This window comes from Hesperophylax consimilis, chromosome 3 (assembly GCF_061612785.1).
Source record: "Hesperophylax consimilis isolate HC1 chromosome 3, BYU_Hcon_1.0, whole genome shotgun sequence".
In the NCBI taxonomy this organism is placed as follows: Eukaryota; Metazoa; Arthropoda; class Insecta; order Trichoptera; family Limnephilidae; genus Hesperophylax; species Hesperophylax consimilis.
In genome coordinates, this window is record NC_142838.1 from 10,124,978 (window position 1) to 10,197,066 (window position 72,089).

A 72,089-nucleotide genomic window follows, 5' to 3' on the forward strand; every position below is an offset into this window, starting at 1 on the left:
CATTACTAAAATCTCAAATGTTTCTAGAAGGATTCTTTGGGAATTTACAAATTCATTGTTTAAATAAATAAATCTTGTTCTGACCTCTAATTTTATAGTTCAAAAACGTTTTATAAAATTTTCAAACCGTTTTACAGAAAATATTTTAATGTTAAGGTTCTGTTTATACTTATAACTTACATCCGTAAAGATCCCACTAGAACATTTGAGATCTTAGTAATACGTTCATCAGAAATAATTAAAGTGTGAGCGTCGAGCAACCCCCCGTTATTAGAGTCAAATGTTACCTTAAACCGAGAATGTAGAAGACATTAAGGTTATTAATAACAAGACTCTGCTTCTGGTTCTCTGGTGAGAATCCTCGGTCATAAGGTATTGTATAAGATAAGAACAATTTTTTTAATCCACGTTGCTTCTACCACTAAATCTATCGTAGATTCCAAAAATTGAAAGTTTAAAAAAATACTTTTAAACGGTTTCAGAATATCTCTTGTATGTCACCCCTGGGAAAAGAGCTCTGGTTCAGTCGATGAGTGTGATACCATATTGAATAGCAAAATGTTATAAGAAAAATAATTATTTCATTGTGTAAACGGAAAAAAATGAGTATTACTAATTTATTAAGAATCCTTTTTAATTGAACGCTTTTGTTATTTACATACGCATACTGCTATCAATAATACTCTAATAATTTAGTTTCACCATAATATTGTCGGTAAAAAGCAGATGTTAATTAACACCTCCATTGGAGCCGATTTTGTTGCTGAGGGTAAAAATGAGAACTTGTCGACCCACGTATAAGGAGGACCTAAATTAACTTTACCACAATTCAAACCATATATAACCCCGAGCGACGCCGGGTACATGACAGCTAGTAGTAAATAAAAGCTTAAGGCTCGAGTTCATAATCCTGCTGAGATGTTTGGATATTCAAGGCGTTGTTCCTAAGAAAGTAGTGAATTTCCACCTCCGATTCGGAACATTCCGAGTCTAAAGTATACGGCGAGCAGAAAGCCCCTGGGGGTAACCTGATCGCCAGGTGTTAGTGTTGTCGACTGCCTAAATGAAGAATGTCACTTCACAATTTATTCAACAGCCGGTAAAATGAGAACCGTCTTTACTTCTGTAAGTCGGAATAGAAAACAATTGTTTCGTTCCGTAAGTCTGAAACATAATTCCATTCGTGTTTTTCACTGTAAATGAAGGTCCGTGTAATAATACCCTGTTTGAGGGGCACAATAAAAGTAGAAAAAGAAAGAAATATCCAGATAGAAGAAGGGGTAGTTTTACATACATAACTTATTGGGGCTTTGTTGCGAAGATAACAAAATCCCTACTTATATGTTTGTAAGTATAGCTATATTTTCTTGCATTACTTATAATATTATAACATAGAATCTCGGATGAAAATATTTATGATCCATTTTGTCATTATGTAAGAATTGTTAGTTGACTAGCCAAATCCTATTTTAACTCAATCATTTGGCATTTGATCTGTTTGTCAATTTTTTTGTTGCGTTCGGGTTCCGATTTCAAGATGATCGCCGTTTTAATGATTCAGTACAGTTTATTTGTAAAATATGAAATCGTCATGTCGGTAGGTTCGTATTTAAATACCTACTTACAAATCCTATGATTTCAAAGAAAATTTTGATTTTTGCTATAAAAAACCAATAAAATTAGAAATATGCTTTTTCGGATTAGAGGTCTACTGTTCATAGAACTAATAGATTTAATCTGCAAAAGATGATGAAGTGTTGTTTTAAATTTTAGTTTTGCATTTTGTTTTCGAACAAGTGGTTGTCAGTTGCTAAATCAAAAAATATATCAAACAAAAACTTCTTAAAACTAAGGGTGGAAGTAGTTACCTCCACCTTTATTTTGAAGAAGTTTTTGTTAATTAGTTAATGGGAGATATAAAAATATGTTAGTGTGTTAAATTAAGTAAATTAAATAAAATTGTGTTAATGTTCGTAGTGTGTTCAATTCCTCGGCTGGCTAAGTCCTCCATCACAAAACAAGCAACATTTTCCGCTTACTGTGGTGGTAGTAGGAGATTTTTTAATATTATCTGGTTATTCGTAAAACGGGAATGTATGTCTTTCTTTTTTTAAAGGCTTTTACATGGTTGGTAGTATAATTTTAATTTGACAGATACTTTGAAACATAAAAAATAAGAATAAAATTACATTTGATAAAAGCTATGCAACAAGTCATACAAACACAAGAAACAAAAACAGAAAATTACAGTTATTTATAGGTTTACATGATGTGTTTAGGAGTATTGTTGAAATAAATGTTTTAAATGATCCACAAAACTTGTCAAGTCTGTATTGAATATGTCAACCTCACCCAAGTAATGATTTCCCATGGTGTGAAGTCGTTGTATCGGAGAGTGGGCAATGTAGTTACGCTTATGTGTGCTGCTGTAGAATATTGTATTTTGTCGTGCTGTTACTGTGGGTGTACGTATGTTTATAAGTTGCAGGAGTTCACAACAGTCGAATTTAGAGTTAAGTATTTTGAATAAGAACGTTAAATCGTTTATTTTATGTCTTTCTTCTAATGTATGTATTTTTAGAGTATTCAATAAGATATTGTATTTTAAGTCTTCGACAGGGATATTTAATTTAAAATTTATAAAACGTATAAGTTTTTTTTGTATTCTCTCAATGTTGTTAATGTGAATTTTGTAAGATGGAGACCAAACTACTGAGTTATATTCAATTAGACTTCTTACTAGAGATACGTATAATAGTTTAATGGCTTGTAAAAAATTAAAGTTTTTAGTTGTTCTAAATACGAAGCCTAGTGTTTTCATACCTTTGTTCACAATTTGATGGATATGATTGGTGAAACTTAGTTTTTCGTCCAAAATAATTCCAAGATCTCTCATTTCCGTGACTCTTTCTAAAGCTATGTTATTGATGGAATATTCGAATAAAACAGGATTTTTGTTTCTGAAGAAAGTCAAGTTTTTGCATTTTACTACTAATAATAATAATAATAATAATTGGATAATTTGTAGAGCGCCGTTTTTGTGAAAAATCACCTCAAGGGCGCTGTACAATTTATTTCTTAGGATCTACATTTGTTATTTAGAAAAGATACCAAAACATGGCAAGTCACTTCCAACAAACACACTTATATTAAAAAGTTTATGCTTATAAAAGATAGAACTGCACGCAGAGGACACTATATCAAAAAACACTGGTCGTCGCATGATCTTAAGTCTGATATAGTTTTTATTTTAATTTAAATGTATTTTAACTGTCTTAAAAGCCTACAAATTGTTAGTTGTTATCATTTTTATTTATTTATTTTTAATTATTATTTTTATTTATTTTATTTTATTTTTAGTATTTTTTACATTTTGTTAATTTAAATTTAAATTGCCGTCAACTGTGAAAGTGGAGGTTTCTGAGATTATGGATACGACTGTCTGAAAAGGTGCGTTTTAAGTTTAGACCTAAATTCTGTCGAGTCTGCGATCATTCTCAAATCATGTGGCAGTCCATTCCAGGCTTTAGGTCCTGACACGGCAAAAGCACGCTCACCGAACTTAGTATCTGGTGTGCGCTTTGGTTCCTTCAACCTTCCGATAGCTGATGACGTTGCTGACCTAAGGGTTGACTGTCGGGAATCGGAATCTTCTGGAATACACAATTCTGATAAATAAGCCGGAGCCATTCCGTTAAGTGACTTAAATACCATCCAGCATACCTTGAACTGGATTCTTTCAGGACATTTGAGCCAGTGCAGATTTTTGAGATGCTCTGAAATGTGGGAGTATTTAGATACTCCGGTGATAAGCCTTGCCGCGGCGTTGAAAACGGATTGTAATTTGTTGATTTGACATTTAGGGAGACTTGCATATATTCCGTTGCAATAATCTAGACGTGAAACAACATAGGAATTGACTAGCAATTTAGTCGCCTCTGTTGGCAGGTTTCTCCGCACTGCTTTAATTTGCCTTAATTGAAAGAACCCCGTGCTTACAGTTCTGTTCACCTGAGTTTTAAGGGAAAAATTAGCGTCCAGATTGACACCCAGTAATTTGATGCACGTTTTTGGAGTGATGTCACTTCCGGAAATGGTTATTGGGGAGTTTTCAATGTTATGCTGACGTCTGCTTGTAGCAGTCCACAGAAACTCAGTCTTTGTGGGATTCAGTTTCAATCTGTTTGAGGTCATCCAGCGAGTAATTGCTTCTATACACTCAGTTATACGAATTTTTAGACTGTTTATTTCTTCTAGTAAGCAGTAAAAATAAACTTGCTGGTCATCAGCGTAGCAGTGAGATAGAAGGCCGAATGATTCTATTATTTTAGCGACATCATTTGTGAAGAGGATGAAGAGTAGTGGGCCCAGAACGGACCCTTGGGGTACTCCAGATGAAAGGGTTGCATAATTTGATTGGTTTTTTCCTACTTTTACGGCTTGTAAACGGTTGGCCAGGTACGATGTCAGCCAGGTCTTAACATCACAGTTTAAACCAAATGATTCATCTAATCGTTTAATAAGAAAGTCATGATCAATCGTGTCAAATGCAGCACTCATGTCCAAGACTGAAAGAAATGCCAGTTTACCCGACTCAATGGCAGTAGTTATGTCCGACAAAATACGTAGTAACCCGGTTTCTGTGGAGTGGAACCGTCTATATGCAGATTGGTATTTAGTTAATAATTCATTTGAATTTAAGTGATATATGACCTGTGAGGCAGCGATTTTTTCTAATATTTTTGAAATAAAAGGCAGATTTGAAACGGGTCGGTAATTTGAAAGATCTTCAGCGTCCAGTTGTGGTTTTTTTAATAATAGAGTTACGATAGCTGATTTAAGGGATTTTGGAAAGTCACCCGTGCTAAGTGACTTATTGAAAAGATGAACTAAAAAGGGAGCAATTTCATTGCAACACTTTTTCAGTAGCCACGTTGGAATAGGGTCGAGCGAACACTGCTTGTTCGGTGAAGTAAGAATTAATTTCCTTACTTCTTCTAGGGATGTAGGTTTGAAGGCAGAAAGGTTTTCTCTATTGCATTTAGTAAAATACGGTGGTGGAGCGTAGGTTGTTAGGGCTCGTATTGACTCAATTTTGTCAAGGAAAAACTTGGAGAAGATTTCCGGAGCATTTAAAAATAAATTATTTTGAACGCACCAATCTCTAAACTTACTAATATTTGACTGTAGTATATGGCAATGATTTATATAAGTTATTTTCTTTTATAGTTTGATGTCATCTGCAAAGAGCAATACTTCGACATCGTTGAAGCAATTGGTTATATCATTGATGAAAATGAGGAACAAAACCGGGCCAAGGTGACTACCTTGCGGTAGGTATATCTAAAACTTTGGAAACCTGAAAAAATAAACCAATTCCTTTAGATCATTTACAATCAATATACTTTTTTTCTTATAATAATAATTTTCGTGGTTGGGTGTTTAAGATTCATATAAAATAATATATGGTTTACTTGCGGTGTGTTCCAGATTGGTAAATGTTTTCCGTATCGCCCCGTGGTGAAAAACCAACATCCAGAATCTAAACCTTGCTTGAAATGCCTTTAGCCGTATTTGGTGACAGATCTAAAAAATGGAGGTACTTTCTTAACTTCCTATTCTCCACCTCCTTCTCTTCCCCCACTACCTTCAGCCTCACAACTTAACCCGATCGGGGATGCCAGTCTCACTGGCTCCGAATGTTTGGAAGCAGTTGGGACTCTTGTAAAGATACACACACAAAACAAAAGTTTATTCGTCCGTTTTTCTCAAAATTGAATCTTATCAACTAAAACTATACGTATTATTTTTTTACATATCTTTTATCATGAAATCGATTGATAGACGTTCTAGAAAAAGTAATAAAATATTAATTATTGACTAATGAGAAGTTGCCAAAGTTCAAAAAAGGCCGACCTCTCTTTAAAATAAAGTCCAGCTGAAAGTTCCATTTGCGGTCATATTTTTTTCATTCCTTTCCGTTTCTTACAATATTAATAGTGATCACGCGCAACCACCCCTTCACCTTACCTCTCTCCATCCACCCCTAACCACTAGCGCCGCCACACGGCGCGGTGTCATAACAATTTATCACCCCCCGCCGGGGTGGACCCAAGGGGATGGAAATGAAAAGGATAGATCAAGTTGCGATTCCAGAAGCCACGTCCCTTCCACGTAAAAAACCTCCATAATAAGAGTGTACAAATATGTTTCTTGAATTATAAATAAGGAGTGAAGGATCCCCCGGTGAAAGGAATTCCCCAAAAGGAAATCAACTGGTTCAGTTCCAAGCTTTTTATGTGTGTGGAACCGATCACAGGCGTGAAATAATTAAAATTTTGTAAACAAAAGTATGATTTGAGATATTTTAAAGACAAGCCATATCACTATTTGTGGTTTTAGATACAATTAGGATGGTGATCGATGTAAGCATAATTTTTTCAAATGTATTATGGTACATAGCCTAATGAACAAATAAAATGAAAAGTTAAATAATCTTATTAAAAACGACGCAAAATTAAAACTGTAATTATTTCGCTGGCGATATTACTCATCCGACAGAATTTGAACCGATATGAATAAGACACGCTGTAATCTTTACGGAACAGTATTCTAACTAAATGTATAGTAAGCCTCGTATACACGTGCTGTTCCTCTCCCGCTGGCGACAATAAGTAGGCGTAAACAAGACAAATGGCAGTTCCTCGCCGGTGGAAGCCTATGCCGATGCACAAATACATTCAGTGCTAAGCTTTTTTTACTCCAGCCAACTCTTGCTGCGTTACCTAAACTTTTTTCAAGCGCAATAGAAAATTGATTATTTTAAAAAATATATTCCGGTGGTCTATCTCTTTGTCTGTTTATAACTCTTCAATTTGGGAGGCGAGTATGGAAGCTGTCATCTCGGAAACCATTTATTGTATAACCAACACTCCTGCTTTAGGTCACCCCATGTGGTTCGCTGCGTTTGGTGACTTACCAGGGGTCTTGTCGGCAGATGCGTTTGCGAGACCTTTGTGTGGCGGGTCGGATCGGTAGAGACTGGTTGAGGGAGACCTTTGACCTCTACAGCCGTAGAAAAATTAATGTGCAAAAAATCATGTAATAAAAACCGGTCAGGAACCTCTAGAAGTGGTATTTTCTTTGATTTGTTTTATCCGATTGCGGGGGCGATTCAGACCCGCGATTAATCAGGTACCAAAATGAAAGAATTTATTGATAATTCTTAATTTTAAATGTGTTTTAATTTGAATGTATTTTTAAACAGATTTCGTAATTTTTCAGGTTTGAGATAAATATTTTTTTATAAATGCTTTCAGTCACAAATATTACATTTCAAATATTTTATTATGTTACACTGGTTTGCGCTAGCAAAAAAACATTTTAAAAAATAACAGCACTTTTCGGATATACGGATTTTTAAAGATCCCTTCTAAGAAAATGAAATTATTTTATAATTGCATTCGCCGAGCTACGCTCATTAATCTTATCTACTTTAGGGAAGACGGACTGAGAGATTCAACGCCAACAAATTATTTTGTATGGCTCCCCAGCCAATAATGCTTGGAGCTCGTTCCATAAGTTAGAATTATCATCGAGGAGCGTGTTCTTCCCCCGCCCACGAAATTGCCTTCATTCGACCACTTTCCACTTTGCCCGACAGAGGGCACGTTCAGTTTTTAAATATTTACACCCCCTTCCGCTTCCGGTAGACCTGGCCACGTGACAAGGACTCCCCCGAAACCACCCGTAAAATTTCTCATATAAAGAAAGCCCGATAGTAACCACTTTGACACTCCGCCTTATCTATTGGAGCCATGCTTTGAATTTTTATAAGCCTCAGATACACACATAAAAATGCGCCGCTACTGTTAAGTACAAGTTTATGAGTATTTTCGCACTGAAATTTAAATAAAAGATGAGCACTTAAGAGGGTTATTACACTATAAAGTGAATGAACAATATTTCTTGCTTATCTTTAGATATCTGGTGACTCAGTTATTCAGTTCAAGGATGTATTTATTCTGACACCTATTAAGCATTCAATACATCTCACACCCATCATAATAACGTCATTAACTAATGAAATTGACAGATGGACACATTGTATTTTTTTTTATATTAACTCCACACAGGAGGCCCTGAAGAAAATAATTTCCCTCAGGGCCTATGTCATCTTTGGGGATGCTGTGTGAAGGGTCTTTTTGTGGAGAGGAAGGAGTGAACATGGGTCTTGAAGAGTCCCATGTTGTAGGAGGGAGGAAACACAGAGGCCGGCAGTTCGTTCCGCAGCCGAGCTGTTGAACTTAAAAACGAATCGTAGAAGCGACCCGTTCTCATGTAACAAATGTCAACCGTGTACAAATGTTGGGCGCGCGTTTGGCGTGTATCCCGACTACGCACCGGTGCCGAAGGGATCAATGACGCTAGTTCCTCAGAGCATCTTCCATTGTAATACCGATAGAACAAGAACAGCATACCTACCTGACGCCTGTGCTCTAAAGATTGCAGTCCGTTTGTTAAGATTGGGGAATATCAAACACATCACAAATAAACTCAAAACAATACACATTTTCCTAAACATAAGAAACATATTCAAACTAAAGCAACGTATTATGCACTTAGTCAATCCATGGTTGAATACGGTATCATTGCATGGGGTATGTATACCACGGGTTACTATATGGTATCATACGTTGTACGTACTAGATGTACCTACGTCAAATATACTTAAACAATCACCACTACAGTACATTTTGACCAAAAAACTAAATTTCAAAACCATAAACTAACATTATTATACCAAGGTGTCTAGCACAGTGAAATCTATAACTATACAAAATCGAATCGATAGGCATAACTACCGATGATTTTATACCGATTTCCCGAGCACGGTCTCTTTGATGAGCGCAAGCTTTGGACAATGAAACCTAAATACCAGGCAATTAAAGCATCAACAATCTTACAATCAACACAAAAAATTATGAAAAAAACATTTCACAAATAAAATTAAGACATGGATGAAAGAACAACAAAGGCGATATAACCAAAAAACACTCATAAATATAAAAAATATTCATGGTTTACATGGTAACGACAGAATACTTCTTAACAATAACAGCTCATTTTGACAACTCTGTATTTAAAAGTAATTTAGTAAAAATAAATCAAATCTAGTAACTGATAAAATATAGAAACAGTAATACGCTAATCAAAGATAAAGTGTTTGCGACAGTGCTTATGTGATTATCAGCTTTTAATCTTTATTTTAAATATTTAACTTGAATTACATAAAGACAATTGTCATTGTGACGTCAAATTCAACCATAGACCATTTATATATATATATTTATTTCGTCATAGACAATTTAAATAAATTAGTATTGTATAAAGGGCATTTCTGAACGCAACACATAAATGTAAAACTTTTCAATTGGTTGAAACCATTCAAGAATACCATTTTCTTTATTTTGGATTAAAGGTATACACCGAGGATATGGCTACTACCCGCAGCAACTCTGATAAAACAAAGAAGTTCACACCTATCCACTCTCCTGGTACAGAATACAATATACAATACAGATGAACTTAAATGATTTTCGGAAAGTTATGAACAAATTTGAAACCAACATCCATAAAAAACTAGAGACAGAAAAGTTAGAAAAAAAATCATTCAAGTTTTATTATCATTATTTCACAAGACGATGAAGTTCTAAACAATGAGATGGTACTCATTAATAACAATAAATTAGAGGAGAAAAAAGAAACCATTGAAAATACGTTGACAAATCAAAAAAAAACTATTAGATACAAGGAACTTAGAAATGCTGATTTAGAATACCAATTTTAAACCGGCTGCATCGAAATAACTGGGATTCCTGTTCGAGAATACGACAAACCATCAGAAATTTTAGTAAATGTAGCCGATACTGTAGGAATGCAGTTAGCTTCAACAGACATAATAAAGGCAAGGAGAAATATAGACAATACTCAAAATGCGCATCCTATTTTTTTTTGAAGTGAAACTTCTTTACGCGCGTCATGCAATTTCGAGGACCGGAGTAAAACCGACTCATGACCGAAACGAAAATGCGGGTACCCCCACCACCGATTAAAGTTCATTTGATCTAGTCAAAGTTTTGAAGTAACATATAAATGCTTCTTAGCTCATCCCGACAACTGGCGTTGGTGGTGTAATGGTCAGCATAGTTGCCTTCCAAGCAGTTGATCCGAGTTCGATTCTCGGCCATCGCACATTATTTTTTTGTTTTTAACGCCTTTTTCATTCAATATCTTATTTTTTAGTAGGTCAGAACATTTTTTAAAAGAAAATAATATTGCAAAATAATAAAAACACTTATCTCACTGTGATAAAACATTACTCCGCTAGAGCGCGCTTTGCGTTATTGTGTTGGATTAAAATTATTATCTAATCCGTATATTATGATAATTGTATTACATTTATTTAATTAATTTATTTATTTTGATAATATGTAATAATTTACAGAAAAAAAAATTAAAACTATCTCCCTCTGATAAAATATCCGTTCGCTAGAGCGCACTACGCGATCTTGTGTGGGATTCTATTTCTGTACATTGTACATTATTTTTAAAAATATATTATATTTTGGGTGTGATGTAGGTAACATTATAAAACATAACAAGCTCTCATATTTTCAGAACCTACATAATATAATCAATTTATGCGGCTTTGCTTACAGTTGGTGCTCAGCGTGGTTGGCTTTCAATCAGTTAAGCGAGGTTCGATTCTCGGCTGTGGCATTTTTGAAGTGAAACCTTGTTGAGGTGGGGGAGCCGCTCACGAACGTTCTCTCTCTTCTCTTCTTTCCTCTCTCTCAGACACCAGCGAACTGCGCCACGCCAAGCATCAGCTGAAACTAGAAGTTTCACTTCTGTCTTGCGTAGGCTTGACACACCCACTTTTTTTGTAAAATAAGAGATTATTCAAATAGAAACATATTGATAAAAAAAAACAATTTAAACCATCTCAAAATAAGCGATTTAGTGAAACAACCAATTTTCATCGGAGAAATCATAGGGCCGTACTACAAATAACTATCGTTGAAGACAAAGGAGATGGCAAGGAAAATGGGCTATGCGTATGCGTGGTACAAGTAAGGAAAAATAATGTCAAGAAAATCTGCAAATGATAAAATTATGTTCATTAAACACAATGCCAGTGTCTTTGAATTTCTCCAAGTTAGAGTCATCAGTTTGGCGAACAACGTGTCCCAAGTAACTTAAGTTGTAGGCAGACAGTTGAAAACCCATTGTGGATGCAGAGCTACAATCAGAGGCGCTACTGCATACTTATATCTCGTCAAAACTTATTCCACTATTAGGTGCGTGTAGACCAGCTTAGAGCGTTGGGAGGGTTGGAGGTAAGTTGGAGGTAAAAAAGTGAAACTTATTTGTTCGCAGGATGTCTCATCTAAATATAATACATAAATGATTGTGGAGGCATAATTCTTCCAGAGTGAATACATGTGTGCCCCTGGTAAATAAAATCATATAAATAAGTCTGCTCAATGTAGGCTTGAACGTCGAAAAAGTTGTCACAGTAATAAAAAGAACTTAACATTTTTATTTATTTACTTATTGTACAAGTGTACTTTTAAATACAGAATAAAAGATTTATTTACAAAACAGTATTACAAAAGAATTTTACAATCTAAACATATTAATATAATAACTAAATTTTACAACCAAAAGTTTAAATCAGGCCACAGGAAACAAAATTTTAAAAAAATATGTGAAATAATTTTGTAAGTTCTTTCGGTGCTATTAAAAAAAGTGCTACGTATAAGGAAATTTATAAACGAATTGACGTTATTGTTGCAGTGAAAGATATATTTGGTTCATGTGACAGTCATAAGCAGCATTAATGCAATAATTATTAATACTTCAAAGAAAGTGCATTTTATTAACATATTATGATCTACAAAAAGATAGAAGTCTGTGAAATGTGTTTAAACGATTTAATCTAGCAAAAGACGCCAAAACACAGATGATAAAGCGACAGTCTGCAAGACCATATTAAAGTCACCCCACGTATATTTTGAAAAGCTGCTCTGTCACCGGCTCCATAATGTCATCCGCCATTCTTCTAACGCTCCCCGCCATGAATCGTTTCTTATTTGATATTTTATTATATGAAGAGTCCGCAGAGAAGATCATATGGCCCGAGAGTCGTTTATCCCCGCGGATCGTGACACGAGTGTTTGTCCCGCTTTGACACAGTTGTTATTATAATCCCGCAATGGAGTGCCTCAGGGAAGGCGGTATATCATGGCTTCGTGCTTCATGCGAAACTTGCAGGCGAGTGGATGAGGAGCTGGGGAAGCATGTTTGCAAGAGATGTAAAACCTAATGAGTACGTCGACAAGAGAGTTAATGCAAGTAGTTCAATTAGCAGAGGATCCAATGCACTAGTTTATAGTGGTTTTTCATTTTTTTCAATTGACAGAAAACAATTATAATGTACGCAGAAATTTTTTTATGTTGTTTCAATATCCTGTGTCGTTTTGTTATTATAAACATACTTTTACTTGTGATCGGGAGGCAGGTGCCACGATGCCAATAGCAATGCATAAACATTATGATAATATTTTTACGGAATTTAATCTTAGGAAGGCGAATGTGAGGAATAATCATGTATTGATTAAAAAGAAGGATATCTTTCTGAAGAATGTGAAGATTAATGACTGTTAATTATGCAAGGAGTGTATACAAGGACAAAGGAGTGACGTTCACTGAAGATTTAAAAATGAGGATAGTTAGTTATTAATTGAATCAGATTAATTGAAAAGATTTGACGTAATTGTGTGTGGCCCACGTAGAAATGAAACAAAATATTTCAACTCAACAAAGGACGATTCGTCAAAAATTATACAATAAATTCGCTGATATTGAACAAGACACATTATTTATTAAAGCTCTTTTCTTTACCTGAATATAATAAAGATTACGTTTTGCCGATTCGTGGAAGACTTTCAAGCGGAACCTTTGAACACAATCAAATGTTCCGTTGCGGACAAAGGGCGGTCTTCCCAAACACAATACGTTTAATACGTGATGAGAGGTAAAAGTCGGGCAGTCGTGGCGCAAAGGCTCCCGAGGAACGGGGACTACGTGGTGACCACGTAGCAGCAGTGGCGTGCATTTACTCTAAGACCAAAAGTTGACTACGTGTGGCCATTTTATAATGAATTATTTCTATTGATTGTTGTATTGTAGCCAACTGGATAACTGAGCATACTGCTCAATATATACTGTTTAAGAATGTATTATATGCCTACCTAATCGCTCACAGGGCATCAATGGTATTTACTTTTTTCAGTCAAAAAATATGTTTCATTCATAATAACCAGAGTTTTGACCGCTAGCTTTAAAACATGGCGGTGGTGTTAGTAAATATAAAACAGACATTTTATAAAAAGGATAAAATGCTTAGTAGTAATAATATTATGTATCTAATTTCACATCAAACTTTCTACAGTGCAAATTTTACTAGCAATGTAAGCCGTTCGTTTTACAGTTTTTATTGGAACCAGTATGCGGATGCTTGACTTCGTCAAATATTTTTACCATAGGTAGGTTGCAACCTGCAACCAAAACGTATAAATTTGTCAAATATTGACAAATTATTGGTTTATGTACATAGTATATGCTTGTAAAAAGATTGCGAAAAGTATTAAAATTTTTTTTTGCTGATTATCTTTTAATGTTCTCTTCTGCTAAATTGTTCTTATGGTAAGCTCAGCTTTTCAGCCTCTGTGGACTGCACGCCACTGTTACGTGGTGACTTCGTGGTGGTGACTACGTGGTGACTGGTGACCCATTTCCTCGGGACAGTTGCCAAATATATCCCGGCTAAACTATGTGTCGAATATAAATCTTTCATGGCTTTTTGGCGTCCCGAGCTCCTGGCATAACCAAATTATGGTTGCATTATGGTTATCAAGCTCCGCCATTCCTGGCTTAGACGTATTATTGCGATGTTATGTTTGTTTAAAGTTGCTTTACACCATAAAATGTCAACAGTAAAAATTCTGTGGTTTTTCTAGCTATTTGCAGCACTACATGACATCAATGACGCCCACCCATTGCATTGCGGTAATATTCTGGACTCTGGTCAAGTACTCAAAATGTATAAATTTATTAACAAATAAAATAATAATGAAAATAATAATCTGCATTAACAACTCACTCTGGAACCGCTTTCCATTTTTAGTGGCTAGAAATGAATACCCTGATAAGTATTTCTAAACCTTCATTTTCTAATTCATTATTCCTTTTCACAGTTTTCTTTAGCTTCGAATATTTTGTGTATTTTGATAAATGTCTGTAATTAAATAACATATTTACATAATCCTAATAAATTCCAATATTATTTTATGTTGATTCATATATTTTTAATTGAAATACTCCTAAGAACATGAAGAGCTTACAATTTTGTATTTTTAGTCATATTCCACACAAATATTATATAATGTGACCACACTTAGTTCTTGATTATCAGTGTGATCTTTTATGAGCTAATATGAAACCCATTTGTCAACTTGTGCCACAACGTGATTAAAAAATTACATGTAATGTCACTTCAAAATGTGTCACTACGTGATAGAAGAATCGCATTAAGGTCACTTTAACATGTTCCACAATGTGTTAATTTAATTTTACTTCAATATGTGCCACAATGTGATAGAAGAATCGCATTTAATGTCACTTCAACATGTGCCACAACGTGGTAGAAAAATCGCATTTAATGTCACTTCAACATGTGCCACAACGTGGTAGAAGAATCGTATTTAATGTCACTTCAACATGTGCCACAACGTGGTAGAAGAATCGCATTTAATGTCACTTCAACATGTGCCACAAAGTGATAGAAGAATCGCATTTAATGTCAATTCAAATTTTGTAAACGTTTCCGCCATATAAGCTGATAAAATAAGAAGTGATGTTCTTACCGACTCACATGAAATCATTTTAATTTATTTGCTTGTCATATTCCAACTCTTTAAAAGCCATATTTTATTCAAATAGAGCTTTTGACAAGTTTATTTGAAAGATCAAAAAATATCTCCTCGAGGATTCTCCCAGCGAATAGTTCCGTCTATGTAGCCTGCCTTATCCGATTCAACTTTCCCACTTTTAATATCGCGGCATGAAAGTAATAAACGGCCGTATATCATGCCTTGTGCCTAGGGCTCCTACTTCTTGCTTCTTACCTCTGTGGAAAACCGGAAAAACTGCAAACCTGAGCGGAAAAAATCAATTTATTCTTTAACCCACTTTATCATCCGATATCATTCCACTATAGTAAGATGGTTCCTTACCGTCCTGCGAACAATTTCCGATGTGATTTATTAACGGAAAAGCCCTTGGCGTAATATTGTCTTCTCCAAACCTGTTTATAGGCCAAAATTATTATTCATTCCGAAATAATCACATAGCGCGTGCGAGAAATTTCCGTTGAATTTTTAAGAATAAATTCGTAAAATCGTTTTTTTATTGCGGTAAATGTGATGACTGGAGTGTTTTATGGTTGTTTTTCTTTGTCGCTTTTGTTACCAAAGACATGGCTGGAATGAAAAATGCCTCCCCATTAAGGGCACAACAAATTGTTTGCGTGTAGAACAATATTTTATTCCGTACAATGCTATCACTTGACAAATTGTTTGTATCCGATCGCATCTCGTGAATTTGCGATAAATGATGAAAACTTTCTTCGCTGTCGCTTTCAAAAGTTTCTAAAAAAAGAAAAATGTTTTCAATTCTTTAAATTTGACGATTATTTTTCTTCCGTTGTTTATATCTACTTGAAGACAACTATAAAATAATACTATTTTAACTCGACCTCATACCTACGCAATCCGTACAGTGTATAAAAAGTTGATTGCGCAGTGGTAAAGAAACAATGGAGCCACTCAGGATTGCATCCAAAACTTTAATACTCCCGCGATGTCAAATTGCTAAACTAATATTTATAATAAATTCAAGAACGGCAGCAAAAACAGGAGTGCTAGTATTTTTGTAAGTCCCATTCCAACAATCATCAAAATACCCTCTTAACACATATCCCAACTTCCGATAGTTTTGAATTTTTCACTGAAGGCTGTCAATATCAGATTAAAGACATTTTCAATAAAAAAAATATTTTTACACTTCATATCAAAATGGAGATTTGCAAAGTTTAAACGCGAATTACTAAAAACTTACAAAACAATGTCATGCATTCCCTTGAATAAGAACATTGAAGATTTATTTCCTCTTGAACCAAATAAACCATATCAATCCATTTACAATATTTATAACCTCCGATATGAAATTCATAGTCACACTTTTGGGTGTGAGCAAACGTCGTTTAGAAGCAATCTTTATCATAAATCTGCGGAGAAACCACTTTTCCGCTTCGGAGTCAGAACAAAAGTGAAATACTGCACTTTCTCCAAAGAACAAAGTGTGAATTTACCGCTCTGTTAAAACTGTATTCATCTTGTGTCGTGCAGACTTTATTTCCTCGCGGGGAGATTCCGGTATTACATAAAAAGAATCTTTTCAAATCCGAGGAATCGATACTCTTTCAATGCGTTTTGTTTTTTTTTCAATATCGTTTCTTGAGAAATGTACATTAGAGCTTTAAATTTGCAGTACCAATCCGAATATTTTTAACGAAATTTAAAAAATGAGAAGATACAAAACTATTAAAAGTATAATAATAATAATATTTGAATGATTTTTAAAGCACTTTTTTTTGCAAAATCAAACAAATATATAATACATTTCAATATTTAGAATAAAAACATATGTATAATTTGTACAGGCAGATAAAATACAGTGGCATACTTAACTGGTAGGTCACTTGAGATTAAGACTATTTATTAGAGATATTTAGATACGGTTCGCTTTAATTTCCGGTATTTATTTTAATAATATGTATTTATGTTCTTTAATGAGAGATTGTTTAAGAAAGGAAAAGCTAATTTTATTGTGGGCTAACGTCTAAAGTCTAAAGTAACCTACGGGACAAGGTTCTGGTCAGAATTCATCTTCTTAGACGTGATTCGTCCCTCGGTTAAGACAGATTTCGAATAATTTAAATCCAATAAGAAAAGTGTGATTAGAATTTATTATAGGCAATACAAGAATGATTTTTTTGATATTTTACCACGAATTGAATGTATTTCTTATTTGTACTTACATAAACTGTATGTAAAATGACAAATATTGTTCGTGACCGGTAGAAAATTTTAAATCTTTAAAACTGTTTAAGCCTAGCATTATCATTAAAGCTACATAGGACAGTAGTAATATTATTTTTTCAGTGAACAAATACGTGATTCTCAGGTAAAAGGGTATACGTCAGTAAAACTGAATTGTTCAGGAAACAAAAAACAATGTTTGATAAAAGTAAATATTGAATTGTTTACCTTTACTTGAACCTAACATCACATTTTCATAACGGTTGATGCGTAAAAAGATGTATCTTAAATTATTTTAATTTTTAATTTTTCTTCCTAACTCCCTTTTCACACACCTGCATTCCGCCTTTTGAAAGTAATACCGATATTCCCCTTTACTCAAATGAAATGAACAAAAACAATATTACATTCGATCCGTATACTTGACTCCATTTGAGCAAAAATGCGAGATCCTTTTAACCGAGAGCCATGGACTTAAATGTAGGTACTAATAAAACAAAATATTCGAACGAAATTTTTGTACAACTTATTTCTCCGGTTCAAAAACGTGTGAAGCTTGAAACATTATCGACCGGCGAAGATTCAATATAATTATTTGTCTATTGATTGAAAAGACATTGCGGAGACACGTACGAGGGGTGTCCGGTCCCCCCTCCCCCAACTGAATCGCCCCGCACCCCCCAGCATCCCCGAACGGTCTCATCCGACCCCGCCTCCCCTCGCCAACCCTCCGTCGGAGATAGGAGATTCAAGTTATTAAAAAGAGATTTATAACTGCTCGCAGGGATGGCAATATAAATATTATTAAAATAAAACGTCAATTTTTTGCTCTTTCCTGCTACCTTTTCTCAGATGAAACTTTCGCAATAAAGTGCTTTTCTTGTTTAGGAAGAAAACAATATTTGGTTTTTTAGAAAGACTTTCAAAAGAGTTTCATACAATAGTTCAAAGCTTTTAGCTTCATGTCTTATCTAAATATAATACATGAATGACTAAGCTGCGTTTGTGGCAAATTATCCAAATAATATTTCCAACATCCGCGAACGACTTCAAAAGTTATGTATTGTTTCATAGTGCTTTCATACAAACGAAGTGTTAAATTCCGTAAGTCTCAATTAAACTTTGGGTGCACAGTTTACACCCGCGCTGTGCAAGCAGGTTTCCTACAGAGCATCAGACCATCCCATAGTTTTTATCGACTTTAAAGTACAAATCTAACTGGGTAACTTAAAAAAATTCTCAATATCTAAATATATTTACGGTAGATAATTATAACCATATATATTTCATAATGTTACAGTTCCAAGAATATGAGAAATGATTATTTGCTATATTGCTTGATTATTTCGTCGTGGTTATTCCTTTTTATTGTACCTACTATATCATAACAATTTTTCTTTTCGTGTGTTTTAAGTAGTCATTCATTTTAAGAAAACTTCCTGAATTGAAATAAATAATTAACTTACGTTCCTATATAAATAAACACATTTCATCAAATATACTTCATTCAGTTGTGAGTCTGTCTGCGTGTACAACTGAACTCGGATTTGATTTGATGTATTATTTTCAAAATTGTGACTGATTATGTGGAGATTTCAGAAATGCGATAAGTACATATCTTTAACCTTTTTTGATATATACATAACTTTTTTATAAATTGATCACATAACTTGATAACACCATAATAATCAAAATACAGTTTCACAAATCGAAGAATCACAATCTCCTGGGATTTTTCATGGGCATATGTTATTTCTAAATAGTCACTAATCAGAAAGTATTTAGAATTTAGACCCAGTATTTTTACACGGTGTTTCAAAAAGAATAACATAATATTTTTGGCACTATAATTGTTAAAATAAACTGTTTTCTTTCCATGAATCGGAAGTGTATCTAATTTTATTTTATTGTTTAGCTTATTCTCCTTCTTTTTATTCATTTCCCAACTTCGCACGCCATCGCATCGCTCACCGTGGCGCTAGTATCATAAGTCGTCATAAAAATCCCAATAATATTAATAAAGACGACGGCGCTAAGCTCAATAGTTCTTGGAATCCGATAATTGACGGCTACACCAAAACTAAACGCAAAACACCATATAAAATAATGTATTACAAGCTCTTAGAGGAGTGGAGTTTGCAACACGGTATCATATCTACATTGTCACCCTACTTAATGACTCGCAATGAGGTGTTTTCTTTTCCTTGCGATTTCCTGCCCCCACTTCCGGCGCCCTACTAAACACCTGCGTGAAATGACCTATTACGCGAAAAAACGAAGCATATACCAAAGTTTTTTCTCAGAATACGATTATTCTAGTTAATTTAAGATATTTACGAACTCTCTCATACTATTCATACACAGTTGAGGTAACCAATGTGCAGAAGTACTCATAGCAGATATTTGAATGCCGCAAGAAAAACTGACATATAAGCATTTCGTAATTGTAAAAAGCATTCACTTTGTGGATCATCATAATTTATAATAAAAACACATAAATTTGTTTTTAACCACGATAGTTTTACGATAGAGTGAAAATAAAACTATCGTGGTCAAAAACAAATTTATGTGTTTTTATTATAAGCATTTCATTTATTTTCTTAACAGTTTTTAGTTTTCTGCAGCCTCGTCAAAAGTTTAGTTAATTTGAAACATTGGTATGTGTACATTTGTTTTGTAATATTTAAAAATTATAGAGTTATACTGTGCATTTTAAGGTACTACATATATAATAAATAAATAATTGAATATTCATATTACTACTGACTGGTACTTAGATTTTTTGTTCAATTTTAAAGTTTTATTAGGTTCTACTATAACGCAAAACAGAGTAAAGCCAGCGGAGGAGGAATTTTATCATACAGTTTCAAACAGTTTTTCCAATTTCTTACCATATTTTCCAATCCAACTCTCAGGGTCGAATCAAGGCCAATTACCAAAATTTCCACCATTGCAATTTACAAATTATAAAACAACTTATTCCATTTCTATAGATCGGGGATATCCAATGCCCATTACCAATGTAATTGAAACAACATTCTCAGACAGACAATCAATTAAATACGTGAATTGAGTATTCAAAATTGAAATAGGTAACTATTTTTGAATCTTCAACTAATAAATGCTTGCATTCCTTGCCGTCAGAAACGTTTATTTTGTTCAATCAAATTACAAATATTTGGCAATTAAATTCTAGCGAATGCATCAATAGAATACAATAAATTTTCTATAGAATTTAAAATATTCAATTAAAGTGTTGAAAGTTTCGTAGAAACTTATGATTTTTTTAGTTTCATTAAGATTAATATCTTAAATTATTAAATATAGCTTTTTTAAATTACTTTTCTTCTGAAAAATCCAATCAGCCAAAAGAAAATGTGTTTATCTTTCCATGTAGAAACCAGCCAACTCTAGGTGATGTACTTTTCAAAAACTGCTCCTTAGTTGTCGTAAGTAACATTGATAAATTAATATTAAACTAAAACACCCAATCTTTAAAGAGTTGTTTACGCCAACGACTGGGATTTGAACTAGGAACTTTCAGCTACTTTCTTCTTCAGATGCTTTGCCTTTACTTTCTTCAACAGATTAAGTTTGAGAAATTATTAAAGTTATTCCAGTTTTATCCTCCAGATATTTTTATTTGATTCTTTGTTAGCTTAAGCAAACAGAATGCAGACAAGCCACTCAAGAAAGCATCCAATTCAAAGGAAACGAATCGTATTTTTCTACGTAAAATACCGCTGAATTACCTACGTTTTATGAACAAAGTTTCGTAAAAATCAACCGTAATATCACCATTTCGACTTCAAATAGTACCTTCCGCGCATGAAAACAATTTACATTATTACCCGCATTAAATTCAATTCATAAACCTCCAAGAAGGGAAACGTCAAAGCGTTATTACTAATTCAGAATCTGAAACAACATCAGTTAAATTAATGACTCGTTTTCAGTATTTCAGGATTTCATTTGGAGCAGATGTGACGGCGAATCTACGCGTCACATAACTTGGAGAGCGTAAAACCAAAACCACGTCGTTGTGGAAATATATTCAGGCCAAAGAAAATATAGGAAAATACCTACGGAAAGGGATGTATTGAAAACAGTTTGAAGTCCCGTCACTGCTCTTTGCCGCTTGCTTTCAAAGATGAAATATTAAAAAAAAAATTATTTCATATTAATTGGTCACTCAAACTCTTCTTAAAGCTTATGTTTATAGTGTTAAACTGTGCTCTACAACCTCTTCCTTTTGAGCTAACGTTTCGGAGAGCCTTGCAGCCTGTTTAATCAGGACAGATAAGCTCTTCCACAAAGTAGCGCACAAATTAACCAAAATTATAAAATAGTTACAAAGAATTGTTGTAATTTTTTAATTTATTTTTTAAATAAGTTAATGAGTAACACCTCAAATTGTAATATTTAAATAATATAATTATTGTAATAATAATATTATTACTAATTTAAATATTATTTTAATTGTAATATTTAAATATTAATATTAATTATTTTTTATGATTAATCATTGAAGACAATTTTAACTACTCAGAAATAAAATTTTAAAAAGAAAAATTAGAAAAATATAAGGTCGCATATAGGACCTCATCCTTGCTGGGGCTTTACTCCGACGATGTGACCGAATGGTTTTCTGTTTCAAATTTTCGTTTAAAAGTCACCAAAATTGTTTTTAATTATTCATTAATTTTGTGGTATTATTATATTTATATCTCTAGCTTAAGTTTTCTTTAATTGTAATTATTCCTTTTCTAAAAAAGGTAGGTAGCAGTGGAAAAACGTAGCATGAAAATAAATTCAGATATATTATAAAATATTCCTAAAAGACTTATTTAATTTAATCCATTGAACGGTACTAATTTTTTTGCTCAAATGACAGAATTATAAAAATATACCCTTCTTAATTTGGGAGGCGGATGTGAGTACTGGCACTCCGAGACCATTCATTGTAAAACTAACATCTCTGCCATAGTTCACCCCAAGTGGTTCGCTACGTTTGGTAAATTAGGAGGGGTGCCCGAGTTCACGGGGTGTTTTAGATATTGGCGACCGATGCGTCTGCCCACTTACTGTGTGGTGGGCCGGATTAAGAAGGACTGTTTGAGGAAACCTTTTGACTTCTACAGCCGGACTCTCTCGGCCCATCGCGTTTTACCGCAAAGGGGGGGATGGCTTCATACGTCCGTCACCTATGGACCCACTAGAACTTCCTTTCATTCCTCCCCTTTTAAAGACCGTCCACACAACATCCCCAAAGATGACAGGAAAATTATTTTTCTCAGGGCCTCCTGTGTGGAGCTACTGTAAATAATAAAGAAAAAAGATATCCATAACTAAACATTCTACACAGTTCTGCATCCTGCGCAATTCTACGATCTAAGAGTAGCAGTAGTGCTTACACAGTATCCTCCACTCCTGGTAAAGTGTAAAGTATTACTTTTCAACTTTATTTACTTAGGGGTTTAAAGCAGCCTCCGTCTGCGGCTGGAGGGTTTCGGTCTATACGGTACCTACCTCTTTAGCTCCTAGAGCGATTCTTCAACTGTGAAATATTCCATCCCCTCACGGCAAGGGCTAGCTACTCGGAACTGAAATAAATTTCTGGTAGCGTGGTTTGTCATACAGTGAACTTATCGTATTTATAAAATAAACTGAAGAATATTTAATCGGTGAAGCAGAAGATAATACTTATAAATCTGAACAAAACATGTAACAGTAGGTACGAGACACAGAAAATAAATAGATATCCAGGTTACAAACCAATTTTATTAAAAACTTTATTTCCATTTAAAAAGATGGATGCCAAAAATGTGGGAAAAATTATTTGCAAAATGATATTGTTAATTCTGAATTTGAAGTATAATTTTATCAAGTTGCTTAAGACGCCTTTCCCGGTAAGACAAAGAGATCCTGGGCTCGATTCCTAGTTGTGACCGTTATTTTTTACTTTTCTGTGTCTTGTACTGTTTTGTTTAGATTTATTAGTATTATCTTTTTTTCAATGATATATTATATTGATGGGTACAACCCCCAAAATAAGTTTTACAGAAAACCTATTTTTGAGATCTGTCACGAAGGGATAAAATGTGTGAGATCTGGCAATAAGGGATAAAATGTGTGAGATCTAGCAAAAAGGGAAAAATGTGTGAGATCTGTCAAGAACGGATAAAATGTTCAAGATCCGGAAAAGAAAGGATATAACGTGTGAGATGGCAAGAAGGGAAAGAATGTGTGAGATCTGGCAAGAAGGGATAAAATAAGTGAGATCTGTCAAGAAGGGATAAAATAAGTGAGATCTGGCAAGACGAGATAAAATGTGTGAGATCTGTCAAGAAAGGATAAAATGTCTGAGGTCTGGCAAGAAAGGATATAACTTGTGAGATCTGGCAAGAAGGGATAGAATGTGTGAGATCTGGCAAGAAGGGATAAAATAAGTGAGATCTGTCAAGAAGGGATAAAATAAGTGAGATCTGGCAAGACGAGATAAAATGTGTGAGATCTGTCAAGAAAGGATAAAATGTCTGAGATCTGGCAAGAAAGGGTATAACTTGTGAGATCTGGCAAGAAGGGATAGAATGTGTGAGATTTGGCAAGAAGGGATAAAATAAGTGAGATCTGTCAAGAAGGGATAAAATAAGTGAGATCTGGCAAGACGAGATAAAATGTGTGAGATCTGTCAAGAAAGGATAAAATGTCTGAGATCTGGCAAGAAAGGATATAACTTGTGAGATCTGGCAAGAAGGGATAGAATGTGTGAGATCTGTCAAGAAGGGATAAAATGTGTGAGATCTGTTAAGAAGGGATAAAATTTGTGAGATCCAGCAAGAAAGGATATGACGTGTGAGATCTGGCAAGAAGGGATAGAATGTGTGAGATCTGTCAAGAAGTGATAAAATTTGTGAGATCTGGTAAGAAGGGATAAAATGTGTTAGATCTGTTAAGAAGGGATAAAATTTGTGAGATCCGGCAAGAAAGGATATGACGTGTGAGATCTGGCAAGAAGGGATAGAATGTGTGAGATCTGTCAAGAAGGGATAAAATGTGTGAGATCAGGCAACAAGTGATAAAATTTGTGAGATCTGGAAAGAAGGGATAAAATTGGCAGAAATTATGTTTACGTTAACAGATTATTTTTATTGTCCCCACCATTTTGTAAAAAAGTAAGTTTTAAAACTCATTCTAATAACTTTTTGACTTGGGTTTAACTATTTTTATTATTTTCTGGAAAGCTACTAGCGTATATCATCAATAAATTAATTTTCGTTATGTGAGTAAAGTTGAGTCCAATTCGGTGGGCGGTACGGATACATTTATTGAATAACCAATCCCTATGCTATAAGTACTTTGCTACGTTTGCTAACTTAGCATGGGTTCCAGTGTTGATGGGGTGAGGTTTATCCAGCTCTTTGCGGTGGATGCGCTTGTACACCAGTTGTAAGGCGGGCTGGATCAGGAGAGCACGGTTGAGGTAGACCTCTTGACCTAACCAGCAGGACTCTCTCGGTCCATCATATTAGGAGGGATGGATTGATTCGCCCTTCACCTCTAGTATCTTTTTCATTTTAAAAAATTTCCTCACTTTACTTTTCATTAAAATGTATGTCGGAGCCTTCTGGGTGGATTTTATTTTAGTCGTTTAGAAAAAGGTTGCGATGGAAAATTGTATATAATTTCACTTAAGTTATATTAGTACCGGAGAGATTATAAGTCGATTCACGAAGAACTGATAATGTAATTTAAAAATGTGAGATAAAATATGGTATTACAATAATAATTTGACGGCCTCCGTGGTCGAGAGGCGAGGCTCTCGACTAGCAAGCTGGAGGTCACGGGTTCATAATCCCGGCGCGCGAAAGTAAATTTTATTTTATTAGTGACACTCTCAGTATCACCCTGGTTCTAGACCATCATTCAGAATACAAACATTGCTTGAAATGTCTTTGGCCGTATTTGCTAACCAGATCTGCATAGCCAGGTTCATCCCCACCTTTCTCTTCTTCGTCTTCTTCCCCCCCCCCCACTACTTTCACAGCTTCACAACATACCCCATAGTCCTACTGGCATCAAACGGTTGGGAGCAGTTGGGACTCTTGTGTGGTTTTGCATTTAAAAAATAGATTTTTAACATTTTACATTACTCTATTTTTGTTAAACATTATCTCAAGGGCGTTCAAATATCTACGTGTAAACTCATGAACAAAATATTGTACACAAATTTGACAAATAGTATGTAAATTTATTGAAAAGTAGTGAAGAAAAGTTGACCAGGGTATCGATTCTCTAATCCAGGCCGCTCGCAATCGCCGTCGAAATTACTTACATTGGTCGACATTCTTATTCTTGAGTGTAGTCGAAGTTACAAACTTACATACGCAAAACGTCAAAAATGATTCCACTCGAACAACAACTGGGTCGAACCACTCCTTGTTCGAGTGAAATGACTTCGTCGAGAATCGAGGCCCAGAACGCTGACAAATATTTTGTTACGATTTCTTCAACTTGTATATATTTTTATATATTATGTATATGTGTTTCACATCTGTAATCTTTGCAAAATATTGGTGTACAATAAGTGAATACTGTGGAAAATAAACAAATAGATAATGTCCTTATAAAAGTAATAAAACCGGAATAATATTAACAGAGTGTGTCGTATGCGTTATTTTCCGTTGTCCTAATACTAGTCACCAGATGAGGAATCTTTGATATCAACAGTGAAAAATAGGGATGGATTTCATAATATATGTTCGTACAAACTTAACATTCATAACACTTTAGTGAGGTCTACCGAGCCGCAGGAAAACCCCAGCTACGAGCTTTGAAGAGGAGACACTTCTCTCAATATTTATTTACAACGTGGCTGCATCTCCCGGGGAGATTCATAAGGTGTTTGTAGCACTACAAAGTTGCACTTTTGGTGGAAATGCAATCTTTTATTGAAGATGTCATCCATAGAATCCTGTCGTCAAAGTAATGCATACCTTTTCACTCGTTTTTACGTTTATTACATACGTTTGAAATTTTGTAAGAGGGAGTCACTTTTGCTACAGCTATAAGGAGCAAATCTCGAATGAACACACCTACTCACAACTTAAAACATAGTGTTGTATATTTAAGGAAATTCAAATGTATGTGGTATGTCAGAAACAATGTTATTCTGGATTTTTGTGAGTGAGACGATTAGAAAAAATTTAATTGTTTATTACAGTAGTTCCCTTTTATATTTATAATAGAATTTCAATGAAACAACATCTTCTTAAGCCCTCAAGCCTCTGGCATATTCTTGTATATATATATCTTGTATTTCCTAAAGACGATGTCTGAAGGTCGGAGAAGTTGTGTATATTTCCACTCTGCAATAAAATCTAAATAATTAAGTATCTGAAAACTAATAATTGTTTTTAAAAAGTTATGAAATTCGCTTTCAATTTTTATTATTAGAAATAAATACCAATATTTTTTTTCAGGGCAAACATGAAAAGATTTAAAAATTATTCACCTTACATGCAACGCTGAAATAAACTAATTTTAACTACAAAAAAACACTTATTTTAGGCAAATGTATTATAAAGATTATATTTTGTATTGTTCAATATTGAAATAATTATCAAAAAATTCAAAAGTTTCATATTTTTTCCGAAATTACTTTCGGAACCTTAATAGAGCTTCACATTTTATTTTTTTTAATTAATTAGAATATAAAGCCAGGTGTTTTCTCTTTCTAACACCGTTCAGTTCATATTTCTAAATATGACATTAAGTGAAACTCAACGATTTCTATTTCTACATAAGATTATATTGTGAACTGTTCCAAAAGCGAGCAAAATGACCATACGGGTAACAGCTGTTTGTTTACAAAACCTAACAAATTAGCCCAGGGGGTTAGTCATTCATCAAAGGATTTGCGTCACTAGTCGCTGGTGACACCAAGAAATCGCCTTGATATTGCACCATAATTCGAGCTTAAAAATGATCCAGAATATCTATTTATATTGCATTTCTGCAAATATTAATTGCTTTTATGTTTAAAGAAATGGTTATATAATGTTAGTGAAGACAAAGCATTGACTGTTATTTCATTGTTCAAGGTTTCAGGAATATCTGGTGGAGATAGTACCACTATCCCCCCCCACGAAGAACCGCCACTGTTCCACTATATGAGAAAAAATTAAGGTTTCGTAAAATTTGATTATTTTATAGAAAATAAACTGTCTTTATCATATTGTTGCTTGTGTTACAAATACTAACCTAGTACCTACATATTCGTGAACCTTGGAATGCAAGGGGATTAGGTGAATTCAATGACAAGATATAACAGTTTTTTTACACTAAGAATGGGTTGTTTCACAGAATTTGAACAATTCATCAAATTTAAACGTTTATTATTGGATTCTGTGAGAGTCCTATTCAAGTTATGTTATTATATCATTATGGGCTAGTTGCTTGACAGTTGATTGAACTTAAAATTTAACTTTTAAATTCGAAGAATTGTTCAAATTCTCTGAAACAACCAGTTATAACTGTTTCAGAAAATGTCCCATTTTTCATATAAACGTTGTTTTGTTCGTTTCTGGATTATGTTCTTCAAAACCAAGTAATTGAGAATAAAGCCAGATTATTCAGCAAGATACCTAAATTGGTACGAACATTTGTCGGTAGGATACGCGGTGTGCGAGTCCCAAATGTATGACTAATTAATACACGACTTACCAGGGAATAAGAAGACAATAAGAGAAACCAAATTCCAGTAACAGGCTTTTACATATTCTTTCCCAAGATATGGCTCAAGTTATTAAGTTTTATTAAGCAATACACAATTCTCCTTGAGAAGGGCCTATCAGGGTATCAAGGGAGGGCAGGAGGGACGGGTAGAATAAAATGTTATGGAAGGGGAGGCTGAAACGGCTGATACAGTAGTGGCCAAGCCCCAGTGGCGTACACGCATTTGTTAGATCTGCCTCTACATAATTTGTACCTTAGCCTTACTTATTCTATTCCGTCTTACTTATTTCAAGGTATAGAAGGGCCGGTATTAAATAACCAACCAAAAATTACATGGTTAAATTGGGATATGCAACCTGGACATGCCTTTTCCTTCCTGTCTGAATACAACATAATCTAACCTAACCTAAATCATCAAAACTTCACATAACCTAACTTAACCTGATGTATTTAATTACAGATCCTATTGCTACATTCAAATTTAAAAATATAAGATCCTTATTCAAAAACAGTATATCCACATCTTCTTCTTCTTCAAATTTTTCCTTTTTGAAGTGAAACTTCTTTAGGCGCGTAATTCGGGGACGGAGTAAAACCGAGTCAGGATCGACACGAAAATGCGGGTACCCCCACCACCGCTCACCGTTCACTGTCCCTCTCTCACCATATGCGCTTGTTGAGGTGGGGGAGCCGCTCACGAACGTTCTCTCTCTTCTCTTCTTTCCTCTCTCTCAGACACCAGCGAACTGCGCCACGCCAAGCATCAGCTGCTTGGTTAGTATACTGCGTCGTGAGTGTAATACGAGTGAAATACGTAATTGATTGTGGTTCATACGGTTTGGTACAGAATTTCAGTGTTAAAAATGAGTAGTGACGAGATAGAGGTGATGAACACATCATTGTCATTGTAATTTCTTTGTAATTTTTAATTGTAATATTGTTATTTATGTAATATTGTATACTTGTGAATAAATTGAAAATTTTTGGAACTATACATTAATCGAACGTCATTCATCTATAAGAAAATATTAGAAAAAGCAAATCCATGCTTCGTCGTTGAATTATTTAACCTCTAATTTTCAAACTAACCTAAGAGAGAAAATAGAGATGATGAAATGAAAATAGAGAGAGAGGAATACTAGAAGTTTCACTTCTGTCTTGCGTAGGCTTGACACACCCACTTTTTAAAGGGTTATTTAATAAAACTGATCTCTGAACTTTTAAAAATATGGTTCAAAAACAGCTCTGATTTAATTTTGTCAAAATATAAATTTCTGTTTTTCTCTGTGAGTGATTGTAACGCTGGTTCAATGACCTCTGATTTTTTTTAGTAAGAGTTATTTTAAAAATTAATTAAATTTAAAAAAAAAAAATTTATTTTAATTAAAAGAACTGATTGTGTCAAATATTCAATCGAGCGACGAAATATAATATTTTATTTGTAATTTGATATTACCTTTCATATGATATTTTTTTATATATTTTTGTAAATAATCCACATTTGAAATATGTATGAATTTCATTTTTTTTTAATTTCTTCGGGTTATACTAGACAAGAAAAGTCGATTTCGTGATTTTTGAAGAGGCTGACCTTTTTGGCTAACAAGCAATAATTATCAATTCTACAATTATAATATTTTTAGTCTACGCTACTAATATAATTTTTTTTGTGAATTATGTGAACAAAATAGACAACTAGTTAAAAATATTCAAATATTGGCAATCAATTTGTCTTGTTACTTTACAATTTTGTAAATAACGTACTTTAGGACGGGTTGTGAGAGAGAATTTGTTGTTTTAAAAAGCTTGAAAATTCACGTTGAAATTTTATGAATTGTTCAAATTCTATGAAACCACCCGTCCTTAGTCTTCTTTTTCATTGTTAATAATGATAAAAACCAAAAGTTTTTTTCTAATTAATTTTACTTCATTTACCAAAAATGAGTGAATATTATTTGAGTGCAAATATTCTAAATTCTGGAATTATCAATATGTTTTAATCATTAATAATAGTTTATTCCGTACGCCACTGCGCAATGCTAAACAGCTTCCATAAAACCTGGATTTATAAACCCCCTTAAATGAATGCGTGGTAAAGGAACATCTTTGTAGAAACAACTACATAAAAGTGCTGAAAAAGAATTCTCATTTTCATTCCTGCGCTCTTGAGCACAAGGGCTAATATTGCGTGTCGGTTAGATCTGACATATGGGGCACTGAATATTCATGGGATAGGTTTAGGGTAATAGAACGAAAAAATGACATTGCATTGGATATTGCCCACATTGCTTGAACAATGTGCTACCTCAGTATAAGAATATGATTGAATCTACAGATACATCTTAATTGTCTATATAAATAGTGTATCAGCAAGTAACTGATTTTAACTATCACACAGCCAAGTGTGGGAGTAGGTAGTACCCAAAATTACAATTCTTAGCTTAAATACTTGACATACCATTTTAGTATTTTACGTATTTCTGCCCAAATACATAAGTTACCATTAATTGACTGTTAATTGGGATTTCTATAGTTTAAAAACCCATAAGACAGAAAAATGCGTGGAGTCATCGGAAGACCCACTTGGTTACAGACGTTTTGTTTGGCATCTTGGCCTGTCAAGAGTTAACCAACCATTCTCAGCATATTTGGAGTTAAAAATGTAGATGTCACTTTGCTGTCCAGTAATTTTTTTAATGAACTTACAAAAGAAAAGATCAATATAAAGGTAGGTAACTCGTTATATATTTTATTAAAGAAATGATGGTTACTAATACGATAACATTCGATAAGTTCAAGATGCTTAACAAGTTACAATGGTTAAGAATGCAACGGTAACTTGCTTAAAGTCCATCTGAAAGTTTGGAGGTGAGAGAGAGATAAACCTAATACAACTGCTTATATACGATAAAGTCTTCCTATCTCGATTTGTGCTTACTGAGTCAAATTAATAACTTTATAATACCACTGAATATTATAATAAATTTAATTTTGAATTACAGGTAAACAAACACGAACCTCATAAAAGAACAAATTAAGGAAAAATAACAGTTATATAAATATACTGGAATTCTTTCAAAAAATATACCCACACGATGAGACGAATTTCGTTTTTAATACAGAGCATTGCTAAGAACAGTACAATTGACATTTAATAAAAAAAATAAATTAAGATTTAATACATTGACGAACTGAACAATAATAAACAAAATTCAAAAATGATATGATGATGTAAAAAGAAAACCATAATAACTTTTTTTTCGGTGGAATCTCTTTTACACATTTCATCCTCAATTCCCAAACCTTATTATAATATTCCCCAATTCAATATTAATAATTTATTAATATTTATATTTTGAAGGAATTATGACACTCCTGTTTGCTGATGATCTTAAAATTTACAAAACTATTATTAATCTCAATAACTGTTATGTATTATAATTAAATATTGCGAGATTACAAGAGTAATGAAAAATGTCAAACGTTCTCCTTTGTCTGTATCGAAAATCCTAACATGCATCAATATACCATCAATAACATTATCCTAAAAGTCGAGCAAATTTAGGACCTTGGTATTATTTTTGATTGTAAATTCACATTTTTTTCCTCATATAAATGAAATAACAAACAAGGCCATGAAATATTTAGGGTTTATTTTTGAGGACGAAAACGAAAGATTTTTATATTACTTAATTAATTTAAATAACTATTCACTGGATTGGTGAGAAGAAATCTATAGTATAATTCGACAATCTGGGCTCAATTGTATAAGATTCACCAACTAAAAATCGAGAGAGTGCAGTATAAATTTCTACGATTTATTAATTATAAATTAGGAATTTCAGTCGAATATCTTAATAACACCTTTTTAATGGACTTACTAAACTTGACCGACTTGACTTGAACTTATTAAACGTGACGCCATGGATAGATGAAGCTACAATCCAAAAATGTGTAGATTCTTGGTATACCTTATATCGTAGGTAATAGGCATTAAAATCGCTTGACAATCGGAGTCTAGAAACGTTCGATTTCAAGCAAAAACTGGTTTTTATTTATTTTCTAAATAATTTTAAAAGAAAGCAAAAAAGTTAATCAAGTGAAACTGTCACAGATAATCTTAGCTATAATAATATATTTTTAAAGGTTGTTTCCTTTATGCCTTCATACATATCTATTGAAAAAAAAAATTAAGTAGTTTACATTTATATTTTTTTATTTGGTAATTTATTTTGTTATTTGTATTCCATTCAAGCGAAGCGATAGGAAAACCTTCAATTTATCTAAAGCATATTTTTTGGTATTCATAATGTTCACCAATTCGTTAAAAACTTTAATCAAAATAGTAATTTGGCATTAAGCATTGCCTTAACAAACGTTATCACTTAATACAGGAGAGACTGCTGTCTTTAATGTACCAAAGTGTGCTAATAATTATTTTGAAAATTCGCCAATTTACACCAGGTAATATTTATAATTCAATAGACGTTTACCGCCCCCACTCAGTGACCAAACTAAAAAACAATATATTAGAATATTTGTAACTGATCCACAAGATGTATTTTTTCTTACATGCACATTTTATGTTTATATATTCCATAAAACACCCAATCAGGCGTAATAAATGTTTATTGATTACAAATTTGCTTTACAACAAACCGTTTTTGTTTATTCACAAATTTTATGTGTATCAATAAAATAAAAATTTAAAATTTTACTAAAATTAATATTGTTCCGCTACTACTTTCATAGTACCTTAAGTTCCTACCTTCGACTCATTATTATTTACTGAACAACTATTAATTGAATATACAACAACTCTCAACGACAACTAGTATTGTACCTGCTAATATTGGCATCTGTACTTGGCATATTATGCTATGTAATATACTCATTATTGTATTCCTCATCAGCGTACCTTAAACATTGTGTGCATGTAAAAGCCTTCATGGCGTGAATAAATACATAAATATTTACATTTAAACATTCTTCTTTTACAATTAACTCTTTTTATGTGTATTTAAAATTAACAAAATCATAAGAAGTTTTTGTGAATTTTACCTGAATTAAAACATTTCTGAAAATTCAGCTTCCAAATTCCAATTCACTTCAAACGTATAAAATAAAAATGTTAAATCTTTAAAACTCCACATTTTCATATCGCACCAAAGTTGGTGTTTTCAGAATTGTTGATGGATTACACTTAAAAACTCAATATGGAGATGTATTCAAAAAGGGCCGCTATTTGTTCAGAGAGCATCCAGCTTTATTACGGGGTGGGAGAGGTGGATTGAGAGGGGGGGGGGAATATCATTTCATATCTCGGCCCCAGCGCGTCGTGGTCAGTTTATGAAATAAAGTCGTGGGATTGAATTCTAATTCGAACCCCATCCAGGTTTTAAGTGTTTATGTATAGGAATATTCGCTCTTTGCCAACGAGCTTTTTCTTATGCTTTTCAGTTCGGTATAAATTTTCCAAGAAGAACTTATTAAGTACACAGAGGAAAATGAGTATGGCTTTTTATCAATATACCGTTAAAAATGTGACTGCATTACCATTGCCAAATAAAATATTAGTCATTCAGAATATATCTCAACACGTGGTAAGCTATGTGGAAGATTAGTGCGGACAATCGATTAAGTCCTGTTATACGATATTGATAAAATCAGTCATCTATGGTCAGATAGCGATATTTGCGAGCACGGTCAGAATATGAATCCGACAGTCAGTTGACAAAAGCCGCTACTTTTAGCGCGGCCCCCAAGGTGTCGGATAAGCTGTCAATAACCACAACTTCTAAGATAATGTCGTTCGCTATGCAAAATAACTGGCTTATTAATAAATGGGGATGAACTGCTTAATCTTTTAGGACTGAAAGAAATTGTATACATGATCTATAGATTTCATTAATTCATCTAAGATGCGATCAATTAATTCCGTTCCGTTATTGTTAGTAATGACTAATGGACTCGTGAACTGAGTAATTCCCTTTTTAGTGTCACAAACTATATGCGGATTGCCATTATATACAGGGTTTTCCAATAAGAGGTGTTATTTTGATATTCAATCGTAAAAGATCAATGGTTTAGTTGCTTGTGTGGCACATAGTGCAGTCTTGTTGAAAATAACGTTGTCCAAATCAATACCATCCAATTCCGGCCATAAAAAATCATTAATCATCTCTCGATAGAGCAATTCATTCACAGTAACTGTTGCTCCAGCCTCATTTTCAAAAAAGTAAGGTCCAATGACTTCACTGGACCATAAACCGCACCAAACAGTCACACGTTGAGGATAGAGAGGCTTTTAAACAATAACTCTTGGATTTTCCGAGCCTCAGATGCGACAATTTTGCTTGTTGACGAAGCCACCGAGGTGGAAATGGGCCTCATCACTCAAGATGATTTGCATTTGATTCACTCAAGTGAATTTTAATAATTTCAATGCGTTGTTGAAGCGTCTATCGTTCCATTTTGATTAATAACCTAGTTTCTACTTGTCAAATGTCAAAAAATGACAGCTTTAAAATTAACATCTACCGAAATAGCGGGCTATTAAAAATAACACCTCTTATTGGAAAACCCTGTATTTTGTAATTTTTGAAGTCATGTAACATGAGCGCCATTATATTTATACCTGACTACTGGATGTCATAGTGTTTCGTTTAGAAAAAAATAGAAAAACCTTTAATTTCATTCTGGAAAATCGTGCAAGATTAAATGGTCAACCGAAATATGTCAAATTGCCATTATGTACTATTTATGTTAAGAGTAAAAAGCACCCGGCATATTTTTCAAGTAAACCGCTCAAAGTACCATTGGCGATACTTTACAGAGGCCGTCATTGGCTAGAAAAACACTCCTTGGTGAGATTATAATACTATCTGAATGCGATATAAGAGATATTATTCAGCTTCACGGAGCTAACGACGAACACTAAAAATGTTACTGAGCTGGAAGACTGGTTGGGGGTATATTTTTGCCTTGTAACATCGTACACTCAGAATATAAGAACATACGTAATAAATAAATAGAATAAGATAATATTCTTGCGATTTTAGTAATGAACGTAAGAAAACAAAGCATATAACAAACTGTCAATTGATTAATAATGTAGTTTCTACTTGTCAAACGTCACAAAATGACAGCTTCAAAAGTAACATCTACCGAAATAGCGAGCTATTCAAAATAACACCTCTTATTGGAAAACCCTGTATTTTATTATATTTCAGTTTGAAATTGTCAAGTTGTTAGTATTTTTTTTTTTACTTTAACCTAGCCTTCTGACGTTTTGGAATGTGAATTCATAGAAAGTTTTGCAAGTATTACCAGCGTAAATTCGAATTCAAAATTTATTGCGTTATCAAAAACGGTCTGGATATCAATAGTGCGACCGTGCTTAGAAAATCGTCGGTAGTTACGCCTATCGATCCGAGATTGTAAAGCTATCGATTTTACTGTTCTAGACCCCCAGATGAATTTCTCAACCTCTAGTTTCAGACCAAAGATGGCACTTAAGTGATTTGTACATTTGAGGGCTATTATATACAGAGTGTATCGTCCCGTACCCGACAAACTTTAACCAGCTATTCCTCAGCACATTTGGAGTAAAAAATGTTATGAGCACTTTGCTGTCCGGTAGAATTTAAAAAAAAAAATCCACACTTCGTCACTGTCATTGGCATTGTTTCTCGTGTTCAACAGCTTTTATTAGCAAGTGTGTCAAAAAGCGTCCTTGCTCTTTCATACACACTAAATAATAATAGTTAAAAATGAGACGAATGGTGCCATGCCATTTCATTGTGATTGCAAAAGCGCGCCAATGTAGCTACGTACGTACATTATTCAACAAAACTCGAATAAAATATTGCCAGATGGGTTTTCAAACTTTGACAAAGGATAAAGCATTGTTGGCATGTGGTGAAATATGATTTTTTATTAAAAAAAATGTTACCGGACAGCAAAGTGCCCATAACATTTTTTACTCCAAATGTGCTAAGGAATAGCTGGTTAAAGTTTGTCGGGTACGTGCCGATACACCCTGTATATTATCTGCGAGCTTCATTTAGTTTTTCCACCTTCTGACAGCTTAGTTTAACTGTAGTTATAGCTTCCATGGAGCCCATCTACTTGAGCTGGCTACAAATAATGTAGCAACTCTATTTCTAATGTTTACTTTTAAGGTATTCTTAATAATATTATGTATGTATTTAATTAATGGCATTAAAATGCTATATAATAAGATATTTATATTATGTTTGTATACTATTTTTTTACGACTATTAGTTTCCTAAATCAAATTTACAACAGACATTAAATTTACAAAACCGAAATTTAGATTGAGTCAAAAGTTAAATTGAGTCTTATTGAGAAGATTTCTGCTTTCGTCGAAGGAGAGATATTTTGCATATTGTTTTCTTTTCACCGTTTTTATGGGAGTGCTGAACAAGAGTCCCAACTGCCCGAGGACTTAACGCATTATCTCTGCAATGGAATGAGATACGGAGTCGAATTAAAGTGGATATAATGTAGTTTTTTAATAGTGACAATATGTTTTACATTAGTGAATGGTACACGAATTTGCGGACACCCAAAGAAGACAAAACACGATCAAATGAATCAAGTACTTAAGGGTGGTGAAATGTTGCGCATATGATTCTTTTTTATTTTATTTAATTTTTTATTTATTTATTTAAGGCCCAGAGGGCTTTTACATTGTTGATAGTATAATTTTAATATGACAGATACTTTGAAACATAAAAAATAAGAATAAAATTACATTTGATAAAAGCTATGCAACAAGTAATACAAACACAAGAAACAAAAACAGAAAATTACAGCTATTTGTAGGTTTACATGATGTTTTTTTTTTATATTAACTCCACACAGGAGGCCCTGAAGAAAATAATTTCCCTCAGGGCCTATGTCATCTTTGGGGATGCTGTGTGAAGGGTCTTTTTGTGGAGAGGAAGGAGTGAACATGGGTCTTGAAGAGTCCCATGTTGTAGGAGGGAGGAAACACAGAGGCCGGCAGTTCGTTCCACAGCCGAGCTGTTGAACTTAAGAACGAATCGTAGAAGCGACCCGTTCTCATGTGACAAATGTCAACTGTGTACAAATGTTGGGCGCGCGTTTGGCGTGTATCCCGACTACGCACCGGTGCCGAGGGGATCAATGACGCTAGTTCCCAGAGCATCTTCCATTGTAATACCGATAGAACAAGGACAGCATACCTACCTGACGCCTGTGCTCTAAAGATTGCAGTCCGTTTGTTAAGATTGGGGAATCTATCAAACGGACCGCCCGTTTTTGCACAGAGTCAAGGGTTTTTTTCAGGTATTTAGGGGCTCCGGACCAGAGATGGCTGCCAAATTCGACAGTAGGGCGCACTTGCGATTTGTACAGGGTCAGGAGTTGTGTATTATTAAAGTATCTGCGGGCCCTGTACAGTACGCCCAGCTTCTGAGAGGCCAACTTTACTCTGGCTTCGATGGAGCCCCCGTACCTGAGCTGGTCACTTATAGTTTTTTTATTTTTTTATTTTTTTTATTATCAATATAAAGTTTCTTTTACAGGTTTTTTTTTTCGATGTCTGTCTCACTAGGATAAACCTGTGTCGAGACAGACGTATTTGATACATTAAAAATGTTTACATATTTTTTGATACATTAATTATTTCACTACATTGAATGACATTGTGAAAAAGATACAAAATAATAAATAATAATAATAAATGATACATTTGTTAATCAGCATCTAGTTGGAGTACATACTTATGTAGGGATTTTTATAAAAAAATTTATCATGGATCTGTCTTGGCTGATGATCCAAGATTTGATGTCTGTTTTATATTTCAGAAAAAAATCGTTCAGTCTAATGGCTAGTGGGAGAGCATTATATAGCCTTGTTGCAAAATATCTAAAGTTTCTCTGGCCAAAAGTTGTTTTAGCGAAAGGGATTTGTAAGAAATTATGTCCTTTTGTTCTAGTATCACGAGCAGTTTGGATATTGTCAAAAGTAGTTTTGTGTTTGAAGAGGTATGTTAGTATGTTTTTGGCATAAAGTTGCCTAATGTCCATAACACAGATTTTCCTAAAGATTTCATCCGAACTGCTTGTGATTGGTAGTTTGAGGATAATCTTTATTATAAGTTTCTGAGCTTTAGATATTGGATCAATGGCGGCAGCGTTTGCTCCTCCCCATGCTATGATACCATACTCTATTAAAGATTGACAAAGTGCATAGTAGATTGTTTTGAGCTGGCTTAGGTTGAGAAAGTTGCGAGTTTGTCTAAAAAAATAAATGAATTTTCTAAGTTTGTTTGCTGTGGAGGTTATATGTTCTTTCCACTTTAAATTGCTATCAAAAATAATACCTAAGTATTTAATTTTAGTTACCTGTTCTAAATAAGGGCAATCACATATTATCGGATTTGTCAGGTTGCAAGCACAAATTTTAATTTGATTTTCTGGGTTTCTTAAGGAAGGATTAATACTTAATTCAATGTATTTAGTTTTGGTCACATTCATTGTTATTGTATTATTGTTTAACCATCTTTTAACCACAGTTATGCCCCTGTTAGCTTTTATGTATACATCATTCCAATTGCTTGATTTGAAGAGGAGAATCGTATCATCAGCGAAACTTACAATTTTGGCATCTATTTGAAGATTACATAATTCATTTATGTATATTAAGAACAGGGTAGGACCTAAAACACTTCCTTGAGGCACGCCGTAGCTAATTGGTAATTGATTGCTATTGCAGTTGTTGATTTTCACACTTTGCTTTCGGTTTGACAGGTAATCGCTAATAATAGTAAGTTCATCACCATTTATACCAATATTAGATAGTTTTTGTAAAAGTTTAGAGTGAGAGATAGTATCGAATGCTTTGCACAGGTCTAAGAATATTGATATGCATTTTGATCCCTTGTCTAAGTTTTCATTTAGAAAATCGGTAACTGTTGCCAGGGCTTCGGAGGTGCCTTTATTTTTCCTGAATCCAAACTGGTTGAGTGATAGTATGTTATTTTGTTCAAGGTATTCAATTAGTTGATTATTAATAGTTTTTTCAAAGACTTTAGATAGTGAATTTAGTAATGTAATTGGACGATAGTTCGTTATGTCCGCTCTAGAGCCTCCTTTATGTATTGGGATTATGATTCCGTGTTTTAGATTGTCGGGGAATCGGCCTTTTAGGATGCTTAGGTTAATAAGATTTGTTAAGGGAGTGGTTATTTCTGATACAAGTTTTTTTAAGGCAATATTTGATATATCGTCCAAGCCAGTTGAAGACGAGTTTTTTAATGAGTTTATGATCAATCTAGTATCTTCATTTGAAATTTGTTTTAGACTAAAATGCAAGTTGTTGGGCAAATTTGTATTACAGCTTAGTGAACTGGAGTTGGTATGGTTTACATCGATATTTTTTGCGAGTTGTTCACCTATTTTTGAGAAGTATTTATTTGCATGATTAACAATAATATCGGGATTACTAGAAAAACTAAATATTTTATCATTTACTTTTAGTTGTTTTAAGTCATTCGTAGGATTAGGTTGAGAGTGGGTGGCTTCTTTAAGTGTTTTCCAAAGTTTTTTAGGATCATTATAACAGTTTTCTATTTTCTGTTTGTAATATATCTCTTTAGCCTTTCTTATTATTTGGGTACAAATGTTTCTATATCTTTTATAAAAGTTTCGAAGTTGTATATCATAAGGATTGTTAATAACGTTTTTGTGGAGTTTGTTACGTTTACGGATAGATTTAATAATAGTGTGGTTAATCCATGGCTTAATTGGTAAAATATTATTTGGTATATGTTTTATAATTATGTTTGTATGTTCGTTAATGGTAGTCTGTAAGTAATTGATAAAGTACGTCCAGGCGTCTTCTGGATTTATAATGTTAAGTAATTCTGACCATGATTTACTCATCAGAGATTGACGAACACAATCATAATTGATTTGAATGATTTTTTTCTTATTTGTTGTGTTTTTATGTTTGTCTTTTCTGTTGCATGTTTGTATGGAAAGAATAGTGGTGTAGTGGTCGGTAAGTGTAGATTCATATACAATAGATATTACTGGGCAGTTGGATTTGACCATGATGTGGTCGATGCATGAAATGGAGTCTAATGTAGCACGTGTGGGAGTGTTTATGGTGCTTTGGAATCCATGGTAAGTGAGCGTATTTAAGTATTCTTGGCACTGAGGATGTTCGTTTGTGGGCAGAATATTTATGTTGAGGTCACCAGCAATAATACAATTTTTAATATTACATAATTCAGTTAAACAGTTATTAATTGATTTTAGGAATGGTGAAATATTATAAGAGGATACATGTGTCATTTTTGAGAGTTATTTGCAAACAGTTTGCACCGCTGACTTGGATTTCCTTGACAGATAAACCAGTCAGGTCAGTTCTGGTATAGACAACAACTCCATCATTTTGTTTAGTATGTATTGAAGTGCTGTAGTGATCATACCCTTTCAAAATTTTAGGAGCATAATTTTTTGGTATCCAGCATTCAGTAAGAATAATTATATGAAAAGAGGTTCCAATATTATCAAGTTGTAATTCGTAATTCGTCAAAATTCTTGGAAATTGATCTAATATTTTGCTGTAATATTTGAAGAGAGGATGAGTGTGTTTGTAGTACATTTTTACAGAATTTAGGATTTGACGTCCTATAATTGTTAATACATTCCATTTTTAATAATATCCATTACAGTAAGGGTTTTCTCTAGAATTAAAAATCTACAATACCATTTTCTTAATGTCACTTTCATGTTTGACTTGAATGATTTTTTCCCCCGGTCCCTTACGAACGAGTAATTTATTGGCTTTAAACCACACAAATTCGAATTTTGTTTCTTTAGCCTTTTGTTTTGCTTTCCACAGCAATTCCTTATAGTAAGGCGTAAGCACTTCACTAATATAAATAGGTGATTTTGGGTTAAGTATTTTGGCTGTATTTTTGAAAGATAAGACCATCTCTCTCGTTTTCACCATTTATACCAAGCATATCAATGGAAGGCCTGTTCGGAAGATTGCTTCCGTTGAAGGAGACTAGATTATCATTTGGATCCTTTTTAGACATAATCAGACAGGATTGGGTCTATGAAACATTAAATTCGACGAGATTATTTTTACCCCAGGAGGAAATACTCTCGAGATAACCGTCCATTCTCTGCTTCATAGCCCTCCGAGCCGTTGGAGTTTGTGTGCCCTTTGGGGGCTTGTCAAACAAAAAGCCATCATGAACTGTACTGTCATCCGCGTAACAATGAATCGGTGCACATGTCAAAAGGTCATTGATGTGCAACAAAAACAAAGTCGGAGACAGAACCGATCCCTGTGGGACGCCAGCATTTATGGAGTGCGAGGAAGAGGTGAAACCGTCAGCAACCGCCTGAATCGACCTATCCCTTAAAAAGTCAGCAATCCACGTACACAGGGGTGCGGGAAGTCCGTAAGATGGCAATTTGTTGACAAGTCCTCGGTGCCAGACCCGGTCAAAGGCCTTGGATATGTCTAGTGCGACCTTTGTGTCTCACCGTGACGTTCCAGGCACCGCCCCCAAACATGCGTCACATACGCGAGAAGATCACCGCACGAGCGGTTCCGCCGGAATCCGTATTGACGGTCGTTGATAATTTTGTTCTTCTCGAGGTATGTGAGCAGTTTGTCGTTGATCACACGTTCCATCACTTTGGACAGAACTGATGTGATCGCTATGGGGCGGTAGTTGGCCGGGTTGGAGCGGTCACATTTCTTGGGAATAGGGTGAATGACCGCTTTTTTCCAACCAGAGGGCACAGTGCCACACTTCAGGGACATTTTGAAGAACTTTCAAAAAACTCGTCAAAACTGGAACTATTTCCGCAGCACACCTCTGCAATACCAGGGCAGGTATTCCATCAGGTCCACTAGCTTTGTTAACATCAAGCCCCCGTATGACGTGGAGTACATCCCGATGCCGGATCCTCAGCTTTTTCATATAGAAGCCGCAGTGAGGAACTAAGAGTACTGAGAACTAGTTTAGGAGTATTGTTGAAATAAATGTTTTAAATGATCCACAAAACTTGCCAAGTTGGTATTGAATATGTCAACATCCCCCAAGTAATGATTTCCCATGGTGTGAAGTCGTTGTATCGGAGAGTGGGCAATGTAGTTTTATGTGTGCTGCTGTAGAATATTGTATTTTGTCGTGTTGTTACTGTGGGTGTATGTATGTTTATAAGTTGCAGGAGTTCACAACAGTCGAATTTAGAGTTAAGTATTTTGAATAAGAACGTTAAATCGTTTATTTTACGTCTTTCTTCTAATGTATGTATTTTTAGAGTATTTAATAAGAAATTGTATTTTAAGTCTTCGACAGGGATATTTAATTTAAAATTTATAAAACGTAGAATTTTTTTTTGTATTCGCTCAATGTTGTTAATGTGAATTTTGTAAGATTGAGACCAAACTACTGAGTTATATTTAAGTAGACTTCTTACTAGAGATACGTATTATAGTTTAATGGTTAATAATTTTATATTTTAAATGCATATTTACAGAATTAAAAATTCCAATAACAAAGAAACATTATAGAAATACACAATTATAATTGCCTAATTAGCGATTTCAATTTATTAATTATGAAGAAATAAAGGGGTTTAAGAATAATGTATAACGTGAAAATAAAAGGTAGAAGATGTCGGAGTCGCCCAAAGCAGAAATGGCATGATCAAGTGGAACAAATACTTTAAAAAGGTAAACTTTCAATTGTTACGATAATTTTATTGCCACCTTAAAAATGTATTCAGGTACACTAGAATTCATAACCCCAAAACTTCACTTCGGAACATTAAAAAATTCCAGCAACGTCGGGAATTCGTTATCTAGTTGTAAATATATTTAGGTATTCGCACGAAATTGGTAAAACTTATTGTTTGTAAGTGTAGAATCACAGCAGTTGTATTGTGATCTTAAAACAAGAATAGATTATTATTGGTATTTTTGGGATACATCTATGAAAGTGTGTAAGTTCAACAGGACGAGGTATTTAATTTGAAATATTTCGTAAACTCCGCCTTGTCCAAAGTGTGCATTCCTAGAACCACTGAATCAAGGCAATCGACACTTAGATCCGCTGAACGGAAGATTAAAGTAACCAAAGTGCACTTTAGATAAAGTTAGTAGATAGCGCCATCGGAGAATGAGGCCTTAAACCTTGGAATAGTTTACCAACACATGAACTGAAATACTGACTAAAAATTTTAAATTCATAGATAAAAGTTTTGGAAAGATTAGTTAGTTATACAGTTAGAATAATATTCCGATGGGTCTCATCAAACCAGGACTGAAAAATTAACCTTGGCCGTTTTAATTTGAAAACGCCCGCCAGTGCCAGTGGCAAAAAGTTAACGGCGGAATAAAGAAAGGCAGCTCGCGGCGAGCTCGAGCCCGAGCCCGCCCCGCCCGTGCGCCGCCCATGCCGAGTGACAATCCGCCGATACGCCACTGCATGTGAGCCGAGTACGCGATCGCAATTGCAATTCACCAAGTGATTCGTGAGTCCTTCTTTGGATATTAATAATAACTGTTATTATTTGTTTTTTTTTTTAATTAAAAGGAATACAGGTAATAGACATAAAAATCGATTGGCTAACGAAGTCTAGAAAGGGTCATTTTAGCGCAAAACTATTTTTTTTTTAATTTTCTAACAAAGAATAAAGTTAATCATGGTAAACTGTCACATATATCTTAGCCATTAAAACGTAATTTTAATTAGTCGTTTATAAACATATATTCATACACATCTAATGAAAAAATACATGTTTTTTTTGTTTTTATGCGTATGTTTTTTATAAAGTAATTGACTTGGAATTGGAATCGAAACTATATGAATAGCTTTAATTTAAAAAATTTAATTGAACAAAATTTTAAATTTTTCTTCTTCAAAGAAAGTAAAAAAAAAACAATAGGATTTATTAGCGTCATAAGTTCATACATATTTTTTGGGTTTTACTCCTCTTATTCATGAATATCAATATAACATTATGAGGATATATTTTAAATGTACAAAGAAATACATATTTTCACTAAACGAGCCCACTGGCCTCATATAAATTTACAACAGTGTTTTAAAAAAAATGTTGATCAAAAAAATTACTTGGATTAAAATACTTGAAAACTACCGAACAATTTACACGTTTTTCCGTTTAATTTGAAAGTATATAGCTCGTTGTGTTTCAATAATGGTTTAAAATCTACACTTTTGGTGAGTCCAAATATTTGAGTCTAGCATTCCGCTTTTGAAAAAGCTTCACGCTTTATTTGATTGCTGGAAAATGTGATAAAACCCTTTGAATGAAATCGCCTCGCCGCGCCGTCACTTATACATTTCGCTGGCATTCACGGCGTGATTAAATCGTTTTTAAAATGGAAACCGACAGGATAAATTCAAACATTTAACGAAGTAAAAAACTTTCTAATGACGTATTTCAATAGAGCTTTATTAAACGTCGGAAATCATTAATCTTAGCTGACCTTCACCATTCAAAAACTCAGGTGAGCAGCGACAGTAACGCTCTAAATTAAAAATGAAACGGTGGAAAATGTGTATTTTCAAGTTAAAGAACCTACGTCGGTTAACCAGGTATTTTTTCTTCGCATCGGAGAAATTTATTCTAGAACGTAAATTTTGAGTGAACTGATTCTTGATATCAATCAGTTTCGGATATTCGGGTTGATTAATCGTAGTGAGAAATCACTATTTTTAACGAATCACCTAGGCTGAATGAAAAATGTTATAAAGTGACGCACTTGAAGACCTTTTACTCTAGTTAAATTTATGTATAGAAGTGTTACTTTTACATCAACTCTACACAGGAGGCCCAGAGTATAATAATTTCCCTCAAGGCCTATGGTATCTTGGAGATGCTATGTGGATGGTCTTTTTGAGGAGAGGAAGGGGTGAACATGGGTCTTGAAAAGATCCTCCTTTTAGGAGGGAGGAAACAAAATCGTGGCTTTGGCAGTGTTTAAGAGCTATTTTGAACTCCTTCCTTTTCCGTTTTCTTTCATCCGCAATGGGACCATGTAATGGTCTCCCATTTTTAATTCACTCCATCAATGCCGATCTGGCATTTTCGTAATGTTCCTTAACTTGTAGATTCCACTCAGCAATGTCACGATGTGTTTTGGTTTGTTTTGATCTTTTTCCCGATGAAATACAATATTGGCAGCCTTACTTAGGGTTTCAACGATGTCTGTGTATATATTGTCCATGTTTTGTATATGGTCGCATCTGTCACATATAGAATCCGAATTACAAATGGATTCGGAGTATCTTTGATAGATTACACTAAGTAATTCTTCTGCTACAGACGTATATTCACTGATTTTCTTTTTATTATTCCTTCTCCATATTATGTTATTAGGCTGTTGTGGAATATTAAATATAGTTGCAGGTAATTTTTCAGCAGAGATTACGCAAGATGTCGGCTGGTGATCGGACCAGTCGGTATGATAGTGTATTTTCAGACCTATTTTGTTCTTAAGATTATTAGTGCATATACAGTGATCGAGCCAGGAAGTGGTATTGTGAGCATCGCTAATATATGTATATGTGTCATTCGGTAGTCTTTCAATATCGATACGACTGTAGTTATTTTCGGTGTAGAAAAGAGAGAGTTCTTTCCCGAATATGGAGGATGGGTGAGCGTTGAAATCTCCCATAACAATGGTTTCAGAGTGTTCGTTATCTTGAATGATCGTATGTATTTTGTAAAGGTAGTTGGTGAAGTCGGTAAGGTTGTCCGCATGACACACCGGCATGTATACAGTCAGTATGCTTATCGTCCCAACGTTGGTGATTATCTGAATCCCAGCAATGTGGTCATCTCCACACGGTATTATTGAAGCTTGCAGCTCGTTCCTCCAAAGTACTGGCCCCGTAGTGGTCCTTTTGATAAATCTACAGCAGAAGTACCCCATCCCTGGAATAATAACGGTAATAACGGCAGAACAAGGTCAGCATAACTACCTAATGCCTGTGCTCTAAAGATTGAAATCGGCATGTTAATATGGGGGAATCTATCGAAGGACTGCCCGTTTCTGCACAGATTCAAGAGTGTTTACAGATATTCCATATTCGGGGAGTTTTTTCAGATATTCATATTTGGGGCTCCAGACCAGAGGTGGCTGCCAAATTCAAAAGTCGGGTGCATTTGCGATTTTTAGAGGGGCAGCAGTTGTGTACTATTAAAGTATCTGCGGGCCACGTACACGCCCTGTAACTTTAACTTATTATTATTACTAAATTTTAATAATAATACATTTTTAATGAACTTTTTAATAAATTTGTTACTTATAAAAGAATTTTTGAAAAATGTACATTTAACAATATTTATGTTAGGGCAGACCCGAGAAAAATCATGGGGTATTATAATTAAAATTTTGAAAAGATATTTAATTTATCCAATCAACTTGGGTATTGGTGGTTTGGCTATTATTTTATCTTTCTTTTAATCTCGTTGCAGTGTTGAAGCAATTAAATACTTCAAGGAATTCGATTTGACGCCATGAATAATGGTGGACAATGGCCGCAACTTGGAATTCAATAGAACATAGGAACTTCAAGGGTAGGGACTTTCTGCTAACCCCTGAACCCGGTATAATTTAACGGGTATTTATCAAGTTCGAGTGTTTGTATATATCGGGTGCTTGTCACAAACACTCCAGGGCGGGCGGATCTCAGCGGTCCATTTCCCGACCGCTCGATGCTGTCTGGTCGCTTTTCTCACTTGAGAACGGGAGCCACAAGAAACGAACGGAATCCGCAAGAAACGAACGGAATCCGCAAGAAACGAACGGAATCTGCAAGATTGTTCGGCTTTTTGTGACCTCAGTCAGCCGCTACTGCGCTCGGATGTGACTTGGGAACAATTCTGTTTCATGAACAGAACAATGCAGTACCTACCACTAACTTTTCCAAAAGCATAGTGAATAGCGTGCATTTGGATCAAACGATATAAAATCGATGCCGAAATTCCAACCAGGAAAAATTCTGTCATTTATCCACTTCTTTAGAATGGTTTGCATTTATAGATAGATGATCTGAATCCAATTTCAATTATGTATAACTGCCTTGTTCTTTTGAAATCGGTTGAAGTAATGTTATTTTTAAGTTATGTTATGTTATGTATTAAGTTATTTTTAGTTAAGTTATGTTATGTTTTTAGCCCCAACTGCCAAAAAACAGTAGACAACTGGCATCCCAATTTAAATTCAATGAAGAGGACAGTGACGGTTCGTGAATTTTGATTGCGATAGAGTTCTTAGTATGAAAAATTCCAAATTATTAACGTTATTTAGTGCAAACAATTTTTTTAATTTTGTCAAAAAAAAAATTTTTCATCGTAATTTTATGTTTGGCAGTTCCTGAAAATCGTCATACGAAAAACCAAATTTTAGAAAAAAAAAAGGTTTTCGGCTACAACGAAATCGAAACGAAACGAATTGAAATAAAATTCGGTTCTGAGTGGTATGTTAAGAAACATTACATAAAATCTAGCTGGAAAATACGTTTTTTTTAATATATATTGTGTAACTAGCAACTGATTGCTTTCCAGGAAAAAAATCACTGTTTCTCCTTTAAAACAGGTCCACGTCAGAACAGTATTTTATGCTTCGCGTTTCATTAAATCTAAAGCGCGATAATATCTCAGTAATGAAGGAGTTTTTATTTTAACTTAACTGCCCATTTTTTATGACATCCAAATATCTTCCGAGGCATTAGATTAGTCCTGTCTCATCGCGGAATTAGCGATCCGTACAGATGTCGCAAAACACGATTTTAAAAGTTCGTTTAGAATTATAATGGATAAACGAGAACTTCCACTTTCAAAGTATACATTTTATCCCATTGCCAAAATAAAAGTATTTAAATGAGCATTCTCCATAGCAGCTAATCATTTATGCATTTGAAAATTAAAAATAATTGGGGGCGCTTCAACACCATTTTCATTTCAGGGTAATAACCTCCCTAATTGTTCGGCCGGTGGAGTTTCGACCCTCCAAACAGTTTTTCATCCTAATTTCTCCCAATTAATGCGGTCTCCTTTTATCCCTATCTTCTCGGCTACCTTTTGTAAATCTTTGGAAGCGCTTTAAAATATCTCCAATTATCACAAAGATTAAGTTAACGATTTACTTTGTGGGATTGGTTGGGCACTGCGAAATTATTGCAAAGTGGTGCATAAAACTGATGGCATTATATCATTTTAATATGTTTAAAAGATTTTCTCTAAATAATCTTGATAAAGAGTATTTTTTGTGTGACATGATCTTGTAATAAAAAACTTTTATATTATTCGTTGTTATTAAGGCGATAGACTATGTAGTAATGAAAAATCATCTCGTTTTGGCGTGAAAATTTATCCCTTAGAAAAATTTTAGATGCTTTGAATAAATACTGCGAGTTGAATCAAAACCTCCTAGATCACAAGGCCGGGACACTCAAACAAATCAGCCTCCTAACTGTCACGGCCTTATAATATAAGAGGTTTTGGAGATTATCTTCCACTCTAGAAATGTACTATATATTATTTTTAATGAGTAAATTGTGAAATAAAACAAATTAATGAAAAAGAATTTACTTTCGCACGCCTAGATATGACCTCCGGCATGCTAGTCAAGAGTCTTACTCCTATCACAATTTATTAATTTAAAATAATGTATAGTATACTTTCGGAACGCTCCAGAGTGGACGATACACTCAGTATTGCCCTTGTGTAAGATCACCCTTCAGAATTAAAACGTTGCTAGTGTCATTAATGTTTTTTTTTTATATAATACGAATCTTTTATAGAACATAAAGTGGTATTGAAAATATAAAAATAATAACACTCAAAGTATATGAATGTAATGTAAAATTAAAACATATAAAAATAATATAAACCAAATAAAGAGATAATACAACATAATGAAACACATCAGGGATAGAGAGAGGTTAGTAAAATTAAATCAATGTGTATGTAATTTAACTAATAATTGTATTTTTTCTACAATTCATTTGGTAAATTGACCTGAGGACTAATGGAAAATATCAGCGTATGGAAAAATGTTATTGAGTTTTTTATGTGTTTATGCAAGCCCTTCTGAAAATCGTGTGTGGTTAGTTTTTGATCATGAGATCTGGAATAGTTTCGTGTTTCGTGGTTTCGTGTGTTTTGTACTGGATATTGGAAATAAATTTTTACTAAAAGGCAGTCATTAACAAGAGCGTTTTGTCTTTTAGTGTTGATAGTTTATGGAATGCTAATGAGTCTTTTAATTGTTCGGGTAATCGGAAAGACTTAAAATCTAAGTGTTTCAGAACTCTTATTTTTCCCCTTTCAATGTTAATTGTAAGTATTGCGAATTCCAAATCACTAATCCAAGTTCTAATATTGAGCAAACAAAAAAGATATAGTATTTTAATTACATGTAGTGATCACAATTTTTTAGTCACTCTTGTGTGGAATCCTAGGATTTAGTAGGTCTGTCAAAAACGACATTTATGTGTGACAATAGAAACATTCCGAATACAATTATTATTCCTAAGTACATTACTTTGCTAGATCTTTTTAGTTCTACACCATTGATTTTGAACGGCAAAATTATGGGGTTAATGCTTTTGGTGAAAGATTTTGTATTATATTTTTCCAGGTTAAGGGACAGTTGGTTGTTGGCACGATGTATCCAAAGCCATTTATCATATTGCAATTCCAGGCTGTCATTAATATTTTGTAAACTATTTTGTAAAAAATCGTGACTTAGAGATTCCAAAACATGTGTCTATATCATTTATATACAAAAGAACAAGAGTGGTTCGAGATATGATTTTTGTGGTATTTCTGATGGTCTATTGTAGAAACGTGTGGAGAAACCATTAGATCTACTTCCTGATGCCTATTTGAGAAATATAATTAGATTCATCTCGGAAGGTTCTCATTAATCCAGATTTTTAACGGCTTCTTCATAAGCAGATCGATGTTAATTTTATCAAAGGCTTTTGAAAGATCCGTGTAAATTTTGTTGACTTTGCTACCGGTTTCGACACAACCGTGTCATTAACTAGCAATCTTAAAAAAATACAGTGTGTGGCAAGCCTATGCACGACGGAAGTGAAACTTTTAGTATTCTTCTCTCTCTCTTTTCATTTCATATTATTATTATTCAGAATGCTGTACATTATAGTTTTAAAAAGCATAAATTTATTTAAGGGGTGTTGTTAACAAATGAACGTTTAACTAGATTCCTAATATTGACATATTTATAAGTAGCATGTGATAAAAAAAAATTAAAAGTTATAAAAATATGGGGTACGAACCCGGGTCCTGCGTAGCGAGTGTCGAACGCTCTGCCTCTAGACCACGAGGAAAGGTATCTCGCGCGACGAGAACCGCGTATAACGTGTACTCCTCAATTGACTTTTAACGTGTAAATTTTCGTTTTCAAACACGGCAAATGAATAATATCACATAACGTCTCGTTAACGCTTTATATAGGGTCGAATACAAGATATATCGGCAGTGTGAAGTCATATCTGTCGTTTTTAAAAATATTTCCGTATATTTGTCCGTAAATTAATTAATAATGGGTGTGTTTTTTACTAAAAAAAACTTGTCACGCACGTCTACGAGAATAATTAGTCGCGTTATCGGCCTTGATTAGTAATTTTAATGATTCAAAATAAAAATAATAAATCAAAATACCGAGCGACTCTACCGGCTCGATTTTTAAGCTATATTTCGACAAAAATATCATATAGGTACCGACCGTTAATTCTAGCCAATTACTCGAGTAAACACCTACCGGTCTAGAGTCTCACTAAATGGATTTAGACATTTCGGGAGACTATCGGTTAAAATTAACAAATTTATGTAATTTTTTAAAAAATTATTTTAAAAAATGTAGATATTGTCTTATATGTATGCCTGACAAAGTCGCAGCACGAGAGCATTTTATCACTTTTCCTCGTATTAAAAAAATCACAAAAATAAAAAAAAAATAGTTAAAGCGGGGATCGAACCTCGGTTCTTCACGACGACAATCGGGCGCTCTGCCTCTAGACCGCGAAGCTGAGTTTTGAGAGTGACCTAAACTAGGTATATAATATTAGCTAGGCTCCTATAGCGAAATGATCACCGTTTTTCGTGACGGTCATGAGTCACTTTTACTCCGGTCCTCGAAAATGCATAACGCGCATAAAGAAGTTTCACTTCAAAACTAACTTAAAAATTATACAAGTGCAGAAAGATTAGATTTTATTAGGTGAGGGCATTGGATGGGGTGATTTGGGGGTGGGGGAAGGAACCCACTACCCCCACCTAGTAAAATACAATATTTCTGAACTTGTTTAATTTAAATTTATAAAGTAACAAATAAACATTGGAAAATAAAACCCAAAAATCAAAAATGTCTAGAAATTGTTACATAGTTAATGTTCAAGAAATACAAAAAATATATAAATTTTATTTCGTTACATCTTCAGTTTCATTTTTTATTTGATTTATATGTATTTTTTTTTTTCTACGTTTAGAAATTGCATTATGTGACTTATTTACGATAACCACGATATAGACATAAGCTTAGTATCATAGTGGTGGAGAACACAAAAGTTACATGTACAAAAGTTCAATAAATACAAAAAAAAATTATATATTAATAAAATTATGCAGTATGTTATGTTATATACACCAAATTCATCAATTTATGTTTTGTACCTACAGTGTTTCAGATAACTATTAATTTTCCCGTATGGGTTTGTTTCGCTTGTCGGTAACTGCATTCGACTTTTCACCGATGCGCGTATTAAATACGTGTTGTATCTCTCTCACAATCTAACATGCATGGCAATCGACAATCCTCCCTCTTCTCCCCACCTAATCATAAATCTGTAATCTCTGACAGCGCCATCAGCCGGCAGTTTATGGACCAATGTTGGCGATTTCGGAAACCCCAGATTGGGATGAACTAGGCGGAGCTTACGCGGAGAAACAATCGAGTCAAGTCTAGCGAATCGCTGTGCAATTTTGATAATATAATTTATGCGTAGATATACAGACTTTATCACTGTAACTTTTGATCAACGTTTGAATATGTATACTTAACTTTAATGGAAGATATGTAGTTTCTAACAACCCCTAAAACCCATTTACCAAACCAAGTAAAATATATAGATAAAAAATTATTTTATTTATAAATTAAATGTTATAAATGGAAGCTTTTTAACCTTATTTAATGTTTATATATGAAAAATATAATATCAACAACTCTCAAAGAAATTATACAAGATATAAAAACACAAAATAAAAAAGTAACAATATAAGACTTACGGAAAAGACAAAAAATATCTCATAATTGGATAGACTTATCCAATTTTTTCAAACATACCACAGACAATATATGCAAACATACAAAAAAGATGGTAATTTTTTACTATAGACAATGTTAGCAAAATTCAAAAATAGATTTATGAAATTGATAAAAATGATGTAATTTATTGTGTTCCCAACAGTTTTCCAACTCGTCGTGGAAGGAGATTGTAAAAAAATGGTTCTTTGTGATAAATCAGGGATTTATTAATACTTCGAGTATTACAATGGTGACACGATAGTCGATCTTACTAGAAGCTGGCTAATTGAGATCTGAAACAGTAAGTTTGTCAGGGAGCATTCTCACTGGCCCTGGCGACTACTGGCCACTGGCTGCCATCTTACGGACTTCCACGCAAGCTCTATGCACTGCCCTCTATGAGTGCATCTGTTAAGCTCTTAATTCCCAACATTATGTAATTTGGTGGCAAAAGATCAATTGATAGAGATGCCAGTCCCGATAAGACTAGAGGAATTGTCGAGTCCCAATTGCCACCGTTACCTTCTAATTTTCTGTGCCTTAATTGTGCCGTAATTTAATTGAGAGTTTTTGATATTATCTTCCTCAATAAAACAAAAATCATTTAAGTTTTTCTACATCGTGTCATACATACTCTCTAAAGACACACTTTAAACAACTTCTGTAAAGCCAGGTTATCTTGACCTTCCTCCTACTCATTTCCCTCCCTCGTCAACTTCCTTCAGCCTCAAAGCTCACATCAATTAGAACTCTTATGCGGTATTCACAAAAAGGATACTACATGAATGAAATGCGAATTATAACAGAAAATATATTAAAACCCTGCGAAATACAGCACAAATTTTCAAAATCAGTTAAAGGTCCTAGATTTAAAATGTATATCAAATATTATTACAATATTGTTTAGTTGCTTTTCACAGCGCCCATAATCTATAATTAACAACAGTTGCATAACCACGATTTTAGTCTGAGTAAGCATCGTAACCGATCACGTCATGAATCAATTTAGCTAAATCCCGGGTTGATACATTACTCGATGCGTACAAAACCATGGTTTAGATCCAGTGCCGAAAGCTAATACTTGGTAATCGCTGTTTCCATGATTCTAGTTCCGATTCTGATGGCGATTGTTCAATGATTCCGTTTGGATCTATTATGATAGATAATAAGCCTATTGGATAACCGACGTGCACTGCCCATTACCTCTACCCACCGCCCATTCGAATCAAGTGAGCCGCGCTCCTTTTGTCATGGACCCATGTGACCTGTTGGTTTTCGGATGATGTCATTGATAATTAACAAAAAACGTCAAGCTCAGTTGTATTTGCATGGACGAATGTTTTTTTTATTATTTGGAAAGGAATACTCGAAAAACTGAATAGCAATAATACATTTAACAAGTCAGAATTTAGGGGTATCATATTTCAGTCAATGTTTGCATAACTAGATGTTGTTTTCCCGCCACTTTTTCAAGAAGCTCTTTGTTTTCCCCCTATAGCAGGACGCGTCAGTACGCTTTTAGATAAATTAAGCTTTTTTTTAAATTAATATAACCTGTCGCGCTTCGGACCTTCGGGGGGGCCCTGACTTTCCCTCGGCCAGCTCAGATGCGGGGGCATGAGACGTCTCTCTCATAGTCAGGGTTCGGGGTCAGCGCGAGGCTCAAGAATCCATATCCCACCGTCTACACAAAACACTCCCATACAACCGCTATCCCCAAATGAAAGAGGTTAGGTTTTTATAAATCAACATTGTATTTGAGCGGCAAAATGGACATTACATGGGTGAATGACAATAGAATACAGGTTGTTACATCCTAACTAGAATTATCATCAAAGGGTTCCCTAATCTCTCTCTGGGAAATAATTAACAGCTCTCTCTAGACCGACAGGCAGCGTGGACGAATTTAGGTTATTAGCGGACACATTCAAGGGTAATAGGAAATGTAAGAGACTCACAGCATGATGTTGTCGGGGTATCCTGTTGATTGCAGGACTGTGCGCCGTGTTTCAAACAAACGGTGCCAGCCTGTCGATGTTCAAAGCGCGACATTGTCGTACATTTGGCTTCTCGACCGAGTGGTGCGAATTGGAACGCGGGCGCCGAAACGAACACACGTCCAGCTAGGTCAGAGGTCGGCGCGTAAGAAGGAGGAACGAGGAGCTCGGTCGCCGGGGGTGGGGGGAACTGTAGCGGATCTTTTGCGCGTTACGTTTGACCCAGCAACTAGCCTGATAATTCCCGCTACTCAAGTTGGCAACTGTAGGATCTTTGCGCCTAAAATCTGTTATATGACACCTCCCCCCGCGCTCGTAAAAAGGGCGACGTGGTAATGGAGCATCAGGGTTAAAAGATCCTCTATGTGCCTCCCTTGGGGTTTTTTGACAAAACAAGAGTTGTCCTTAGTTTGAGAGACTTGGATGGCCAGAGAGATGCCTAGCTAAAACATAATGACTAGCTTATGCCATAGGCTAGGTAACAATATTTGTGGGGAGAAATGAGGAAGGGTACATAGCATGTTTGGAGCAAATAATTTTGGGGAGAGAGCAGGTGTGGAAACAACAAGTACAATTATGCAATTAGAAAACAATAGACATGGTTATGCAATTGAAAGACAAAAGACAAAATTATGCAATTGAAAGACAAAAGGGCATGGTTATGCAATTGAAAAAAACAATAGACAACATTATACAATTGAAAAACAAAAGGGCATGGTTATGCAATTGAAAAACAATAGACAACATTATACAATTGAAAGACAAAAGGGCATGGTTATGCAATTGAAAAAACAATAGACAACATTATACAATTGAAAAACAAGAGACGGAATGTTAAGGTGTGATTCTAGGGTTTCATTGGTCTGGAAGCTAAGTTTGCGTTGCGTTGGTTTTTTGGTTTCGAAGAGTTGCGAAGGAAACGAGATTTCACTGACTCTAAAAGATTACATTATCACTGTAATCTGACCCATTGAGATAACACTCAGGAGTACACTTAGGCCTTGGAAAGAACACCTTGCTTCGTTGTGGGCGTTGATGTTTGCGAAGTGGGGCTGTGGTTTGCGGGGCTGCGGCTATGGTTACAGTGGTCATTGGAGAGAGTAGTCCAGGTTCCGTAGTTATGCCAGTACGAGTCCTATGTGCTATTATGGTGGGCATGGATCGTATGTGTTGGTTATCGGAGCATAATGTAGCTCAGGATAACTTTTTAGAGATGCGCAGTTTGTGTTTACTGGAGGGGCAAAGGGTAATTATGTTTCACCCATGACCTGGTATGTGTCACTGCATGACAGAGCAAGAGACGGTATAACTGGCATTGGCATTGAGGGCAAGAAATTTGAACTCCGGGACTAGCGTGTCCGAAAGGTAGTTCAGAGTGTCATAAAGTATAGTGGGACAACTCGGCTTGCAGTGGTGTGACAAACGTCATACATATGAGTGGTATTGTCTGTGCTTTCAGGAACAAGATGGAACAAGATGGAACAAGTGTGTAGCGAGTAGTAGTCGAGGGGCCTTTGTAACCACAGCGCAGGCTGCTAGGAGGTGAGGCTCAGCTTGGCTGCTGGAGATGGCATCCGCCTGGGCTTCTTTTTAAATCCGGGGGGAATTATTATTAAAGCAAATTTCTTGAAGTTTACCTGCCTAGGGACCAATGAAGAAAAGTTTGGAGAGAAACAAAATGTGTCCAGAAAAAATAAACAAACGAGGTTTAACTGCCGGTCCAGAGAGTGACGAAGAGTGTGAGAGAGAGGTAGAGAGATTCCTAACTAGTTTTGATTACATAAACATTATCCTTTATTAGGATGACTTGGCGTTTGCCGAATGACAAACTGTCTTGGTTGAAAAAACAACCGGCCTTCTTTGGCCTATGTTAACATACAGGTGGTAACATTTTCGTAGGATTTCAAAGAACAAGACAAAAAAATTCGTGAACGAGTCACGGCAACAGCAGGGAAACTAATTCATGAATAAAGGTTGTCAGAAAAGACAGACGATACGCCAAGTGCGTATCATACATATTCAAAATTCATGAATGTGTTTCGTTGAGGAGAGAAAAAAAATGACAACATACGTGAAAGGTGAGGTAGGAAGCCTGTTGGTGACCGGAACAATTACCGATTCGAACTCGAAGTGAGGGCGAAATATGGTTGACAACAGATTTTCCACTTCATACATATGCCTGAGGGCATGGGGGTAGGGAGTGGGAGGAAAAAGGACGGGAATTGAGTTACGAAATTTGCTAGAGACTGGACTAATTTCCAATTCAACCTCTATGTGAGAGTGAAACATATTCAACCAGCAGATTTCCTGACTCTTTACATTTTAATAAAGTGGATTAATTTTAAACAGTATTGAATACACATTGTACTAAAGAGGCTAATCTTTTGCGTGTATTTGGCAAAAGATTAGGGGTCGTTTTAAACTTCTACATGTTGTGAGAAAAGACAGACCCTAGTTCCAATTTCACAAACCTGGGATTCTTTTCTTTTTGGAAAGCAGCAAAAACAGGAAGTCCACGGGCATTGGCGTTGAACAAAGAGGTTTCTGTGAAATACTTACGTAGTTCACATATAAAGGTTTGATATTATTTCGTTCGCACGATTCATGGTGAGTATTGTAACGTCTTCACGTATAGTGTACGAGTATGCAGTATATGCAAGGTACAACTCAATTATAGACAGAAGTCAAAGAGTGTAAAAACAGTTCCTTAAAGGAGATGACGATGTCGATATTATGTCGTTCACACGAATCACGGTAAGTATTATTATTACGTCTCCACGTCTCGTGTACAGGGTTGTACACAATTATACACAAAAGCGGTTCTCATGACATGTTAATGACACACGACCAGATTATACACAAGGGCGGTACTCATGGCAAGTTAATGTCACACGACCAAATTATACACAAAGGCGGTACTCATGGCAAGTTAATGTCACACGACCAAATTATACACAAAGGCGGTACTCATGGCAAGTTAATGTCACACGACCAAATTATAACACATGGTTATAAGTATTAAGTAATTGTAACGAACTTCTCGTGTAGTGGTGGATTTTTTAAGGATCTCTCCTATCGCGTGACAATTTTTACATTTAAATATAATTCAACAAAAGCTAGCAGTATCATTTGATACTGTTTGCAAAGATTTGTTAGATTGACTAACTCCGTAGCCTGGAGAGGCGTACGATGGAACAATAGAGAAGATAAACAATTTCAATGTTACTTCATTTGTTACAAGGTGCAAGATGATGGTAGGAGGTATTTCTACTTACATCGTGCGATGGGTGAGAACAGGCCCATAATGGCTTTACATACTGTTCATTGTAGCGTGCAATTGGGTTGCAAACACTTGGTTAAATGGTGAGACAAAGGTTGGGTGTTTATATTATGCAACGATGATCGAACAAAGTCCTGTTGATTTACGTTGTGATATAATTATTTGCGTTCGAAGATCAGGATAACCGTAAGGTTTTACTAACCTGTCCCGTAGGGTTGAAACGTGAGGTACGAGACATACGTGACGTAACAGTAGAGAAAAGAAATCGAGATCTCGTCATACAATAAAAGACCTTAATGGGTTTTACATACTTTTAGTTGAAGCGAATCCAGTTATGGTATGTGGTTTTATAGGACCGACATTTGGTTTTCTTTTATAAATACAATTTCCCAAAATGGATGTGTCAAAATCCGATTTTTGGTAAATGTGAGCTTGGGTAGGACGCCATCAATTTTTGAAAGGAAAAAATTGAAAAAAATGAAAAAAATTATATACATACAAAGAAGACAATTATGTGATTAATTGCTACTTGGTTCTTGCCTTTGAGACCACTATAGGGTTTTACATACTCAAGGTAACGTTGAATTGGACAAGAAAGAATTAATGGCTGTACTTGACAGGTTTTCTTTTTTTTTTTAAAAAAGGGTCGGTATTTAACACTTTGGAATTTACAAAATCCGAACTCTTTTGGATGGCACTCTTATGAGTGATTACCAATCGTTATTTTACAAGGAACAAAAACAAAAGTGGGGTGGTTCTTTCTAACACGACGAAGGGAACAAAATGAAACGAAAATGGGGTGACATGACATAAACATTGCATAGTGTAGAAGTTGAGAAGCAAAAGCGGGTTCGCGACTTCCCGGCGATTGTAACTCGAAAACGTGTCTCTATTCTAAAATGATCAGTTTCAGAACAGGTGAGAAAATAAAACGTAAAAAGAGAGAAAACGATTGTCGTGAGGGAAAGAACGTTATTACAGGAATAATACTTCATGGTCATAATATGTTAATATACATTTATTTACAAAGGTAGGTTAAACTCGTTTTTGACGAATAGGTTGACATGTAGTTGACACTTTACACGCCTAATTATGGTAAGACTTCATAAGCTTACAATAGTTTGTGATAATACACAATGGGTTAGTTTAAAGTTGCTGGGGTGGTGGGGCAGTTTCAACTGTCTCCTCACTTCCAGACTTTACAATGTCCTTAATATGGTAATTACCAGTATGTTTGCCAGAGGAGTCGGACAGGTAGTAAACTAAGTCCGATATTTTTCTTACAACCTTGGCTTTGACAAAACGGGGTGCCAGCTTGGCAGAGAAGTACAGGGCTCCTTGAGAGAGGGTGTTATTCCTTCTCCAGACAACATCGCCTACATTAAAAGTGATGTGTTTCCTACGTAGGTTATATCTGTCCGCACTTTTTTGGTGGGCCAGCAATAGGGCATCAGTAACTTCACTATAAATGGCAGTAAGTTCTTCCAAACGATGAGCGTAATCAACGGCAGGATTGCTTGTGGAGGTGGTTGACGTGGGGAAATTCGTGTTCCAGTGCAATGAACCATGTACCACCTGTTCCATACCGTGTTTTAAAAAGAAGGGGGTGTAACCAGTGGATAGGTTAACAGTGTTATTCATGGCAGCTTGAATTTTATCTAAATTCTTACACCAATTACGTTGGTCTTTGTCAACCAAAATGGCCAGAGCTGTGTTAATAGTCTGGTTATACCTTTCGACAGTGTTATTTTGGGGAGTGTACAAGGTATTATAATAAATATCTTTAATCCCGTATTTAGCAAGGAAATCTTTAAATTCTTGTGCTATAAACTGTTTTCCGTTGTCAACTATTACGGTTTTGGGTGTTCCGTAGGGTATGAAAATGTGTTTTTCCACAAGTTTGACAATGGCGGCGGCGTTGGCTCTTTTTAAGGGGAAGATCCAACAAAATTTGGTAAAGATATCCACAATGCTGAGTATATGCATGTGTCCAGAATAACTCCTGGGAAAAGGTCCGACGAGGTCCATAGATAACGATTGGAGGGGTCTATCAGCACGTTTGGGTTTTCCCATTAGGCCGGCAGGGGGTGCCGTACTATGTTTGTAAGCTTTACATGTTTCACATTTGGAGATGTAGTTGCGAACTTGCTTGAAAAGACCAGGCCAGTAATACTTCAAGGAAATCTTTTTATACGTCTTGAAGGTTCCTGGGTGTATAGAGTCGGGGGCACTATGATTGTTGATGATTACTTGTTTTCTCTTTTCGAGGGGCACAACGAGTTTCCAAGAGTAATCTTCAAGGATGGACAGTGGGGCCTTACAATTGCGATATAGTTGTCCTTCTTTTATAATAAAATTGGGAAACTTTTGTTGATTGTTTTTGCATCCTTCATAGATTTTGAGATACCATTCATCTTTTGTGGATGGGGTAGAGGCAATTGTATCGATGTTTAATGTGGCAAGTTCAATTCTTGACAGGGCATCTGGGACAATATTGTCCGCACCTTTACGGTGGATGACATCGAAAGTGTATTGGGACAAGCGAGAAGCCCAGCGAGCGAGTCTGCCGGAGGGATTACTTAGAGAGATCAACCATTTCAAACTACTATGGTCTGTGACTACAGTAAATTTGCTACCGTCTATGTAACCGCGAAAATGGTGAACAGAATCCAATACTGCCAGTAACTCTTTTTCGGTGATTCCGTAATTTTTCTCGTGTTTATTCAAGGTGCGGGAAAAATAGGCTACCGGGTGTTCGCCATCGGGGAATTCCTGAGTTAGGACTCCACCGATCCCTACGTTAGAAGCATCCGTGTGGAGGGTAAAAGGTAGTTCAAAATTAGGACAATTCAGGACAGGGGCTGTTTGAAGAGCATTTTTTAAAGTCGTAAAAGCTTCTTCGGCTTCAGTAGACCAACGAAAGTTGCTGATACCTTTACGGATACCAGTAATTTTGTTTAATGGGGCCGAAATAGTGGAAAAGTCTTTAATGAATCTCCTATAGTAACCTGTAAGTCCAAGGAAACCTTTGACTTCTTTCGCGTTTTTGGGTCGGGGGAAATTTGCCATTGCTTCCACCTTAGTAGGATCTGTTCTCAGACCTTTTTCGTCGACAATGAATCCCAAATAACGCAGGCGAGACTTACAAAATTCAGACTTCTTTAAATTGATGGTTAAACCAGCAAATTTAAGTTGTTGAAAAACTTTTTCCAGCATTAACAGGTGTTTTTCGAAGGTGTCACTAACGATGATGAGATCATCAAGGTAGCAGAATAGGTTGTTGTCAACTTCAGGGCCGAATAGTTTGTCCATCAGCCTCTGTAGTTCGGCGGGGCTATTTTTTAGACCAAAAGGTAGCCTTTTAAAGTGGAACATTCCCCTACCAGGTACAACAAAAGCAGTTTTTTCGCAGGATTCCGCATCTAAAGGTATTTGCCAGAAAGCTTTGCTTAGGTCAATGGAAGAAATGAATTTGGCATTGCGTAATTTGTCTAAAGTTGCGTGAACGAAAGGCAGTGGGTACGCGTCGGCTTCAGTACAAGAGTTCAATCGTCTACTGTCGAGGCAAAAGCGTGCAGAGCCGTCTTTTTTTGAAACCAAAAGGGTTGGGTTGGTCCAAGCACTTCTGCTGGGAACTACCACTCCCATTTTCAACATTTCATCAAGTTCATTTTCTAAAAGTTTCAATTTTTGGGGGGCTAAATTGTAGTAGCGTTGCTTGATTGGTGGGCCGTTGGTTTTGATGTGGTGTTTTACCAAATTAGTTAAACCCAGTCCGCATTTTTCGAAAGATATTGATTCAAATTTGTTGATCATTTCCTTTAATTGGAGAGCCTGGTCAGTGCTTAGGTTTTCGTGAGGAATTATAGTGCGAATCTCACCAACTTGAGCGACCGGAGGTTTTTGGCCAAGAGTATTAAATACTTGTGGAGCAACGTTAAAAGCCTTCCAGAAGTCAACGCCAAGGATGAAATTCTGGGATATAGAGGGTACTATTAGAAAGTTAATTGTAACTGTGTTATTGTTACATTTAATTGGTAATTGCAGAGTACCGATGACTGTCTGGGGAGTATTGTCCGCAGTTGTCACGAGTGTAGGTTTGGAAAAAACTTTAAAACCGTTGTTAACAAAAGGCAGGTGGGCATTGTTGCCAAGGCAACTAACAGATGCACCACTATCTAGTAGTCCAGAGAAGGGGACATTGTTAACGGAGAAAAGGGCATAAGGTCTTCCATCTTTAGCTTGTTTGCAACAAACCGAAGAAACATTTAAGGTCTGGTTAAAATATTTAATGTGTGATAACCAATCAGTCCATTCCTTAGACCTTGGTACAGAATGAATACCTGAGAGGTTATTATTTAGTTTTTTGGTTTTCTTGCGTGAAAATTCGGTGGGGGTTTAGAGAAATCCACTTGAGGTTTAACAAAGTGAGGGTCTTGCAACCTTTCCATGTTATTTCTTGATTTTTTGAAAATTTCACGCAGTTCGTCGCGTGGAGGAGAACGATCCCTGGAGCGATGTCTCTTTAAGGTTCTGGGTTCTTTAGCTTCCAGAAATTTGGCCTGCTTGAAACAAGTGGTTGCTAGGTGACCTACTTTTTTGCAAAAGGAGCAAACTTTTTTGTTGTCAAATTCTGGTTTTAATCCAGAAGGACGGCTTGGTACAGTGATATTGTCCGTGGTGGTTTTGTTGTTTTTCCTGTCTTGGTGGGATTCCAAAATGAGGCAAACTTCGTTTAAATGGGTCAACGACACAATTTTCTGTGAGGTGATAATGTTTTCATATCTTTGTAGGAGGCCATCAGTTATAACTGGTAATAATTCGGCTTCCGAGACAGGGTGGGAAAGTTTGATGTTGATGGATTCGGCCCTCTCTATGAATGTTGCCACAGTTTCGTTTACTAATTGTTTAATGGATAGTAACGATAATTTAATTCTGTGTTGGGCCTCTGATTTGCCGAAGCTAGTGATCAGGGCTGATCTGAGTTTATTCCAGTCCTTGCATTTTGATTTTTGTATTCGGTGCCACGGGATTAATTCTGGAGATATTAGTTCTATAAAGTTTTTCTGCAGCACGTCAAATGGAACATTTTTAATTGAGGCCGTTTCTTCGATTCGGTCAATGAAATCCAGTACATCAGAAACACCGTTATATTTGATCTTCCAAGGAGTGAGATCGTATGTTTTTTCTTGTGCCGTGATGGGTGCATTGTCTTGTTTTACTGTAACATGTGTCCTGGTTTCTTTGTTAGAAACGGGGATTTCCAAAACTGGGGTATTGGGTGCCTTGTCTTCACTTGCAACGGATAGGTTTATTTTCCTGATGAACTTCTTGTTGAATAACAAAGCGTATGCTTTCAATGCTGACTTTGATTTGTTTAGTGGTGATATTCCTCTGTCTTTTAAGACGGCTTGTAGGTGTACTTTGGATAAGTTGTGTACATTGGGAATGACACCCATGTCCAAAGATGTAGCCATTTGATTGGAATTCATTGTTAAAGAATGGTTTAAAAAAGGAAAAAAAAAAAAAACTCCGAAATTTTTCTAAGTCTTTTTGAAGAAAATTTGGCCAGGGGGACACTTTAGGATTTGCATTATTTAATTTTGTGGGCACTATTCGCACTTATATTCACTGCACTCGAGGAAAGGCACGAAAAAGGCACAAAAAACAGCACTTTAGAAGCGAAAAAACACTTTTGATGGAAAGATTTTATATTTGCTTCATTTACTGGCACTAAATCGTGAGATTGAACACACGTTCTTATTATTGCGTCGAGAAAGCACTTCTTTGCAAAAAAAACACTGCACTTCTGAAGTTAATTTGAAACAATTACTTAAAATCACTTTTATAACAGTCAAATGCTGAAAAAAAACAAGAAAATGGACGAACACCGTACCTATATAATTAATCGGGATAAAGAATTATTTGTGTTTTACAGGTTGTAGCTGATATACTTTTAGAAATCAGCTTCGATGGGCCGTTGGGTGTATTGTGCTTTTTTTTAAAAAAAAAATCACTTCAGGTGTAAAAATTGGCTTCACAGTTCTAAATCCTGACTGTTATTATTACGGTGCAATTTATGCCGAAATTAAAACAGTGGGTTTGTTTTGTTTAAACAAAGAACACAGAATCTATGTTATTGAAGAAACATTATGTTCAAACTTTCGTTATCACAGCGTTTTGGCGGGAATTTCGTGCGTCTCTTTTATTCGTTCGAGAGGATTCCTACCGTTATTTTTTCGCGGCAAAATGCGCTTGACAACAAACAAAAGTTCTCGCGGCGAAAATGCGCTTGGCAACAAAATTGCATAGTACATGTTTTCAAATTGGGGGCAATCGTAAAGGCAATTTTGTGCAGTCGGGAAGGATATGTTTAAAAAAAAATTCTGCCCTAAGTTGGTCGCCAGTGTCGCGCTTCGGACCTTCGGGGGGGCCCTGACTTTCCCTCGGCCAGCTCAGATGCGGGGGCATGAGACGTCTCTCTCATAGTCAGGGTTCGGGGTCAGCGCGAGGCTCAAGAATCCATATCCCACCGTCTACACAAAACACTCCCATACAACCGCTATCCCCAAATGAAAGAGGTTAGGTTTTTATAAATCAACATTGTATTTGAGCGGCAAAATGGACATTACATGGGTGAATGACAATAGAATACAGGTTGTTACATCCTAACTAGAATTATCATCAAAGGGTTCCCTAATCTCTCTCTGGGAAATAATTAACAGCTCTCTCTAGACCGACAGGCAGCGTGGACGAATTTAGGTTATTAGCGGACACATTCAAGGGTAATAGGAAATGTAAGAGACTCACAGCATGATGTTGTCGGGGTATCCTGTTGATTGCAGGACTGTGCGCCGTGTTTCAAACAAACGGTGCCAGCCTGTCGATGTTCAAAGCGCGACATTGTCGTACATTTGGCTTCTCGACCGAGTGGTGCGAATTGGAACGCGGGCGCCGAAACGAACACACGTCCAGCTAGGTCAGAGGTCGGCGCGTAAGAAGGAGGAACGAGGAGCTCGGTCGCCGGGGGTGGGGGGAACTGTAGCGGATCTTTTGCGCGTTACGTTTGACCCAGCAACTAGCCTGATAATTCCCGCTACTCAAGTTGGCAACTGTAGGATCTTTGCGCCTAAAATCTGTTATATGACAAACCCTAGAATGTTTATGTAGAAAAACAAAGGATTTTGACCTTTAAGTCTTACACATAATTTTCCTCTTTTACAACTAAAATGATTATCCAGTTTTAATGCTCGCCATTTGATATGAATGAATATTGAATAGCTCGTTTAAAACTTGTATGGTAGGGTTAACATGCATTTAGTCTTAAATCACAAAATTATGTCAGGGTCACTAAAAGTTTGAAAGAAATCGTTTAAACTTTATTTAATTTTAAGGACATGGCGAAGCGTTATTAAGCTAAAAATATTTTATTTAAATACCGCACAATGGTCGCTACTGCTCCCAACCATCTGAAGCCAGTGAGTCTATGGCATCTCCAATTGGGGTATGTTGTGAAGCTGAAGGTTGTGGGGAGGGGAAGGAAATGGGTAATATGAAAGTGGAGGAGTACCTTGCTATTCAAATCTAATCACCAAACACGGCTAAAGCAATTTGAAGCAACATTTCAATTCTGAATGGTGGTCTTGCACCGGGGCAATACTGATAGTATCTTCCACTCTGGAACGTACCGCAATTATCGATAGTACCTATTATTACGCTAGCGTCTGGACGATCTACGCCTTATGATTGGTCGAATTCAAATCGTATGTTTCGGATAAATCCCGAATAGGGGGTCTGCAGGCAAAATTCGACCACTCTGCCCCTCTTGCGGTACAAGAACGAAGCAAATGACGGGCGCGAATATTTAAATATGCAGCTAACAATACGCATAGTTACGCAAAATTACTTGACCATTAACAAGCGTTTAATAAAAAGATTTCTTCCGGAAGCTTATCACTTTGTGATGGCATTATTTATTTTATTACAACATAAATAACTTTGTTTACATCACTTAATTACATACAACCTTTACATTTTATCAGATATAATTAAAAGCAAAAAAATTATAAACCCTCCATTAAATATTTTTCCACTCAATAAAATAATGTTTAATAAGATTACATTATTTTATCTATTTTTGTTATATATCAATGCATATATACGCAATAAAATTTAAACATTATATTTATTTATTTATTGGACAATTTTTATAGCGCCGCTTTTGTGAGATATCACCTCAGGGGAGCTATATTGTAATAATCTATTTACAATATATATATATTCACCCTCTCTCTGTGAATGACCTAATATCTACCTATTACTTGTAACTGTTGTTAGTATCACTTAAACTGAGCGAAGTCCAACCAAGTGCAGCCCAATTTTTTTTATTAACACAAGTTAATAAAAACATTTTATAAACACTTGCGCACGCCAGGATTTGAACCCGTGACCTTTGCCTTGCTATTCCAGAGCTTTACCTCTTCACCACGGAGGTAATCAAAATATTCAATAACTCATTTAAAACTTGTATAGTATGGTTTGAATCGCTTTCCTTGGTTTGAAGTGTTAGATCACAAACTTCCAAGGTCGCAAAAAGTTAAAGGAAATCAATTTAAACTCCATTTAATTTTAAAGATATTGGGAAGCATTCCTTTACTTAAAATGGAAACATTTTTTTCCTCATATCATAACAAACATCTTTTTCATCAAGCTCGGTAATTTGTCGGGGAGTAAGGAGGTCACATGTTCAAATCCCGGCATGCGCAAGTAAATTCTATTTCATTATTTTTTTATTTCACAATTTGCTCATTTAAAATTATATGTAGTACGTTTGCGGAACTTTCCAGAGTGGAAGATAATCTCAGTATCGTACTGGTGTAAGGATACCATTCAGAGTTGAAACGATGCTTGAAATGGCTTTGGCCGTATTTGATATCAGATCTGAATAGCCAAGCACTTCTGCATCTTCCCCTACCCCATCTCTTTCCCTTCCCCAGTACCTTCAGCATCACAAAATACTCCAATTGGGGATGACATAGTCTCACTGGCTCCAGACGATTAAGAGCAGTTGAGACTCAGGTTTCACGAAACAAATTATTCAAAAAGTCAAAATAGGTACAACGTAGGTACTTGTTCAATTTTTCCAAGCGAATGCTTAATTTTGAATAATCTCTTCTACTTAATTTGTTTAAGGCGATGCCATACGTAGTAATGCAAAATCAAGTGTTATTGATTTGAAAATTTTGTCGCCTAGAAATGTTTCAGGTACTTTAATTAAATATCGCGAGTAGAATACATCTTGGCCTTTGAAATAATCGAGTATTTTTTAGACAAGTCTTTTTATAGGCCCAGAAAAAAATAATGTTAAGGCCTATGAAAACTGCTTTAAAGTCCAAAACCTCCTACTTTCGAACCCATTTTCTGTTATAATTTTATTGTATAGTATGGCAAATTAAGTTATTTATAAAATGATCGAAAAAAAATTAAATATTTATGCCTGAACATCCACAAAATAAAATAAAAGTCACTTTTTGGCCATGTTTTTTTCTTGCATAAATCAAAACAGGCGGATGGTGTTAAGCGGGAATTTAAACCTTATCGCCATCTACGTAAGGGCTGTTATTGATAGTGGCTCCATTTAAAATATTACACGACGTAGTGCATCGCCTTAACTAAAATTGTACATCCATACATATAATATATATGTATGGATGTATTGGTATATTGGTACATCAAATACTTAAATTATATTATATTATGTAATTAATAACTGTTTTTTATTGTGTAATGTAATTCGTGTATCTTTTTTTTACTAATAAAAAAAAATAAAAAAAAAATAAAAAATAATTATCAAAAAAACTTTTCATTTCTGTATTTGAACATTTGTTCAAATAATATACATTTTCCAATAAATTCAACTGTTCTTGTATTCTCTTATTCGTATTCTCTTTTCAGTTTTTTTTCTGTCTAAAAATACTTTAAAGATAGTTTTCTAAATAATGTTACTTGCACAATATCACTATCGGGAGCTTTTTATCGGCTTAATTACGATGTAACGCTATGAACAACTTAATGGTTAAATTTCAATATCACGTCCCTCACTTAGGGAACATACTTCCACATTTTTCTATGGCGCAATCAATCAAGCGGGATTGCGCGGGCTCATAAATCATTTTTTGTCGCTAAATCGCCACATTTTCCTTGGCATAGTGTTACACTTTTTTGCCATTTTGCAGCGCTGAATTCTGAGAATTCAATCTTTTCTCGCAAACGAGATTTGCTAGCCTCTCTTCAAAGCGAATATAATTTGAAAAATAAATTATATTCTTTAATTCCTATTTACTTTGTACTTCTGAAAAATGTGCGCATTTTCAAATGGAAAAGAGACGTGAAAATGTTTTAAGTACGTAGGTTGTTTCTCACATCGATGTTTTAACCTTCAAATGTATGACTTTTTAGTCTGGTATGGTGATATATACTTTTTTAATGTGAATACCGCACAAGAGTCCCAACTGCTCCCAATAATCTGATGCCAGTGAGACTATAGCATCCCCAATAGGGGTATGTTGAAAGGCTGAAGGTAAAGGGGAGGGGAAAGGAGATGGGGAAGAGGATGGTGGAGAAGTACTTGGATCTGGTCACCAAAAACGGCTGAAAATATTAAAAGTAACGTCAAAGAATGTTTGGAATCCGAATTCTTTATTTTTCTTTTGTATTCTAATTTCCTTATAATCAAAGTTGATAAAATTCAATTAAATTTTTTACCGAAAACGTAAATGAACCCACGTGACTAAATAAAAAATTATGCGTAACCGTATTTTTATTATTAAATATATATTTTTTGAAATTATAATATATTTATTTAAGAAAAATAAAATTCAAGAAATACCTTTAAACGTTGGAATTTCGAAAAATTTATATATCTTTTTTGCTTGTATTATCATTTAGAATCACCCCCAAAGTAAGCGCACTTTACCCCCGGATACCCTATATTTTTTTATTTAAAATATCAAGTAAATCGATAAAATTTTGACTTTTAGAGGGTAAATTGATTATTTTCGATGGAAGTCTTCTAAATTAAAATATTTAAAAAAATATATATGAAAAAGCGATTTCAATAATTTCACAAAAAATAAAAATTAGGTTATTAATCAAGGATTAAAATATTACACCAACAATATATTTGCGGCATGTTTCAAAGTGGAGATACTCTCAGTATCACTCTGGCGAAAGACAACCATTCAGAATTGAAACATGGCTTAAACGTATTTAAATAGCCAGGTACTTCCCCACCTTCATCTACCCCATCTTCTTCCAGTCCCAACCACCTTCAGCCTCATTACATACGTATGATTGCGCTCACTAGCTACAGACGGTTGGAAGCAAATTGGAAATTGGCATTAAATTAATTTGGCAAATACCAAAAAATACAAAATGGAGCTGATTGACCATTTGATGACAATATATTTGAATTTCTGTGAAACTCCCCAAGTTAACTAACTGTTCATACCTCTGGTCAAAGACTCACTGGTACGAAGTAAACTAATATAACAAAATGTGCCAACAATTGTTCTTACCTCTGGTCAAAGACTTCCCGGTACGAAGTAAACTAATGTAACAAAATGAGCCAACAATTGTTCTTACCTCTGGTCAAAGACTTACCGGTACGAAGTAAACTAATATAACAAAATGTGCCAACAATTGTTCTTACCTCTGGTCAAAGACTTACCGGTACGAAGTAAACTAATATAACAAAATGTGCCAACAATTGTTCTTACATCTGGTCAAAGACTTACCGGTACAAAGTAAACTAATATAACAAAATTTGCCAACAATTGTTTTTACCTCAGTTTAAAGACTTACTGGTACAAAGTAAACAAGTATAACAAAATGTGCCAACAATTGTTTTACCTCAGTTTAAAGACTTACTGGTACAAAGTAAACTAATATAAAAAAATGTGCCAAAAATTGTGTACCTCGGGTCAAAGTCTTACTGGTACAAAATTATCTAATATAACCAAATGTGTCAAAAATTCTGCACTTACCTCGAGTCAAAGTCTTACTAGTACAATGTAAACTAATTAAGCAAAATGTGTCAAAAATTCTGCTTCTTCTTGCACATGAGTATTGCTAATGTATTAAGAATCTCTTTAAATTATTTGTTTTCCAGTTAAAAATTTGATTGCAGGCCTTAACGAATGAATTGACAGGTTTCCTGATAAACTTTCAGTAAATGACAAATATATAATATCACGATGTGGAACATCGACATGAAAATCCTAATATTTTCGCATTTCGTCATTATATATTATCTAGCTAATGCACGTGCATGAACACGTGTTTCGATATACTAAAAGTTTATTAGAAAACGGCCTTAAATTCCGTTCTTAACCGGATTATCAATAATTTGAAGAGATTTGCAATACTCATTATTCTCGGTCTGTGCTGTTATATTAGTAATAATATTTACCTTGGATTTACATAGCGCAGTTTTGTCCTACCTCAGTGCAAATACATTAACTTAAAAAATTTTACATCTAAATCCGTTTCTCTTTGTACTTTATTACTTTGTCTAGTAAATTGTAATTGTGAAACTACTTTATTGATATTTATTAAATAAATGCACGTGTATCGATCTAGTAGGCGAATATGAAATATTTCAAACGTTATATTAAGTAAATTGAAATTGAAGTCGTATGGTTCCGCGTTCTACAACTTTGTAAAGAGAGCGAATTAATAATTAAATTATATTGTGCAACATGCTACAATTGCATGTGTCATCTGATAGTATTATTGTCCCAGCGTCTGGACGGTGTAGGCCTTCTGATTGGTCAAATTAAAATTGTCTGTTTCGGGTAACTTGAATATTAAGACACTATTCCATACTAAAATAGGATCGCCTCATAATAATACGAGATTTCTTCAAAAGCATCGTTTCTGCTCATATAATTTTTGGATAATATCGAAGAAAATATGTTTTAGAAAGTTCATAATCCATTGGATTAATTACATTACAGTGAAAATTCTCCACAGTTACGTGATTATGTTTGACGTTTATAAAAATTCACGCGTTTCTTCAAGATGGCCGACAGAGCGCACCTCTGGCGGTTTAAAAACGAACCAAATGCCTGGCGCGAATATTTAAATATGCAGCTCACAATACTTGCCTTGCTTGACTACTTACCATTAACAAGCGTTTTATAAGAAGATTTCTTCTGGAAGCTTATCACTTTGTAATGGCATTTATCATTATTTTTTATATTTTTTTTTCTTATTAATTATATCTGATTTTATATTGGCATGTTTTCTTATTTCTAAAATTTCAAAATTATTTATTTGCGATGCTTTATATCCTGAGTGAAGTATTTTAAGACCTGAATTTTTATCGAAAGTGTGATCATTATTTAAAAGATTATTTGCAAACTCAGATTCACTATTTCCATTTATAGCCCTGCGATATTTTTTAGTTCTGACTTCAAAGTTTCTATTGGTTCTACCTTTGTAAAAGAAATTACAATCATCTCAATTGAGTTTTAAAACTACTGATTTTTTTGTTTGAATTTTGCTACCATTATTATTAAGAATATATTTCTTTATTGTTATTAGTGTAAAACGCCAGTTGAATGGTACCAGGATTGTTTATATATATAATTTTAGAAGTATCGTTATCCACAAACAGAATTCTACGCCATTGTTTATTTCTATCTTTAGAAAGACCGTTTGAAGAGAATGTGTTTAATTTTTTTATTTAGTATTTCAACTATCAATTTATTAGAATAACCGTTATTAAATGCTATTTGTCTTATGAATATATTGTTTTATGGTTATATGCTATTTGTTTTTTTCAGGTCTTAAAATACTTCACTATAAATAATTTTGAAATTTTAGAAATGAGGAAACATATTAATATAAAAGCAGATATAATTAACAAGAATTTTTTTATAAACTCTCTTTTAAATATTTTCCCACTCAACTGGTCTTTCCCGTCTAACGATATTGTAATTCCTAATTATTATAAACTCAGCCTACTCTTACCCCTCCCCCCTCCTTCCACTTCTTCTTTCCCAATTGCAATCTATACTTAATTTTTGACTTCGGTGTATACACAATAAAATGTAAACATTATATTTATTTATTTATTGGACAATTTGCATAGCGCCGCTTTTGTGAGATATCACCTCAGGGGCGCTATATTGTAATAATCTACCTTTATATATAGATTTTTACTCTCCTGATGAAGGTGTATATATAATCTAGCTTTAAACTTTATTAGATACAGTAACAGTTGTAGGTAAAGAATTACCACCAGTTGGAGTAAAATTAACACCTTTTAATTAAACCGACTGCTAATGTCATCGCACAATTACCCTCCTTTTATTCATAAACACGGGTACAATTAATCAATATGTAATAATCTATTATTTAAGTCAACTTTGTTAAAACTATCTTTAATTG